The sequence below is a fragment of the Ochotona curzoniae genome, unplaced genomic scaffold (genome assembly GCF_017591425.1).
Source record: "Ochotona curzoniae isolate NIBS_2020 unplaced genomic scaffold, NIBS_Ocur_1.0 scaffold_1852, whole genome shotgun sequence".
Taxonomy (NCBI): domain Eukaryota; kingdom Metazoa; phylum Chordata; class Mammalia; order Lagomorpha; family Ochotonidae; genus Ochotona; species Ochotona curzoniae.
In genome coordinates, this window is record NW_024467087.1 from 36409476 (window position 1) to 36481564 (window position 72089).

The 72089-nt window shown below is 43.4% G+C and overlaps 2 protein-coding genes across 2 annotated transcripts in view; both read right to left on the reverse strand.

Annotated features, from left to right (window-relative positions):
- ARMCX1 (armadillo repeat containing X-linked 1) overlaps nucleotides 1-84 on the reverse strand; it is a 1765-nt gene extending 1681 nt beyond the window's left edge. The window contains exon 1 of the mRNA XM_040999764.1: nucleotides 1-84. This exon is cut by the window's left edge and continues 1681 nt beyond it. Coding sequence (XP_040855698.1) covers nucleotides 1-84 — 84 coding nt within the window.
- Nucleotides 85-30310: 30226 nt separating this feature from the next.
- Nucleotides 30311-41372, reverse strand: ARMCX4 (armadillo repeat containing X-linked 4). The gene is made up of 10 exons (XM_040999987.1): nucleotides 41267-41372; nucleotides 40689-40771; nucleotides 40106-40189; nucleotides 39838-39987; nucleotides 39667-39750; nucleotides 39277-39368; nucleotides 37016-38926; nucleotides 35747-36895; nucleotides 33318-35626; nucleotides 30311-32021 (listed from the first exon to the last, which is right to left on the reverse strand). Exons 6-10 carry the CDS (start codon nucleotides 39353-39355, stop codon nucleotides 30615-30617), a joined length of 6855 nt encoding a protein of 2284 aa, XP_040855921.1. The 5' UTR covers nucleotides 39356-39368; nucleotides 39667-39750; nucleotides 39838-39987; nucleotides 40106-40189; nucleotides 40689-40771; nucleotides 41267-41372; the 3' UTR covers nucleotides 30311-30614.
- Between the last annotated feature and the right edge of the window lie 30717 nt (nucleotides 41373-72089).

The window sequence follows — 72089 nt, forward strand, 5'->3', positions numbered from 1 at the left end:
GGTCAGTTTGTACACACAGTAGCAAGCACCAGCTCCGATGACCACACCAGCAGCCACACAGCCAGCCTCCCGAGTGCGGCCCATGATACAGCTGGGTGGAATCTCTTAATGTCAGCACAGAGCAGTATTGCTCTGGCTTAGAAGACTGAGCACACTTTAGGGAGAGGAGCAAGGGGGCAGAGTCTTCAGCTACTGTTGGAAAGCTCTGTGGCAGCTGCAGATACAGCAGAACCTAGGAATAAAGGAATAAAGGAAAAACTTCAGTCTCCTCCTCTTTTTGTGCCTTTACAAACAAAAAACTAATGACCCAGAAGCAAATAGGGATACTAACAGAATCAGGATATCTTTGGCTTCTGGATCACTGATTCCATTTCTTCAGTGAGAAGCTAATTTGGAAAAATTTCCCAACCTCCTATCCCCTAGCTCCACCCTGGAATGTTCAATTTCAAGGATCTGACTAGTTCCTTACCACGGCAGCTCCTGGAGGCAGCCACACTTTCAAGATCACTGGCAAAGCCCCAGGCAGTGTCTTCCTTCTCTTTCTTCTCTCCAAGAGCAGTGTTGCCCAATACACCTGCAGACAGGAGGGTTACAGGTGAATGCAGAGCTCAGGGAAGAGATGGCCCTCACTCAAGATGGGACACACCACCCTTCTTCAGAATCCCTGGCCCTTGGCCCTGCCTTGCACAATGTTCCTACCCTACCCTTCGATTATCTGCCTCTCCTCCACAGAACTGCACAGCTTTGGAATTTATTTTGTCTCTTCTTCTCTAAGGATCCTATCTTGCAAATCTCCACTCCACTCCCTACCCCCACTTCTCCAAATGTGTCTGTGCCACCACGCCTGTTTCCCTGAAATAAACTGGAAGGCGGTGGAGCTAGAGTAATATCTAGAAACTGAAATACATACAAGTCTCAAACTCAATTCCTGCCTCCACCACCCCCACCATCTTAGAATTATCAAGACAGCCTCCTCCCCACCACTTTTTACAGCATCTTTCACTGCTCGGGAGCTATTTCCTTCCTTTACCATGTTGGCTTTCACCTCCACCAAATCTAAACACTGATGAAACTCTGGGACTTGGTGCTGGGTGGATTGATCAAGATCACCAACACTCAGTAAAAGTTCGTACAGTTCGTACTCCTACTCAAACCCCAGGGGTCCTTGACAATAACTCCCTGCCAACCATTTCCTTCCTGGTCTTATGCCTGCAGAACTATTTTTGTTACATCTTTCAAGAGGGCTAGAAAGGTGAGAAGCAGGAGGTTACAGACTGTCCTCCATCCCAGGGATCCCTCAAAGCTACCACCACCCTGTCTCTGACTTACTTGGTTCTGGACAATTTTTCTCTTTTTTTGTCTCCAAGAGCTGCTTTGTCCTTGAGGTGCAAGATCGCAGACACAGGCGACACTGGAGGGAGCCACGGGTGTTTCGGCTGCCAGAACAGTGCTTCAGGAACCCCAGTATCAGAGTTTCCTATTTGTAAAATCCTGGTTGTCAATCGGATTTCCTTTTTTTCTCTCACCCTTTCCTCAACCCGCAGCTTCCCCGCTTCCCTCCCCGCCCCCCCCCCCCCCCCCACACACTTTTTTTTTTTCCTGGACTTCGCTAACACAGCTTTTCTACTGCGTGGTATCTGTCCGCGCCGCCCCGCGTCTCCAACCTCAGAATTCGGCCATTTTCCCAGGAAAAAAAAACCCAAAAAACAAAAACAAAAAAAACCCCTTTGCAACCACTGGGAAGAGGCCGGGACGGGCCGAATGAGAAGGGAAAGACTGCAGAATCACCCTCCCCAAGCGACCTCACCCCCTTTGACAACCGTCTTTCCCTGTAGGGACGGTCACATCCTTTTTCCTGCATCACGGACGCTGCTAGCGAATCAGTAATGAACCCGATGTAAAGATGTAAAGGCGAGGCCCTCAGCCAACCCAACCCTCTGGACACCGCGGGGCAATTAGCAATTTGACACTGACTCGCACAGATTCGAAGTAGATTATTCCTCTGCCCCAACCGGTACTGTTCCCTATTGTAAGATAAGAAGGAATGACAGTCACACAGCCCCGAGATTAGAATAGAAGCACCAGCACGCAGGACACAAATCCCAATACTTGCCTTTTCCGATTTAAGGCCCTAGATGCCAGAGTTTTCCCTCGTACGATGGGCTTTCCGCCAGCAGCCAGCCCCTGAAAGTTCGCTACTTTTGTTGTAGAAAGGGCCGAGGAAGAAGCAAAGCAAAAGCGGGCCTCTGTCCTCCTTGGGTCTGCAGCCTCCGCTGCCTGCACCGCAGTGATCCGCAAGCAGCGCCCAACCACCTGCAGACCTGCTGGGATTCCGGCTGTTATCTGCTCCTCCTTCCCCTGCCAGAAACCAGTCTGACGATGGGCGATGGCAAGAGGGCCGGGAGAGCACACTAAGCCCGAGATTAGGAATGCTGCACACGTCTGCTCCTGCTCACGTGAGGGCCACGTCACCCGTGAGATCAGGATCCTGGTTACCACTCCCACCAGCAGTGCGGCACGCGCCCTCCCCCTTCCTTCCCTGCCACATCAGGTCCTGCCACTCATATATCCCCTCCACCTCCCATCCCCTTTGCCAGAAGCCGCTTGCAGTTGCGATTTGCCTTTCTTTGCTTGACAGGGGCAGAATGCATCCGCTTGCACCTCCTTTGGTCTTTTTTTCCTCTTGGAGGAATAATTTCTCCCCTTCTCTCTTCCCAGTCCAATTGCCTCTCTCTTCTCACCCCCACCTCTGGAGTTACATGTTCCTGTGCACCCTACACCAATTAGCAGACGGGCCCAAATCTCAGAAAAAGAGATGAAGTAATAGGGATGTCTTACTTTCTTAAATTTTTCTGTCCTCCTTTTTTAAAATCAGCAATGTATTACTTTTGTAATGAGAAAATACAAATAAAACTATTCTTCATTTGAGTGAGAAGAATTCAGGTAGCAGGGAAACCCAAACGGTCTCATTAGTTTCATTATATTTATTTGTAACACAACAAAAATATTTCTGCTAGCTACAGCCAAACAGCAGCTTTCAAACATACAAGATTGTTTCAAAACTGAAAACTGGAAATTTTTATATGATCTGTGAATTAGTCCCAAGGAGATGACCGGTTGTCGAATCTTTGCCATTTTTCATGAATGGGCCAACTTGAGAATTTGATGAAATAAAAACAATACAATCCTGTCTTTCTTGATCAAAGAAAAATGTGTACAAGCTCACTTTTACAAATTCATAGACAATTGAATTAAGAGATGTTGAATTTGGTGTAAAAACTGAAATTCATGCACAGTCTTTTGATAACATGTTAACTTTCTAAAGTTATCTTGTGTTTAATGTCCCAAAGGCAAGCTGTTTGTAATTTGATGGTTTCTCTGCTGACCATTTGTTCTGTATTAGATTCCATTCTAATAAGGAAAGACAGCTGAGGATGTGAGGAATGCAAAAATGGTCAGATCCTCTCTGCCCAGTCAAAACTTGCAGAAAGGGTTTCCCTCCTACCCGTCCCACATCCCACAGCTCTCCATCTCCTGTATTCAAGCACCTATCAATTAGGCACTCTAGAAAAGCAGATGTGTGATCAAATGCCACCTTTACTCAGCTAACCAACCTAAGGAAATAAATTTGGCTCCTTTCTTCCCTCCTTCAGATTCCCACCAGGGAAACTCAGCAGTGCCTGGATGAACATTGTGCAAACACTGCTCCTACCATTTGGCCTGACAGGTTCAAGTTGTTGGACTTCTAACCCCTGGCCCTTTAATTAAAGGACACCCAGGAAAAATCTAATTTTCTGGAAATGTCATTACCTTCCACTCTATATCCACTTCGTTGCCCTCTCAGCCAAATACATGCCCAAGACCCAAAGAACAATCCCTACTGGTCACACTGTTCAACCTAAAGTGGGCATTCTCACCTGTGCTACTCTGCATCACCTGAGATTGCATCAAATTTGTGTGAAAATGTTATGTTCATTTTATTGGGAAAAGAAGTCATAGCTCTAATCAGATTCTCACAGATATGTATATCTAAAAAATAAGAATTATTTTCATAGAAAAAAAATTTATGATGAAGATGGCAGAATAGGGTAAGGATATGTTGAAACAGATGGAGAAACATTCACCAATGTGAAGCAAAGAGGACACATTCCAGGAAATAGAAGAGGACAGAACAACAACAGAGGGGTACCTGGAGACTGACAGACACAGGAAAGCAGCAGACACAACAGTGTGGTGTTGCAGTGACCCATATCCCAGCAACATTCAGCAAACGGCGATCTGAACTCCACTGGCAGCTGAAACTCTACCAGCAACAAGGTAGAAAGGGACATTTACCAGGAACTCAGGCAGTGAACCCAGACAAAGAACTGCCTGTCCTGCTGGTCTGTTTGATTTGACCAGGAGCAGAGACAGAGCAACAGGTCCCAGACCAGCAGTGTGGAAACAGGGGGATTTCACAGCCCCGTTTGGCAGGGCCCAGTGGATTTCTCTCTGACCACCTTGACACAGTCTCACCCCCATTTGCATGGACACTCAAGCACCCCACTAAGAATTCTGTAATCTACTGAGGCAGTGTTTGCCCCTGTGGGATGACTTTTACCACCAATGTGAGCTTGAGAGTTAATGTTATTGATAACGGCTTGGTGAGTAGGCCTTTAGCTGTGCACAAGAGTACAATTAAACCCATGCCATTTCTGGACACCTTATTGTGTACCTACCCATTGCCCTGAAGTCAGGCCCAGACATTATAGCATGCCTTCTGGGAAATGGCTTAATAAGAATTTTACAAAGTAATGGAAGTGATGGGAGTGAGAGCTGAAACTGCTATGGCAATAAATATAGTTATTGTTATCTCAAAGGCTAGCTTGTCTTTGCAATTTTTAGAAGTGTAGAAAATGTGATTGTTTTAGCCACTTTTATAATTTTTAGCTAGAGGAATTAAGGATGCTTTTATTAAAGAAAAATGCTTTTGATTATTGTCTCATTGTTTATGGGGTTATAGAGTCTGTAGTTGTAGGGTGATTTTATATTTGAAATTTCTGTTTTAGATTTTAGGTTTTTTCCCTTGTAACCTATTTTTCCATTAAATGATGGGTAAATTGTAGAAGTAGAAATGTGGTGGGAAAGTATTACTAATTAGCAGGTAATCGCATGTGCCTTGGCCTTGGAATTCTGGCTGTTGCTCCATGGCTACTGTTGAAGAATAAATAATAGCTTGCTTTGAAGAATATGAATATAGTAGCTTGCAGAGTTATCTTTAGGGGCACCTGCTTAGCCTTGAAGTGCAAACGGAGTGACCAAAAGTCTGTACATGCCCCCTTAGTCTTGAAGTAAAAATAGAATAGTTGCTTGTGCAGAAGCTTGAGAAGGGTTTTGAGTAAATAAAAAGGACAGCTTTTTCTTGAGCTGTTGTGAGAACGCACCAAGTGTCTGTGTCTGTGTCTTTCTTTATCGCCGACTCCACGCACCCTTCCTGATCTCCGAACTCAGCTGGAGCTGGACTCCAGCAGGCCAGACTGATTCACTACCCAAATTAGGAATCCTAAAACGGGCTGTTAGCATAGAGCACCACTGACTACCACACACCAGTCCACACCAAAGCTATGGATGCAGGCCTGTCTGCCAGGGCAAGGTACTGTTACTTGACTGGGTCATGGAATAGTGGACTGGTCACATTTGGCAGGGTCAAGACACTAACCAGCACGGGAGAGAACTTGGCCCAGGGGTAAACTCTGAGGGAAGTGTGGGCCCAACCCTGTGGAAATACAAGTTCCACAGTTTAGCTCACGAGCTGGGGTGGCGATGGGCTAAACTAGGTGTGACCATGGCACCTGCCATCACTTACGGGTAAAGGAACTGATGGCATTCTGAGCAGGTCAAGATAGTACCACCTGAAGATGCATCTTAAAATAGGATGTGGAGTGGGCCAAGCTGCAACTCCAAGGGAGTGGATCGGGCAGGACCAAGCAAACTTCAACTCACACAAAAGAATAGACATCAGGATGGAGCACATGTCATTCCGACCTAGGCTCTTACACTAACTGGTCTGCATGAGCCAGGGATGCTAGGCCACAGCATCGAAGGCAAAAGCTGAGACAGATGAGGGGCTGAGCCAACTGGGTCAGAGCACCCACTAGCACATGCACAATCTAGGGCTGGGAATAGACTCGATTGAGGAGCTGTGAGAGCACATCCTTGCTGGGTTGGGATTCCCATGCGAGGGATTCCCCATGGGGGCTGGAGTGGGGGCTGCATTCTGGTCTGGATATGGCTGCAATCTCCCTTGGCACAAGTGTGGACTGGGGCTGGGTGCACTGGAATAGGCTAGACTCCAGCACCCACTGGTGCTCTGGAGAACCTGGGTAGATGTGGGATGGACTAGGCTGGGTCTTTGCCCCTACTGAGCCATGTGTGAGCAGTGTCTGAGTATGGACAAGCCTTGGCTGGGGTGAAACATCCAACACCAAGAACTGGAATGGATTGAAGGCCAGCAATGAGGGTTGGCCCATTGAACCACCAGTACGTGCAAGACCTGGCATAGGGAGAGGTTCTGAAGGAGAGCTTGGGAAACATCTCTGTTGGAACACAGTCCCTACATGTGAGCACAAGAACCAGGATAAGGAGCAGCCCAGACCAGGCCAGAGGAAGATACCCACCATCATACATTTGGCATAGGTGGGGGGCAGACCAGGCTGAACCCATGCACATCAACCGCTGCCAAATCCGAGCACCAGAATAGAGTGTGAGTCAGGCTAGCTTTGGTTGCAACACATACTAGTGCACATTAAGGAATGCCAAGGTGAGATGAGCCATACCAGATGTGGTTGCAGCGCCCAAACAGCACACGTGAGAACCAGGGGGAGGAGGCAAAGCTTGTAAGGGGAATGTGGAGGGCTCCCCTGCTGGACAGACACTCCCACTGGAGAGCGTGATTTGGGATGGGGACAGACCAGACCAGGCAGAGCTACAACACCTGTGGGCCTCATGTGAGCTAGATCAGGGAAAGGGCCAGATTGGGCTGACTGTTCCTACTGGTGCAAGCATAAATTAGAGTGGGTGTATAAAGCATATATGAAACATACATAAATTTCTTGTGTGGACTTGGATCTCTGCCGGAGCATCAGATGGTAGAGGCTGGCACTGGGGGCTAATTCTGTCAAGTTAAATGCCAGAACCACCTGGAGAGTGAATAATCTGGAATTTGGAGTAGCCTAGTAGTGAGATAGTGGGCACCTCCCTCCTGGGTTACCATGCCCGCTGGAGAGCACAAAAACCAGGACAGGGACAGAGGTGACTAGACAGAAAGGCACCTGCCAATATTGTGTGTAAGCTGGATAGTAAGTTGGTTGGGTTGAACTAGGCTTCAATGCCCATTGACAGGTACAAGAGCTAAATGGAATGTGGGACAGACTGAACAAGCCTGCAGTACATACTGGCATGCATGGGAACCAGGGTAGGGGGCAGGCCTGGTGAGGGTTATGGGGAGTCACCCCAACTAGGCTGCAGTTCCCACTGGTTTGTGTGAGGACCGAGTATGAAGTGGGTAAGATCGAGTTGGACTACAAATACCATTGGTTCATGTAGAAGGCGGGACTGGAAGCAGAACTGACCCAGCAATTGCAACGACCAGCATGTGCATAAGCTGACTGGGGCGACGGACTGTGCTGGACCCTGTACTGGCAAATTCACACAAGAATCAGGTTGGGGATCATCTCAGATGAAGTTTCTTTGGAGATCCCTCCAACTGAACTGTTGATCTCAGAACCTCAACCATGAAGAGACTATGTCAGCCAGTGGATTCTGAATAGGTTTCATCGCGATTGGAACGGCGAGATTGGCAGCAATTCAGACCTGTTCAACTATCAAAACTGCTTGAGCAGGACCCTCAGAGCGTGCCTCACATCGGGGACCTAGGATGGGCAGGAGGCTGGGTGGGGCTTTTTCCTTTGTTTCTCCCCTGACACCAGAAACAGGCAGAAAAAACCTGATGATATTAGTGTGGAAGCAATGGTCTTAACCACTTTCTTGTAGCCCTTGACCCTTTGTACCCTAATCAACTAAGTAAATTATTTTTAAAAACATTCCTAAAAGAATCTTTAAAAAATAATAATTTTTTTTAAAAATTAAAAAGAAATAATAGAGAAAAGCTTGCAATTTTTTATATAAAATTATAACCTTGAGGACATAATAAGCACCATAAACATCAAATACCAATGTCAGTGATTATCAGAAAAAAGCAGCCTAGAGGAATCAGCATGGTGGCTCACAGGCTAATGTGGTGCCGGCTTCCTACACAGGCACCAGTTGGTGTCCCAGCTTCTCCACTTCTGATCCAGCTCCCCACTTACAACAGGGAAAGCAATGGAGGATGGCTCAAGTCTTGGAAGAAGCTCCCAGTTCTTGGATATGGATCAGCTCAGCTCTGGCCATTGTGGCCATTTAGGAAGTGAATCACCAGATGGAAGACCACTCACTCTACCTTTTCTCTATAAAATCTGCTTTTCAAATAAAAATAAATTCTTAGAGGAAAAAAGCAGCTTAATTTTTTTAAGTTATACACAGGAGGACAAAGATATAGATGACAGCAACTTTCTCACTGGGAACAATTTAAGCAAAAAGAAAGAGCAAAAATTCAGGTTCTGAAAGAGAAAATAAATAATTGCTACCACCAGCTGATTGGGGCAATGGACTGTGCTGGGCCCTGTACTTGCAAGTACACACAAGAACCTGGTCTGGGATCACCTCACATAACGTTTCTTTGGGGATCTCCCCAGTTGAACTGCCAGACTCAGAACCCTAACCATGAAGAGACGTGCTAGTTCCATGGTCTGCCATAGAGTGCAAGTGTCAAAGGTGAGCCTCCTTAGAGGCTCAGACAGAGCAGTGGAGATCATAATCAGGGGCACACAGAGGATATGGCAGTCTATCAGAACCTGCAGAGGATACCTGGCTCCACAACAGAGGACAGAACAAATCAATCAACTACCTCAGCCATATGTCCGCAGCGAAAAACTGGGCAAACGAAGACTCTAAGCTAGGACTATGTCGATCAGTGGATCCTGCAGTGATTTCATCGTGCTTGGAATGGTGAGTTTGGCAGCAATTTCATAACTGTCGAACTGTCAAAACCACTTGAGCAAGACCCTCGGAGCATGCCCCACATCAGGGACCTGGGATGAGTGGGAGGCCAGGTGGGGCTTCTCTTCTCCCTTTATCTCCCCCTTTACACCAGATACAGAAAAAAATGTGGAAATAATAGTCTTGCCCACTTTCCTGTAGCCCTTGAACCTTCGTGCCCTAATTAACTAACTATGCAAAGACTGTCAAAAATAAATAAATAAATAAACAAAAGCCAAAAAAGAAAGAAAGAAAGAAAAGAAAAGAAAAGAAAAGAAAAGAAAAGAAAAGAAAAGAAAAGAAAAGAAAAGAAAAGAATACCGGCTTTGGCATCATACAGGTTGAAATAGGTCCATGGGGCTCTTAGACCTAACAGCCAACAGGTTCTGGCAAGATCAGTACCACCAACAACTTAGCTATATAGGACACTTGGTGTCTCCCTAATACTGGGACCTGCTCCAACCAGAAGTGGAAGAAAGGTTGTACAGACAATGGTACAACTTCAGCATGGGGGGCCCGGCGCGGTGGCGCAAGTGGTTAAGGTCCTCGCCTTGCACGCCCGGGATCCCATATGGGTGCCGGTTCTATCCCGGCAGCCCCGCTTCCCTTCCAGCTCCCTGCCTGTGGCCCGGGAAAGCAGTCAAGGACAGCCCAAGGCTTTGGGACCCTGCACCCGCGTGGGAGACCTGGAAGAGGCTCCTGGCTTCAGATTGGCATAGCATCGGCCATTGCGCTCACTTGGGGAGTGAATCATCGGACGAAAGATCTTCCTCTCTGTCTCTCCTCTCTGTATATCCGCCTTTCCAATTAAAAAAAATAATAATAAAAATAAATCTTTAAAAAAAAAAAAACTTCAGCATGGTATCACAGGAGGTGGACAGTGGTGAGTCAGGAGCTAGAGCTATGGAGACCATGTTGGAATTCTAAAATAAGAACTCAGACCTTGACCTCACTGGAGGGAGTGGCACACATGACTGCAAACAATCGTGTCAATTGCAATAAGAAAAATCGAACTGTAGGCCTGTGGGTGACGGAGCTTAGAAATCTGCCCCCAAGGAGCAGATTCTGATAACCAGAAGTACAATGACCAAGAAGAGCAAAAGAAGAGACAAAGGCACAATGAATAGTACTGAAAACTCCCTGCAAAGGAGCAAAACCATTTTCCAACCTCAGAGTTCACTGTGGAAGACAGAGAAAATGGCGGATACAGAATTCAAAACACTTGGTATAAAACTTCTTATCAACAAGGAGAAGCATGTAAAGCAGGCATTCAAGGAATTCAAGGAATATGTCACACTGGAAAGGAATCAAATGAAAGCTGACATGTCAGAAATGAATAATACAATGGAACAGACTAAAAGTACAGTGGAGAGTCTCCAAAATAGAATGAAGGAGGCAGAAGAAAGAATCTCAGAATTGGAAAATATTTCCTGTCACCAGGGGGAAACAAACAAAAAGCTGGAAGCAGAGCTGGGTCATACTAAAAAAAGTGTTCAAGAATTGAAACACACTATTAAAAGGCCAAATGCAAGAGTTATGGGAGTCCCAGAAGGAATAGAAAGAGAAATTGAGATTAAAGGTGTATTCAATGAAATAATAAGGGAAATTTTCCCTAATCTAGAGAAAAAACTGGGAAACGACATCCAGGAGAGGCACAGAACTCCCAAAAACATTGACCAAAAGCGATCTTCACACGACACATGATAATCAAGCTCTCTTTAATCAAACATAAGGAAAAGATCCTTAAATGTGTACATGAGAAAAAAAATCAACTGACATATAAAAGAATGCCAATTAAACTCACAGGAGATCTCTCACAGGAAACTCTACAGGCAAGAAGAGAATGGAGTGACATATTCCAGATTCTAAAAGAAAACAAAATTGTCAGCCCAGAATAACGTACCCAGCAAAACTTTCCTTTGTCCTTGAAAATGAAATAAAATTCTTCCACAGTAAAGAAAACTTAAAAGAATATGCCTCTTCCAAACCTGCCCTACAAATGATATTTCAAGATGTTCTCTTGACAGAGAAGCAGAATAACACCCACCAAAACCAAAGTAAATGTGAAGAACATCCAAGTAAAATAACAACAAAGGACTAAATCAATAAGCAATCCATTGTTAAAATGACAGGACCAAATCACCATCCATACATATTAACCTTAAATGTAAATGGCTTAAACTCATCAATCAAATGTCATAGATTAGTAGACTGGATAAAAAAAAAAACACCTATTTGTTGCCTACAGGAGACATATCTCATCAGCAAAGATCAGCGGAAACTATATCTCATGGATTTTGATTTTTTGTAAGTTTCATTTCTTCAAAACACTTCCTTTTGATTAAACTCTTCAATGACTCATAGATCATACAGTAGCATTATTTTCTTTAAGAAGGTTCTTGGTTTTCTTTTTCATTTCATCAGTGACACATTGATCATCCAGTAGCATATTATTTAATTTCATGGTGGTGTTAACTTCTTTTTTCTTTCTGTTGATTTTGTTTTGTGGTTTTCATTTAAGGGAATGTATAGTAAATGTGTACTGGAGACTATCAGATCCAGATGTGAGGATACAATGCAGTATGCATCTCTACTTCCAGACTGAAGATGGACTCCCATTGAAACTGTTTACTGTATCTTGACAATAGGATGCTGAACTCTCTGCCATTGTCCATGCCCACAATGATGGACATATGACTGTTTATGAAGAACTATACTATAGTAATGATATAGGGAAACCCAGTGAGGGGATAAGGGAAATCCCAAGGCCTAATGAACTGTATCATAAAATAATAATAATATTAATAAGAAGAAGAAGTAAAATTAAAAAAAGAAGAAATTGGACATAAAAATAAACATCATATGAAAGAAAGGAAGGAAGGAAGGAAGGAAGGAAGGAAGAAAGAAAGAAAGAAAGAAAGAAAGAAAGAAAGAAAGAAAAGAAAGAAAGAAAGAAAGAAAGAAAGAAAGAAAGAAAGAAAGAAAGAAAGAAAAGAAAGAAAATATCCCTTTAATACAATCTCTCTCTCAAGGGCCCAGTGAGGTTCAATTTGCTAATCCTACCCTTGCAAACACTGGGTTCCCAGGAAGGCATGGGTTCCTGTTCTGGCTGCTCCACCTCCCATCCATCTTTCTGCTTGTGGCCGTGGAAAGCAGTGGAGTAAGACCCAACCCTTTGGACACTGCACCCACAGGGGAGACCCAGAAGATGCTCCTGGCTCCTGGCTTAGGATCGTCTTAACTCTGGCCATTGCAGCCATTTGGGAAGTGAACACTGGTGCGTGGAAGATCTTTATTCCACCACCAACCACTTTTAGCAATTCCGTTTTCTTTGTGCAAATACAAAGAGTACACTCATGCAAATATATCAAGTTACTTATTGAATAGCACTGTATAAAAGAACTTTTAAAAGTTCCTAGAAAGGGGCCAGCACCATGACTCAATGGACTGGTCCTCCTCCTTCAAACGCTGGTATTCCATGTAGGCACCAGTTTGTGTCCCTGCTGCCCCATTTCCCACCCAGTTCCCTGTTTGTAGCCTGGGAAAGCAGTGGAGGATGGTTCAAAGCCTTGAGACCTTGCACCCGTGGGCGATCTGGAAGAAGTTCCTGGCTTTGGATCAGCTCAGCTCAGGCCATTGCAGCCATTTAGAAGATCTCTCTGTAAATCTAGTTTTCTAATAAAAACAAATAAATCTTTTAAAAAGGTTTCTGGAAAATGAAATGAAAACCTAATGTGTGTTTTCCACAAATTTAAAGAGTCCTCATTCAGAAAAGTTGACATTCAGTGACATATGTGTAATAAATCTGCCCTTTAACCTGAGAGCTGACACCTTGTTTGAAAGGTAGAGTGAGAAAATAAAATTAAAATAAAGGTAGAATGAGAGTGAGTAGGGAGTGGGACAAGGATCTTTTGTCCACTGATTCATTCCTCAAATGTCTGCCAGATCCAGGGCTGGGCCACACCAAAGCCAGAAGCTTGAAATTCCATTTTTTTACTGCCATGTGGGTAACAGGGACTCAAGCACTTTAGCCATCCTCCACTGCTTCCCAGGCACATTAACAGGAAGCCAAATCTAAAGCATGAAGTAGCTGGAATGTGAACTAGGCACTCTGATATAATATGTGGGCACCCCAAGCAGTTGCTTAACCCACATTGCTAGGATGTCCATCCCCATTCTTTGATTGTGATAAATATTACAAAAATTATCCAATTTCATATTTTTTAGGTTTTTAATACATAGCAATATTGTTCTTTACATTTTAAAATTTTATATCCTGGTTAGTTCCTTTAATTTTTAATGTTTTCTTTCATATCTAAACTTTTGGTTGTTATGGGATTTTTTTTTTTCCCAAATGGTCACACTTTCAAAAAGTTAAGAAGGAAACAAACACTTCCAAACTCACTCTGCCATGGTTAGATACCAAAACCAGATAAAGATACGACCAGAAACTAATTGGCCAATATTCTTTATGAGCGCAAATGCAAAAATCCTCAGTAAAACACTTACACATATAAAAAAGGATTATACATTATGGCCAAGAAATATTTACCCCAGGAAGGTAGGTTTGTTGAACACCTGAAAATTAATTAATATAACATGTTTTTAAAATATAGCATGTTAATTGACCCCAAATCCTTTCACAATAGAGATGCTTTATAAACAAGGAAAGAAAATGAATGTCCTCAACTGGATAAAGGCTATCTATGGAAAACCCACAGGTAACATTAAATCTAATAGTAAAAGATAAGAACAAGATAAGGGTATATGCCCTCACCATTTTCATCCATCATCTTACTAGACAGGGTAACTATGGAAGAAATGCTCAGAAAATCTATCTTGACTGTAAAGAAAAAAATTCAAATTATCTCTATTTGCAGACAGCATGATCTTATATATGGAAAATTCTAAAGAATCCAGAAAAATTTGTTAGAAATAGTAAATGAGTGAAGCAAAGATACAATACACTGTAATTAATGTATAAAAATCAACTATAATTCTATAGCCTAGCAATGAAAAGTCAAAATACAAAATTAGAAAATCAATCTTATATAAAATAGCATCACATGTGTATATGATAGATATTGAATTTCCAAAACACACAAGGAGTTCATACAACTCAGTAGGAAAAAATATAGATAGATAGATCTATATAGTCTAATTTTTAAATAGGCAAAGGGCTGACTATGCATTTTTCCAAAAAAGGCATGCAGATGACAAACAGGTATTTGAAAACGTATTCAACATCACCTGGTAATCAGGAAATTGCGAATCAAAGCCACTGTTAGATATCAGTTCATATATGTTATGATGGCTATTTTCACAAAGCAAGACGATAAGGACTTACTTTGCATTCTTATGCCCTTATCTTTAATGTCTCTAAATATATATAGATTCTTTAGTTTTTGTTCCTATTCATGCTTGAAGTTTTATATTGGTAAGTGTTGGTGGCTAGTGTAATCTTCCACAACAATAATGAAATCAATCTTCTCCTTTAAGTCTAGATCCTTAAATATGATCGTTGAGTTTAGAACTCAACTCCTCTGGTTGAGGTACATAGGTGGAAATATATCCATGTGTGAAACAAGGTCTTTAATCTGATACAATCCCCACCACCACTATCATCAATCTGCAAAGTTTTCTTAAAATTTGGAGTTATAAGACATTTTTACATCTTTAAGTCTATTTTCTTCCCTATTCTGCTATAATAGAACTCTCCTTACTTTCCATTAAGAATAAAAACACATTTTCTCTACATCTGTAGGCCAATCCCCACATAGAAATAAATAAGAAATAGGGTTAGGGAAAATGTAGCAGTTTCATTTTCTTCTTGCCATTTCTTGAACTATTACAATTATTTTTCTCTAGTTCATTTGCTTAGTGAAAGAATATACTTGAAACATGCTGTATTATGCAGAAACCACACTAAATTCCTGTATAAATTTTAGATTTATTTCTATTTTCATTAAAATTATGTAAGTACATCACCAAGCAATAAAATTAATACAAAAACTACATTAAAAAATCTTTCCTTAGCTATTAGTTATGATCCTCCTGTGAAACCATCCATAGCTCCTTTCAACCATCTATATATTTCTAAAAAACAAGTGTTTCAAATTACGTATGTTGAACTTTCACTTGTCTGTATTTTAAGATATCTAAAATAAATATGAATTATTTTTCAGAAATAAAAACAGTAATAATAAATTAACTTTAGGATTTATTTATTTAAAGGGCAGAGTTACAGAGAGAAAGGACAGGCAGAACCAGAGACAGAAAGAGAAACAGGAAGAGAAGTTGTCCATTCATAAGTTCAGTTCCCAAATGGTTGCAGTATCAGAGCTTGGGCCAGACCAGGAATTCCAAGCCAGAAACCTGGAATTTCATTTAGGTCTTCCACATGGATGGTGGATCCCATACCCAAAGGCCATTTTGCACGGTTTTTCCCAGACATATTAGCAGAGAACTGGATCAAAAGTGAAGCAGCCTGGAATCAATCTAGTACATATATGGGATGCTACTGTAGCAGGCAGTGGCTTAAAGCGCTGCACCACAACACTGGCATCAAGAAGTTATTTTTGAAATCAAATTTGTGAGATTTCAGTAAGTATAATGTACTTAGCATATGATATATCAACTTGATTAGACTATGATGCTCTCTTGTGCAATCAAAAACTGATCTAAATGTTCCTTGAAAATACTTGGTGTAGGCGATAACATTTATAGTCAACTGAATTTTTTTAAAATGCATTTATTGTTCCTTTTCATTTCATTTGAAAGGCAGAGGGCCCAGAAAGGTAGCCTATTGGCTAAAGTCCTCTCTTTGCATCCACCAGGATCTCATACAGGCGCCAGTTCGTGTCCTGGCAGCCCTGCTTCCCATCCAGCTCCCTGTTTGTGGCCTGGAAAAGTAGTTGAGGACAGCATAAGCTTTGGGAGCCTGCACCCGCGTGGGAGATCCCGAAAAAGCTCCTGGCTCCTGGCTTCAGATTAGCTTAGCTCTGGCTGTTGTAGCCACTTGGGGAGTGGATCAGCAGAAGATCCTCTCTGTCTCTTCTCCTCTCTATATATCTGACTTTCTCATAAAAAATAAATCTTAAAAAAAAAAAAAGAAAAGCAGAGACATATAAAGAGACAGACAGTGATGTTTCATCTGCTGGTTCATTCTCCAAATGCCTGCAACAAGCAGAACTAGACCAGGCCAAAGCCAGGAGCACAGAATCGAATCTGAGTCTCTCATGTAACTGTCAGGGATCCAGTGATTTCAGCATCGTTGGCTGCAACACAGGGTGCACCACAGCAAGAATTTGGATTGGAAGCAGAACTGGACTTCAACTCAGGCACCCCACAATATGGAATGTGGATATCTCAAGCCATATCTTATCCATTGCACCAAACACTCACGGCCCCATCAGTTGATAAGTAGATTACTTTCAATAAAGTGAATGAGCTTCATCCAATTAGTTGGAGATCTTAAGAAGAAAAACAGGTTTTCCGAAGCATAATCTTCACGACTCCTGGAATCTTAAATCCCCAAATTCAACTGAGTCTACTTTACTAGTGGGTACATCTCTCCTATCCCTGTCTGAGAAGCTCACTGCAGTTTTGCTTAAGGAAACTTTTATGGTCTCCCCAGAGGCAGTAACTGCCTTTCGCATAAGACACTACTGAGTCTCATCAGGACCTATCACTACCATTTCTTGGTTTTTAAGCCTATAAATGGGTTCAAGTCACAGCAGGCCCCAAAAGGTGAAGGACAAATTTCAGTTATTCATGGAGATGCACTACACTCCACAGGAACTATACAATTTTTCCAATTTATTTAGATACAAATACAGGAAATATACGTGAGCGTACATATTAAGAGTGGAATAATGGTGGGGAAAATATCAAACTTAGTCTGGTTAACTGAGTCGCAGCTTAGAGGTTGCAGGACTTGAATGACTCAAACAGTTTCATTGACTGGATAGAAATAGTAGTTCACACTAAATGCACAATTTTTTCAAAAATATTTTATTGGAAAGTCAGATTTACAAAAAGAAGGAGAGACAGAGAGAAAGCTCTTCTATCTGTTAATTCACTCCCCAAGTGGCCACATTGGCTGAGATGAGCCAATCCAAAGCCAGGACCAGGAGCTTCTTCTAGGTCTCCCATGTGGGTACAGGGTCCGAAGGCTTTGACTGCTTTCCCAGGCCACAAGCAGGGAGCTGGATGGGAAGTGGAGCAGCTGGGATATAAACTGGCACCCATATGGGATCCTGGTGGATGCAAGGCAAGGTCTCTTTCAATCTCTCACTCTCTCTCGCCTTGCTCACCCCCTCATTTCCTTATTGTCCACATCATAACTCTTCATTTTGGATTCCAAATTCCTGTAACAATACAAGGGAGATAATTGGATCCTCTAGAAACTGTGCCCAAATGGAGGCATTCAATCGCCAAAAAACAGGTAGACATGGTTACATAATGGACAGCAGAGTCCAAGCAGTAGTCAGAAGGGTCTTATGCGCAGACCTCTGACAAAAGCTCGTTGATCTTATCCTGCAAATTAAAGAAGCTACTAAATTTTCCCTTAATCTATATAAACTGAACAGTTCTAGGTCTAATGGTCAGAAGTTCAATTTAAATCATGAAATCAGAGAGTAATAGCTAGTCAGTAAGTTCCAACTTCGTCCACCTTACAAACCCAGAATCCCCTGAATGAAGGGCTATCTGGATCCACTTAAGGAAGAATCCTATGACAGCACCAAACGTTTCTTTTTTGTTTTTTTGGTTTTTTTTTTTTTTTACACCAATAGTCTTTATCCCAACCTTTTTTAAAAAAAAGATTTATTTACATTTTTATTGGAAAGTCAAACTCACAGAGAGAGGAGAGACAGAAAGCTCTTCCATCCACCAATTCACTCCCCAAGTGGCAACAATGGCCAGAGCCGAGCTGATCCAAAGCCAGGAGCCTCTACCAGGTATCCCACATGGGTGCAGGGTCCCAAGGTTTTGGGCTGTCCTCTGCTGCTTTCCCAGCCACAAGCAGAGAATTGGATGAGAAGTGGATCAGGTGGGACACAAACCAGTATCCATGTGGAATCCTGGCAGATGCAAGGCGAGTACTTTAGCCACTAGGCCACCACACCAGGAACCCCCAATTATCTTAAAAAAAAAAAAAAAAACAAAACAAAAAAACAACAACAAAAAAAAACCAGGTGTGGTACAATAGCCTCATGGCTAAATCCTTGTCTTGCATCCACAGGAACTCATATGGGCACTGGTTCATGTCACAGATGCTCCACTTCACATCGAACTCCCTGTTTGTGGCCTGGGAAAGCAGTCGAGGATGGCCCAAAGACTTGGGACCCTGCACCCACATGAGAGACTTAGAGGAATCTCCTGGCACCTGGATTTGGATCGGCTCATCTCCAACCTCTGTGGTCAGTTGGAGTGTGAATCAGCAGATAGAAGAGCTTTCTCTATGCCTCTCCTTCTCTCTGTATATCTGCCTTTCCAATAAAATAACTATTTAAAAAAAAAAAGAAAAGAAAAATTGGGGAAGGTGGAGGACTCCAGGCCAGGACATGCCATCCCAACCCCCAGGTAGGGAAGTTGCAGATTGCCCATGGAAGGGGGCTATGGGCCATACTGGAGTAGGAGCAGCTGATTGTCAGGGGAAGGAATGATTTCTGGGATCTTCCATAGATGAGGTCACTGCACTCACAGGTAGGCAAGGGACTGAGATGGAGTAGTTTAGCAGGTAGAAATTAGTGGGCTTGTCTAGGTCAGACCAAGATACCCACCCATGTGGATGACCTGGGCTGGGCTAAATAGCATCACCTGCCACCAGCTGGCACTCCAAAAAACTGTAACTGGAGCACATGCCTGGGGGGGACAGGCTGCAGTACCTTCCCGCAAGTGTTGGAGCAGGCAGTGGGCCATGTCTAGCTGTGCCACAGCCCCTACCAGAACAGAAGAGAACCATATTTGTGGGCAGATTTTGTAGGATACTTGTGGGCTAGCCTCTGTGGGGTTGCAACGCCTACAGGTTTACTTGAAGATCTGGGAGAGTGATGGGCCTAGCCAGGCTGGACCATAGAACTCATCTGACATGAACCCATCTGACACTCACAGGGGCTGAGGCTGGAAGAAGACCAGATGGGACCAGGCTGCAGCACCCACTGGCCCATGCAAAGGCCCCTTCCCCTTGTTCTCCTACAGACACCGGAAGATAAAATTAAGACTCAAACATGTGTCCCACCCATCTTCCTCCACACCTGACCCTCCAGTAATCAGAAATCCATATGTGCATGTATCCATCTCAACTATGTAAATATATTAAAAATAAATTTAAAAAAAAGATTTTTCTCAACCCTGGTGCAACAAAGCTGATGACGTCTCAGAACTGTCAATATCACTCAAGTAATACCCTTGGAACGAACATTCTTCCTCACATTGGGGCCTCTGAGGTGGCATCAAATGGCTGTCTCCATCCCTGCACACTGATGTAGTTTGACAGTAAGGGGTGGATCCCTCATTACACCCTATCTTGCAGACACAGGAGAAAAAGAAAAGAACTGAAACATTTGTCTCACTCACTTTTCCCTAATCAGAATCAAACATGGGTATGCATCCCTCTCAACTATGTAATCAATTTTAAAAGCAAAGTTAAATCGCCAAAATTTGGGTAAAAGGTAATAAGAAAAGAGAGGAAGAGATTAAATTTAGGGAAAACAGAAAGCTGGGCAGGATAGGAAAAGCAGTTCTAATGTACTATGTGATTCAGCTGTTGATAGTACGTGAAAATAGTATTATCAATATAACAAAGTAAGTGTATAACTGCATCAGGTAAAGTCACTGCCTCTGACTTCAGTATCACACATGAGCTGGTTTGACAGAGCTCTAGGAACCCGGCAGATGAAAGAGTCAGTCTCTCTCTCTCTCTAATCAGGAAAAACAACAATATAAGCATGTGATTTAGACATAGATAGTTAATACAAAAATAAGCAGTTAAGAAACAAAATTGAGGGGTCAGTGAGGTGGTATTCCAAGTTAATCCTCCACCTGTGGCGCCAACATCTCATATGGTTGTCGGGTCATGTCCTGACTGCTCCACTTCCAATCCAGCTACCTTTTTATGACCTGGGAGGGCAGTAGTGGATGGCCTGAATTCTTGGACCCCTGCACCTGCCTTGGAGATACAAAAGAAGCTCCTGGTTCCTGGCTTTAGATGAGCTCAGCTCTGGGGATTACAGCCATCTGAGGAGTAAACCAGCAGGTAGAAGCTCTTTCACTGTCTATCTCTCCCTGTCTTTGTGACTCTGCCTTGTCATTAAAAATAAATAAATCTTTAAAAAAGAAAAAAGAGACAGGAAGAGAAACCTTCTATCTGCTGGTTCATTCCCCAAATGGATGCAACAACTGGGTCTGAGACAGGCTAAAGCCCAGGAACCTAGAATTTCATCCAGGTCTCTCACACGGGTGACGGCACAGTAAGTCTGGCTATCACCAGAGACTGCCAGCATCTTGATATTTGATTGCCAACCTACAGGAGAAAAAAAATGGGAGCTGTTAAAGTCACTAGTCAAGGTATTTTGTGACAGCAGCCTGAGTAAGTTGCTACCAGGGCAATATACAGGTAAAATGAGTCAGTCACAACGGGACAAATACTATGATTCCACTTACATGAGTATCTTCCATATGAAAATTTATAAAAAGTAGGGTGGTGGTTTCTAGGGCCTGGGGGGAGGGATCAAGGGGTGTTATTGTTTAATGTGTGCAAAGATGGGAAGAGTTCTGGAGGTAGATATTGTTAATGATTGTAAAACAATGCGAATGTCACTGAACTGTACACCTAAAAATGGTGAAAAAGGCTATGTGTTCCTACCACAACTCTTAAATTATTTATCTCATTTGAGAGACAGAAAGATATATCTATCTGCCGATTCACTCTCCAAATGCCCACAAGCCGGGGCAGCCCAAAGCCAGGAGCCTGGAAATTCATCTGAATCTCCTAAGCTGAAAACAGGGATCCCAAGCACTTAAGCTATCACCTGCTGCATGCCAGAGTACGCATGCTGGGACTCAAACCCAGACACTCAGATATGGAATTCAGCGATTCTAAGTGGTGTCTTAACCATTGTGTCAAATGCCTGTCCCCAAAATTGTCTCAAGGAAAGAAGGAATGGAAGAGATGTGGATTGTAATATTGTTAAGAGAGTGAACAATCTATTTCAGTTCTGCAGTCTCTCTACCAAAGTCCCACACACATAGAGGTTCCTAAAGGTTCTGTCCTTGGTTTTTCTATCTGGACCCCTTGCTAGGGCTATCTGACTTACAGTACACATATTTAGCCAACCAAAATCCACTTTCTGTGTTCTAAGCAATATCCTTTCTTTTCCCCCATTCTATTTTATTTTTAATTTTATGATAAAAGTCTATAGGCTCTGGGATTTCCCTTACCCTTCCCCAAATTTCTCGCTCCCCTCAACTGATTTTCTTCATATTATTACAATAGTATAGTCCTTCATAAGCAGTCATAAGTCCATCATTCTGCTGTTTAAGTATGTCCTGATATTGCTGGTACAGACAATGGTAGACAGTCCAGTATCCTATTGTCAAGAAACATCCAACAGTGTCATTGGAAATCCTTGATTTGGAAACAGAGATGCACACTGTACCATATCTTCACATCTGAGTATGAAAGTCTCTATTATGCAGCAATATCCAGCAGGGAGCTGGATGGGAAGAGGGGCTGCTGGGATTAGAACCGGCGCCCATATGGGATCCCAGCGCATGCAAGGTGAGGGCTTTAATGACTGTGCTATCGTGCTGCTCACCCCCCCCCCCCGCCAAAAGAAATCTAAGGGGACCCAGAGTAATAACCTAGCAGCTTAAGTCTTCGCCTTGAACACGCTAGGATCCTATATGGGTACTGGTTCTAATCTAGCTCCCTGCTTGTGGCCTGGGAAAGCAGTCGAGGATGGCCCAAAGCCTTGGGACCCTACACTCACGTGGGAGACCCAGAAGAAACTCCCGGCTCCTGGCTTTGGATTGGCTCAGCTCCAGCAGTTGCGGCTGCTTGGGGAATGAACCATCAGATGGAAGATCTTCCTCTCTGTATCTCCTCCTCTCTGTATATCTGCCTTTCCAATAAAAAGAAATAAATCTTAAAAAAAGGTTTATAAGAAATAAATCGGAGGGCTTTCTCCAAGCTCATGCTATGTGGAGGGTGTGGTATGGGTGTGGATGTGTCTTGTTTCTCTTTCTCTCATGAATAAATACATATTAAAGAAAACACAGTGCTTGGGACACATAGGATATGGTGGTCACTGTCAGCACAGTACAACTGGTGTGGTCCTAAATGTCTGCACTTTGACTAACACCCCTCCAGCTTCAGTAAAACACTTCTCCACGTCAGTTTTTCCGCATCCTCTAAACAAAAGACAGCTTTATCCAGACTCCATGGACATGTGTGAATTGTTCTGCTGCTCACCTAAGGGGCAAATATTCTTTCAAGTTGCCAAGAACCTTCTAAACAATGGAAGATTTGGCTACTTAAAAAAAAAAAAACTTGCTTAACATAGCCTTCTCAGATACATAAATGCAACAAGTGTTTGTTCAATAAACTATCATTTTCCAGTAATACTGTGTGTCTGTTTTCTTGCTTATATGTGTTCTATAGTTTATGGTTCCAGGGATCAAAATTAGTGCATGATTGCAACAATTGCGTATGGAGGCTGAAAAACAGTTTTCACTATTAAACAACTCATGCTACTCCTGATTTTAGGATAAATAAACAGTCCGACAAAGATGTAATGTGTGTTGAGGCCAGCACCATATCATAGTAAGCAAAGTCTCTGCCTGCAGCGCAGGAATCCTATGTAGGCAGGTGCCAGTTGGTGTCCTGCTGTTCCAATTGTGATTAAGCTTATGGCCTGGGAAAGCACCGAGAAAATGGCCCTAATGTGTAGGCCCCTGCAGCCAGGTGAGAGATAAAGAGAAAGTGCTTGACTCTCAGCTTCTGATCAGCTTAGCCCTGGCTGTTGCAGCATTGGGGGAGTGAACCAGCGGGTGCAAGATCTCGATCTTTCCTTCTCTCAATAATAATTTTTTAAAAAGCTTTAAAAAAAGATGTAACATCTGTAAAACATTGGGTAACCCATGAAGCAGATTCTGAGATAAAACTTTATAAGGGAATACTGATGGAATCAAAACCAGTGGAAGAAAAAGGGAGGAAGGAAGCAGGACTAAACAGAGGAAAATCTTAAATTCCTATTCTTGGTCAGTGGAATGCTTTGGCATACCCTACAGAGAATTCTCAAAACAGGATGAAATTCAGAGCCGTTCCAAGTTGGGGCAAGAGGGCTGAGCCTTTACAGGCAATCTCAATGAGTCATCAGATAGAAACCATCCTGGGAACATGGTGTGATTTTGAACAATACCACTCTCCATGGCTGAGGCAATACCTGCAGGGAGCTGACAATCAAATATTCTCTGATGCCATTATTCTTCAACTGAAATAATAAATTCTTATTTGCTAAAGGGGGTGATGAATGGAATATTACAGAGTTCACTATAACCCCTAGTGTCCAAGTTCCACTTCTTCACATAATGTCTAGGATCAACTCCACCAGGGATCAGGGGCTATCTTCCTGGGAGAAACCAGGGTCAAAACACAGCCTCCAATACTGCAACTGCTGTCAAAGCTAAAAATGACCGTGTCCCTCTTCCACTATCAACTATGGATCTCTATCACTCTTAGAGCACCTGGTGATATGACCTACCCAGATCCTCATTCCTGCTCATTATGCCCCTCTCAGCTCGATACCCATATACCAAGCTCACCAATCTACGAACAATGCTTGCTTTATGCCCTTCTCAGTCAGTCATGAGGCCATGGGCATAAGGGAAAGTGCTAGTACAACAGTGACAGATATGGATTGAATGATCTTCAGTGGTCTGGGGTAGAGATATGGAGGATCTATTCTGCTTGTACAACTGCTTGTACCTTCTAGTCCTGCCTGTGCTTAATCCCGTTTATGAAACTTCTTTTATTTTGTTGAGCTTGCCCAGCCTTACCCATTTTGGATCTGATGGAACTAAGTTCATAATGGACAGCTATGATTGCAGTCACTTGACGTCTGTTTTTTTTTTTTAAGATTCATTTATTTTTATTGGAAAGACAGATATACAGGGAGGAGGAGAGACAGAGAGGAAGATCTTCCATCTGATGGTTCACTCCCCAAGCGGCCGCAATGGCTGGAGCTGAGTCAATCTGAAGCCAGGAGCCAGAAGCTCTTCCGGGTCTCCCACATAGGTGCAGGGTCCCAAGGCTTTGGGTCATCCTTGACTGCTTTCCCAGGCCACAAGCAGGGAGCTGGATGGGAAGAGGGGCTGCCGGGATTACAACCGGTGCCTATATGGGATCCCGACACGTTCAAGGTGAGGACTTTAACCACTATGCTATTGCGCCGGGCCCAGTCACTTGATATCTTAACAACTAAGCATTATTTCATCTCTAGCAGGATGCTTTCACATTGCTGAAGCTGTTTTTTAAAAAAATATATAGTTCTCCACCACATGGGACATTGATTTGCCTTGGAACTCAACCTAAGTTTTGATTTCACTCTTTCTCCTCTCCCTCTCTCTCTCTCTCTCTCCATGGTGTTTGCTACCAACACAGGCATCTCTAATATCATAGGGTTGGTCATTCCTATGGGCTAAGTGGCAAAACTGAAACTCTACTTGGATCATAGGGTTTTCTTCTGCAAGACTTACTCAATGCTAACAGTTTCTGTGTCACGTAGTATATGCGTTAAAACAATAACTCCAGGTGTGAAATGCTTCCAAAACCCCAAAAGGCCTACCAGGTTTTGAACTTCCATGTAAAGAAGGTGAAAATACCTTAATGAATACTTTGTTTTCACAGTAACTGCTTGGTATTCTTTAGACCATTCAGTTCCTAAAAGTTGCACTTAATGTGGCCAATGTCCCCTGATCTTTGTATAGCTTATCACTCATCCATTGTATGGCATGCATCTTACCTAGCCTTCCAAAGTGCTATCCCTTCTTACTCACTTTGGTCCAATTAACATGATGTCATCAGTATAGTTAATATTATATTCTGAAGGGAGTCTAGATGGTATAGATCTCTTTAGGTTATATTATAACAGAACGGCATGACAATTCGTAGTCTTGAATGAAAACTGCTAGTGCATACAATCACCCATTCTATGAATATGAACTTTTTCTGATGATACATTCTGACAAAAACTGGTAAACAAACACAGCTTCCAAATTAGTGGCTGAATCCCAGGTATCTAAGACCATGTTAATCCTATCCAACGGAGATGCTATATCTGGAATAGTCATTGCAGTTGTCTTACTGCTTGGTTGAGTTTCTAAGGTTTATCATCCAATAGGCTCCATCCACATTTTTCAAGGAGTCAAAATATTGCATTTAATGAAGATATGCCAGAGACCACATCCCTAGAGACCACATCCCCATATGTTCTAGGTCTTTAAAAGCAGCATTAATTCCTGCCACCTCTTCCCTCCTAACGGTGCTACACATTTTTCATTGACTATGCTGGCCAAGAAAGGAGAGAACAGTTTCAGAAGCATGTGGTTGCCCTTCATATCTATAAGTATAGCCCTGCTTCCACAGACCAAGAACCACCAAGGTGCCTCCACCAGTGTAAACTGTGTCTATTCCAATTATACATTCAGTGATCAGGAGGGCAGCTTCTGCATAAATCTGTGGATCCAGTGGACTCCCTGTAAATCATTCCTAACCCAGGATCCCATTTATATCTGGCTTTCACACACCCCCATTCTAACAGGGGTGGAGGTCAGGGAGTGGAGGGAAAAGGGAAGCTATGGTGACATTTTAGGTCTTTGAGTATCAGTATCAACCCAGAATCAGTGCCCCTCTTTCCTTGGTCTACCATTTACATGAGTAAGTGGGTGAAGAATTTTAAGTTTTTCATGAAATAACCACCCTCCAAGTCTCAACCACCTTTAATTCCTTTTGCTTGTACAGACTGAATGCAAATTGTTAGTGGTTTCTTTTACCCAGGGCACTGTGTTATATTGACTCTTCTTGTCATATCAGCTATTTATTTTTTTAAGAATGTAAATACATGTTTCTCATAGACGAACTGTTTGATGGAGATCAGCATATCAAGAAGTGAATGCAGTATGCGTCTCTACTTCTGAATAAAAGAAGGACTCCCAATGAGGCTCAATGAGGCTGTTCAATATGTCTTGACAATAAGAGACTGGATTTTCTACCATTTTTATACCTATATAATTATGACACACTTAAATGGCAAAATGATGAACTTGTGACTGTTGCTGAAGAACTAGACTGCTGCAATAATAAGGAGGGGGGGAACTATGGAAATTGGAAGATTGGATGGTGGAATCCTGATACTTATTAAAAAGTATCATAAAAATAAACAAAATAAAAAGGATTGAATAACAAAATACAATGAATACAAAAAAATTATAGCTTCCTTAATCTGATCCAGATTGCCAAACAACCTACAACAAACAACACAAATAACATAGAATTATTGAAAATGTTCTCCCTGGGACTGGATCCAGACAAGGTTGCATCTGTCATCTACCCACCAAGGAGAATGTGTTTTGTTAATCCTCTTCACAGTGACTCCCTGCCTACCACTCCAACCTGCATTGCATCACAGTATTTGCATACACCTGATTTTTGTCACCTAGGTGAAGCTCTCCTGCCTCTGATGCTCTGGAGTCATGACCATTTCTATTGTTAATCCTCCTTCCAGAACATCCTCTCCTACCTTCAGCCCTGTCCTGCAGAGGAGCACCACTACTGAATCTCCTGGGGATGCTGGCACTCCTCTCACCATAACTTTGTAAGTAGGTTTGTACTTTCAGTGCTCCTGCAGAATATTTTTTCTGGAGGGTTTTATGGACTTAGAAAAATGACAGTACTTCAGAAAGTTCATGAAAAGACAGAAATTTGGCATGTCATAATCCACCACTTAAAATTTTCACATTTCATATGGAAGAGACTCATTTGAGACCCAGCTCTGGTTTTCATTCCATGTTCCTGCTAATGCACACTCTGAGAGGCAGCAGACAGTGGTTTTAGCGGCTGGGTCCCTATCACCCATGTGGGAGACCTTGATCAAAATCAGATCCTGTCTTTTATCTGGCTCATCCTAGGCTGTCATGGGCATTTACACAGTGAATCAATAGATGGAAGATATCTCTTTGTGTGTGTGTGTGCTCATAGCTGTTATTCAAATGAACATTTATTTTTAAATTTCACATTGAATATAATTTTAAAATAACTTTATTTTGGTGGAAAAATAAATTCACACATTTTTTAATAATATGTGCTTCCATGAAACAGAGAGGGAGAGACGCAGAGACATCTTCCATCTGCTGAAGGAGTTCAGAGGAAACTGGGGATCAAGATTTTTTAGGAACACCAATCAAGAGATTCCCATCTTCTGGGTCAGGGTCCCATTCCTTCCTAACCAGGGTGCCAATCTTGTCATAGAAGACTTCTCTTGGTTGGACTCTTAACTATATTTGGTACTTTCAATACATCCTGGGCCTAACCCTTAGAATCCTTTGCCCTCTTAACTAGAAAAGAAGAGAACCTCCTTATATATAATGCATGAAATTCTCTAACTTATATAGTTTTCATTGTTGATTGTTTTAATTCAACCTTTCATTATTCTTCCCAGAGCTCAATCAGGCTTAGCAGTAGCAATTCACTTTTCTAGCATTCCTTATATTTACTATTTCCCAACTAATTTTCAAAGACGTAACATGTGATACCAGTTAAGGCATTCCTTCTGCCACGATTCCATCTCAGTTCACCATGAATGACAGCTCTAATAATTCCTCTGCTACCCTGTTTTAGAAATCTATCTATTCCACCTACCACCAATGATGGGGTCGTCACTGCCAGCTCATCAGCATATGATCCATCTCCAAAATGTCATCACATTGTTTTCGTGAACTACTTCTCATACCAACAGTTGCAGATTGGCTTCCAAGGGAGCAGACTCAGATACACCCAGAGTTCAGCAGGAAGGGCTTTTATTAGGCAATGCTCTTGGGATCAACACCTGCGGAAGGGAAAAGAAGGAAGCAGGATTGGACAGAGGGAGAAGTTAAGCTGCTCTAATGTGGAGCAAAAACAGACATATCCATCAATCATTGGATGTGAAGTACCCCCAGTAAAAGGCTGTGACCTTGGGGGAGGTGCCTTTTTACAGCTGACAGCTGAATATGTGTACTAGCAGCACTCCTAGCAACCGAGTTAATAAGCTGCTTAAGTTGAAGGAAGATCAGAACAGCAGATGGTAGGATCAACAACACGATAAACTTTTTCTAACAAGAGAGTGAGAAGCCATCAAATATTAGAATTGAGAAAAATTTTAACTTTAAAATAGCTGATAAGATTTGAAGTTTCTGTGTGTTAATATTTATACTTCAGAGCTATATTTAAATATTAGTTCTAAGTTACACATTCCAAATATTTAGATACAAATGTGTAAGCCTCCACTTACACTTTGCTATATACATTTATAATTGGTATCACAGATGCTATTGACAGATCTGCCTAGCTAAAAATCCATCTTCTTATTTTTGGTAAGTTACACAAGAAATATCTAGTTACTGTACAGATGTTAAAAAATACAGATGAATTAGAAAACAAAATAAAATTAAACATCAACCAACACTCACAAGAATTTAACACTCTAAGAACATACACTGAGAATACATACATTATATATATCCATATATATATAACCAATATATCTGTATTTGCCTTTTTATCTAAAGTGAGACATGCAATTTTACAAACTACTTTTCTCTTCAAAGAGCATAGCCTGAACATTTAGTAAATTAAATGAAGAAATCCATCAACATTTAAAATAGTTCAATATTTCAGTGCAGTGTAGTAGCCATATCTTTAACTGTTTAAATTGCTTATTTGGAGACACTTATTGCTCACATTCACCCTTCAAAATGATTTGAAGATGCAAAGCTTTGTACAAGACAGTGATTTGGACATCTCCTCAGGATAAATTTCTGCAGGTGGGATGCCTGGGTCAAAGGATGCGTACATCTTGAAGGCTTCCGAAACGGGTATGCCAATGGTCCTTCTGCCAACGTCTATTCCATCAGCAGGTCAGGTGCTCCTCTCCCACACACTCACCAACACTGAGGGGTAGGACACATGTGAATTTTCCCCTGTGTGGATCCCAACAGCACTCTAGATGGTTCCATAAAGATCTCACACCCATCAACCTTATAAAAGAATCTGATCCAAGCACTAAAAGTCGTTTGCCTTCAGCTGTACTTGCCTATAATTACAAAATGATAGCTGTTTATTCATTCTCAAAGACCCCAGAGTTGAGCAAGAAGCAATTTGTTTTCCTATCAAATGCCCCCAGGACCCTAAAATCTAAGTGGCCCTTTCTGTGTGTCCCCACAAGAGGTTCCAGCAACAGTTGTTCTAAGGGTCTCACAAGCTGTCCTCTCCTTCCTTTGCCCACATCCTCCAGTGAAGTTTATGCTTTATCATACCATGTTTGGATGACAGTGGTAACTTCCAGCCGACTTCCTGATCTTTAGTCATATGGGGTGGAATGTCTCTGCCTGCCCCCCAACTCTAGCCCATGCTGCACACAATGCAACCTGTTCATTTCCCATTCACCCTGTGAGTTCCCTGGTCACAAAAGGCCTTGATGTCTCCCAGAGGTGTACAAACACTGTCCAGACACCCCAGCTTAGCAATCAGGGGTGTTCCATGGATGGAATTCACCCAGCTGGCCGACTCTGTCTCCCACCACTCCCCTCCCCACCCTCTGCAGGCCAGGCAGCTCCACCTTCGCCCTAGTGTAGGATTCCCACTGTTACACCTTTCTTCCCACTCCTCCTTCCTTGAATGCCCTCCTGTGCCTTATCCTGACCCTTTGGTGCCTTGTCCTTCAAGTCCAACTTGCCTGAGTGCCCCCGCCCCCACACGACTTGCCCTGGCTCTGCTGTGTGTAACAGTTTTTGCCACTTCCGAGTCCTGACGAGAAGCATGTAGCCATGATGGGAGGATCCCAGCTCCCCTACCGTCTTCTCGTTGCCATACAGCTGGCCTTTCCAAACAGAGCACAAACTCAAGGACAAGGACAATGTCTGTTTGTCTGCTGCTTAAAACACACAACTTTATTGATGACAGAAAAATAAAATCTCAAATGTATAAACATAAGTCCACACAAAGGACCAAAGATTACCTTAGTTATAAAGAATCAGTTCAGTTCTGCTCATGAAGCATACTTAAAATATCTTAATCCAAACAAGATAAAAATCATCACATGTATTTTTAGTACAAGTTTTCATTCATTTGGTGTTCATAAAATGGTCTAGGCGTAGACCATCATAGGTAACATCAGATTCAAAATTATAATGCAGTTTACAATGTGCATCATTCAAGTTTGAGCATACATAGCCAATCAGAGTTTACTTATTAATATCTCAACTCTTTCTTTCACCTCAGGGTCACTGCATTCCGCTGCTAAAAGTCGAAGTTTCTTGGCACATGCTTTAGGCCGTTGGAATAGAAAGTAAAGGGAATTTTTACTGAATTTGTCTTGAGTAAATGCTTTTGACCTTCTTTTAAAATGATAATTTATATTTTCAAAGAGTAAAAGAGCATTAAGAATATTCTCTTTTGTCTCCTTCTTGCTAAAAATGTTAATCAGTGCTGTTGGTGCATTAGCAATGAGCAAATCTTTTGTCATAGATGGATTTTTAGAGAAATTCACGAGCATTCCCAAGACATGGTCTTTAGTTTCTCCACTTCCCACAGTTAACAAACGAAGAAACTCTGAAATATAGTTTGTAACCATATGCTGATACTCACTAGTAATTGTTAGGTGCCTTATCAATCTTAGACCAGCCAGTTGCACATTTGAGTTCAAAGGATAAGTGACTGTGTCTTCACATACTTGGTTTAAGTATGTTTTAACCTTCCTATGGTTTTCAGCAGCCACTGAGATATTATTCAGTGCATTTAAAGCCTTCTGCCTAACACTGGGGTGGGGATTACTAAGCAAGCCTTCAATAACTGAGATTCCACCAACATTACGAACAACTTCATGGGAATAAGGATAATCAGCACTGTTATACAGAGCATTATTAGCTATCTCATGAACAGAAGGGTCTTCGGTCATCTCAATCATGCAAATAAGTTTCTCAAGGTCTCGTGGATCCATATTAGCTTCAAATTTACAGCGGCAGGACCAGGGCCGATTTTTTTCTCCAGTCTTGTTCTGTTTTCTGAACTCATTTCCAGTTAAGAAGCCAGGCTCATATCTTGAAAATTTCATTTCTGACCAGATCACAGCTCCATCCCATGACCCCATTCCTGCACCAGGAACCATGGATGGATACAAGCCTTTTGACTTGGCTAACGTTTTAGCTTTGTCTTTACTTGTGGATTTATCGTCACTGCCATTTTCATTACCAGTACTGAACCAAGACCTTATATCAACACCATCAGCAACCTCAAACTTATTGTTAACGGCCCTATCCTGAATTGCAGACTCAAAATCAATCTTTTTTTCATTCTTGGATCTACACTCATTACTGTTTTCAGGCTCAGCCCAAAACAAAGATCTTAAACTGATCTCCTCAATATCAGGGCTGGAAGATCCACTCAGACTTAACTCATCTTCATCTATATTCCTAGCCCAAGTCCAGGACCCTGTGACAATCTCTTCCTCATCCCTAAGGTTATCTCTATTCCAAGACCATGATGACATCCTGGCCTCTGCTCCAGCCACAGCTCCAACCATAGCCCCAGCTTCAAACCCAGGTGCAGCCCCTGCCTGAGCCCTGGCTGCAGCCCCAGATGGAGTCTCAGCTGCAACACGAGTCCAAGCCCGAGCCTGAGCCCCGGCTACAGCCCTACTGCGAACTACAGCCCCAGCTGCAGTCCCAGCCAGAGCCTCAGCTGCAACTTTGGGCCGAGCTCCAGCAGCAGTCCCAGTCAGAGCCTCAGCTGCAACCTTGGGCCGAGCTCCAGCTGCAGTCCCAGCAGCAGCCCCAGCCAGAGCCTCAGCTGCAACCTTGGGCCGAGCTCCAGCTGCAGCTCCAGCAGCAGTCCCGGCAGCAGCCCCAGCTGGAGCTTTGGCTTCAACCTTAGGTCGAGCTTCAGCAGCAGTCCCAGCAGCAGCCCCAGCTGGAGCCTCAGCTGCAGGGCCAGCCAGAGCCCTAGCCGAAGCCACAGCTGCAACCTCAGGTAGAACCTCAGCTGTAGCCCCAGCCCGAGCTCCAGCTTCAGCCTCAGCTGCAGCTTCAGCTGGACACCCCGCCAAAGTTCCACCTGGAGCCTCAGCTACAGCCTTAGCCTGAGCTCCAGCTGCAGTCTCAGCTGGATCTCCAGCTGCAGCCACAACTGGATCTTCATCTACAACCCTAGTTGGAGCCCCAGCTGCAGCCACAACTGGATCTCCAGCTGCAGTCTCTGCTGGAGCTTCATTTGCAACCCTAGCTGGAGCCCCAACTGGATCACCAACTGCAGTCTCAGCCGGAGCTTCATCTACAACTCTAGCCGGAGCCCCAGCTGCAGTTCCAGCTGTAGCCACAGTCACAGCCACAGCTGCATCCCCTACCTGAGCCACAGCTGCAGCCCCAGCCAGAACCTCAACCTCAGCCATAGCCTCAGCCCTAGATGAATCTGTAACAACAAGTCCAACCCCAGCCACTATCTCAGCTTCAGCCCCAGCCCCAGCTGCAGCCACAGCCTCAGTATCAATCTCAGCTGCAGTCCCAGACAGAGTCTCAGCCACAGCTGGAGCCACAGCTACAGCCGGAGCTGCAGCCACAATTGGAACCACAGCTACAGCTGGAGCCTCAGCCACGGCCGCAGTCGCAGCCACAACTGGAGCCTCAGCCACAGCCGAGGCCACAGGCATAACTGAAGCCGAAGCTATAGCCAGAGCTGGAGCTGCAACCACAGCTGGAGCTGCAGCCATAGCCACAATGGCAGCTGGAGCCACAGCCACAGCTTCAGCCCCACAAACAGCCAAAGCCTCAACCCCAACCTCAGCTGAAGCCTCAGATGGAGTTTCAGACATAGCTGCAGTCATAGCAGGAGCCACCGTCACAGATGCAACTTCAGCCACAGTCCCTGCTGTAGACACGGCCTTAGCCTCAGCCCCAGCTGCAGCCCCAGCCTCAGTCTCCACACAGGAACCAATATAAGTTGCATCCTCAGAGCTGATCCAGGACCCAAGACTTGCCTTATTCTCAGTGTCAAATCTAGAACTGGTCATGGCTTCTTCTTCTGATCTACATTCAGTACTGGGCCCACCCTTAATATCAGACCTAGGCACAATAATAGCTCCTTCCCCTGTCCAGCACCAAGTTCCTATAAGAGCCTCACTCCCAGGCCCAAACCAGAATCCTTCATTGGCTTCCACCTCAGCACTGACCAAGAACTTTCCACTGGTCTGGTCCTGAGATCTATCCCAGGAGCCTCCACTGGCCTGGTCCTCAGGTCCTAGGCTAGACACTGCACTGGTCTCATTCCTGGGCTTAGATTCAGCCCAGGATTCTCCACTGGCCTGTCCTCCAGCCCCAGCCCAGGATGTTCCACTGACCTGAGCTCCAGCACCAACCCAGAATGTACCATTAGACTGGTCTGTAGGTCCTGACCTAGATGTTCCAATGACCTGGCCACCAGCTGCACCCCAGGGCTCTCCTCCGCTGGACTGGTCCTCGGGCTCTGGCCTGGAGCTTCCACCAGCCTGGTTTCCAGTCCCAGGCCAATACCCTACAGCAATGGCCTGATCCCCAAATTCAGATTTGGGACAGCCACCAGCCTGATTCCCAGTCCAGGATCCTCCAATGACCTGACTCCCAATACCAGCCCAGGACCCACCACTAGACTGAGTTGTGGGCACCAGCCTAGGTCTTCCAACATTCTGGCCTGCAGCCTCACCCCAAGGCCCTCCTCCATTGGTCTGACTCCCAGTATAAGCACAGAACCATCCAGTGCCCTGGTCCCCAGTGGCAACCCAGGAATTTCCAGTAGCTTGGTCTGCTGGATTGGGACCCAGCCTAGATTCTACACTAACCTGATCTCTAGCATCAGCCCAGGACCCTCCATTGACCTGAGCATCAAAAACAGGCTGTGCCCCACTAGCAGCCAAATCCTCAGTCCCAGCCTGGGACCCTCCATCAGTCTGGTTTACTGCTCCAACCAAGAATCCGCCATTGATTTGATCTCCAGAGTCTGCCCAGGTCTTTCCACTGGACTGATTCTCGGGTCCCGACTTAGACACTCCAGCAGCCTGGCCATCAGGCCCAGACCAAGACCTTTCTTCACCAGCCTGACTCTCAAATCTATGATTAGCCTCACCACCAGACTGCTCACTAGTCTCAGTCCAGGAACCTCCACCACCCTGACTGCCAGAGTCAGGCCAGGACACACCACTGGTCTGGTCTACAGGCCCCAATCTGGCTCCTGTACTGGCCTGGCCACCAACCACAGCCCAGGACCCCTTTTCATTGACCTGATCTTCAAATACAGCCTTGGACCCACCAACAGACTGATTACCAGGTGCAATCCAGGTCCCTCCACTAGCCTGATCCACAGCTCCAGTCCAATATCCAACACTCACCATATTACCAGTGCTAGCTCCAGCCCAAGCCGCTCCACTGGCTTGGTTCTCAACCCCTGTCCAGGATCCTCCAATAGCCACTTCACCAGCCCAGGACACCCCAGTGGCCTGGCACCCAGCCCAAGATGCTTCAGTGGCCTGACCCACAGCCCAGGACCCTGCGATGGCCTGGTTCCCAGAAACAACCCAAGTCCCCCCACTGGCCTGGTTCTCAACCCCAGCCCACCCCTCACTAGCCTGACTTGCAACCCAGAGCCCTCCACTAGCCTGTTCCCCAGCTCCTGTCCAGGACCCAATATTGACTTCATTTTCAGCTCTAGCCCCAGCCCAGGACTTGACACTAGCTTCATCACAGGCCACAGCCCAGGACCCAATATTGGCTTCATTCTCATCAGCCCAGGACACACTGTTTTCCCAGTCTCCATCCATGGCCTGAAACCTAAACTTGATCCACCGCTCAGCAGCAATCCAGTCCTCAACACCGATCCCATTCCAATAGTAGTCATGAACACTTGGCTGAGTCTTTCTGCAAGCCTGAGCACCAGTGCCACCCTCACTCTCAGAAGTGGGTATGGTCTCCCCTGCAAGCCCTGCAGAAACCTCACTAGCTGCTGTGACTTCTGCCTCAGAATTAAGTTTAGCCTTGTCTCTTGCCCCAGGCATGGCCTCATGCTTGGAAGTGGCCATATTTTGGAATTGAGCAGAACCCCTTGTGCCTGACCTAGATCCTGCTTTAAGTGTAGCACTGGAGTTACCCCTGACCTTATTCCTGGCACCAAGCGAGGACTCACCCTGAGAAGCAGCCATAGCCTGGGTCTGGGCAGAACCTGTTGTACCTGTCCCAGCCTCTGTCTTAGGCACAGAATTGGGATTGTTCCTGATCTTACTCCTGGCACCAAGCAAGGTTTCACTCTTGGAACTGACCACGGCATGCAGCTGGGTAAAGTCTATAGTGCCTGCCCCAGCCTCAGCCTTAGGCACAGCATTGGAATTGCCCTTATTCTTATTCTTGGCACCAGGCAAGGCCTCACTTTGGGCACTGGTCATAGCCTGGGACTGGACAGAGCCTATTGTCCCTGCTCCAGTCTCTGGCTTAGACACACCATTGGGATTGCTCTTGACCTTACTCCTGGCACCAAGCAAGGACTCGCCTTGGGAACTGGCCATAAATTGAGGCTGAGCAGAGCTTCCAGTATTTTTTCCAGCCTCTGCCTTAGGCAAAGTATTAGGATTGTCTTTAATCTTATTCTTGGCACCAGGCAAAGCCTTACCCTGGGAACTAGTTGTAGACTGAGGCTGGGCAGAGCCTACTGTATCTGGCCTAGCCCCTGCCTTAGGTGCAGAATTGCGATTTCCCCTGACTTTATTCTTGGAAGTAGGCAAGGCCTCATTCTGGGAACTGCCCACAGCCTGAGACTGAGCAGAGCCCACTGTGTCTGTCCCAGCCCCTGTATCAGACACAGCATTGTGATTGCTCTTGACCTTACTCCTAGTACCATGCAAGGTTTCACCCTGGGAATTAAGTACAACCTGGGGGCAGGCAGAACCAATTGTGCCTGCCCCAGCCTCGGCCTTAGGCACAGCATTGGGATTGCCCTTATTCTTATTCTTGGCCCCAGACAAGGCCTCACTTTGGGCACCAGTTACAGCCTGGGACTGGACAGAGCCTGTTGTCCCTGCCCCAGCCTCTGGCTTAGACACAGCTTTGAGACTGCTCTTGACCTTACTCTTGGCACCAAGCAAGGTCTCACCCTGGGAACTGGCCATAACTTGAGGCTGAGCAGAGCTTCCAGTACTTTTCCCAGCCTCTGCCTGAGGTACGGCACTGGGAGTTCCATTGACCTTACTTCTGGCACAAGGCAAAGCATCACTCTGAGAACTGCTGACAGCCTGTGGTTGAGCAGAGCCTACTGAACTTGCCCCAGCCTCTGCCTTAGGCACAGCATTGGGATTGCCCTTGACCTTATTCCCAGTACCAAGTGAGGCCTCACCCTGGGAAGTGGACACAACCTGGAGCTGAGCAGAATCTGCAGTATCTGCCCCACTCCCTGCCTTAGATATAGCACTGGAATTTCCCTTGATCTTATTCTTAGAACCAGGCAAGGGTTCCACCTGGGAATTGGTCATTGACTGAGGCTGAGGCAAGCCTAGTACACCTTCCTTGGTCTCTGCCTTAGGCACAGCATTGGAATTTTCCCTGATTCTGTTCTTAGCACCAAGCAAGGCTTCACCCTGGAGATTGGCCACAGACTGGGACTGACCACATAAACTCTGGTCTGCCTTGGTATCTGCTCCAGAAATGACATTAGAATCCCCCTTACCATCAACCTTGGAATCAGATGAGGCCTCATCTTGGGTCTTGGTCCCAGCCTGTGGCTGTGCACAGATTTTTACATCTGTCTCAATTCCTGCCTTACATTTGGTTTTGGTTTTAGTTTTGGTTTTGGCTTTGCCCTTACTTTTAGCTCTTGTACTAGATAAGGCTTCACACTGGTTCTGAGTTGTAGGCTGAGTTCCTTCCTTAGACATGGTGTTGACACTAGTCACACATTGAGGCTGTGTACAGGATAACACGTCTGGGCCAACCTCTGCCTTAACCATGGTATCAGAATTACCTCTGTTCTTATGCTTGGCATCAGGCGAGGGCTCAACCTGGGAACTAGTCTTCAAGTTGGCCCTGGCCTCTGCTTTAGCCATGGCATTTGGATTACATTTACCCTTAGCCTTGACATCAGGCACAGCCTTAACCAGAACACTGGCTGCAGTCTGAGGCTGAGCAGTAGCCTTCATGTCTTCTCCAGTCACTGCTTTAGATAAAACACCACTATTTCCCCTACAATCAGCCTTAGGCTCAATCACCACCTCAGTGAGGTTCTTGGACACAGTCTGAGGTTCTGTGCAAGATCTTATATCTGCCCTTGCCTCTGCCTTACAAGCACCATTAGTATTGCCCCCAGCACCAATCTTTGCCTCAAGCAAGACCTCAGACTGGGCCTTGGCAACAATCTGAGACTGAACAGAAGCCCTTGTGTCTGCCCCAAGCCCGCCCCCAGATATGGTTTTGAGATTTTCATTGCCTTCAGTCCCAGCATCAGGAGTGTCATCATCCCAGATCTTGGTCATAGTCTGAAACTGTGCACAAGACTTCATGTCCACTTGAGCTACTTCCCTGGATATACCACTAACATTTTCCCTGGCATCAGCTTGGGCACCAGGTTTGGCCTCAGACCAAGTCTTAGCCACACTCACAGTCTCTTCTAGGGCTATGGGCTTGGTCTCAGCCACAATTCCAGTCTTGCTCATGGTTCCCATCTTGGCCAATGCCCTGGTCACTGTCGAGGCCTCATTCTGTGTCACTGTAACTTTGTTAGTCTCTGCCTCTGTTTCAGCCAGTGTACAAGATTCAGCCTTGGTCTGGGTTATTGCTTCTTCCTTGGCCTCTGCCTTGGCAGCCAGTGCCAAAGCTTTAGCCTTGGTTTGAGTCACTGCCTCTTTCTTGACTACTCTCCTAGCCTCAGTATCAGTTTGTGTCACTGCCTCTTTCACAGCCACTTCCCTGGCTTTCGCCTTGGCTTCAGTCAGAGTCTCTGCCTCTGTCATAACCAGTGTTCCAGCCATCAAGTTGGCCTCACATTGGGTCTCTGCCTCTGCCCCAGTCATTGCTTTGGCCTGAGTGTTGACATTGGGGCTGGATACAACAGTGACTTTGGTCTCTAGTCCAGTCCCAGATCCACCTTCAGTTCCAGTTTCTGCTTCCGTCTTGGCCTTGGGTCTAGTCTCAATCTCTGTCCCAGCCATGGCTTCACACTTGGCCATGGTCTGGTTCTGTACCCCAAACACAGTTTCCATCTTGACTTTGGACCCATTTTTGTCAAGTCTCCTCACACTCTGGCCTCTTCCCTTGGATAATCTGTAAATGTAGTAGCAGGTGCCAGCCCAGATCATCAATCCTGCAGTCACCCAGCCCACTTCCTGAATGCGGCCCATGGAATCACCCCTGCTGGATTCGCCAAGGTACGGGGGGTAGGGGAGCTCACTCGGACTGGGGAAAGAGGATAGTAGGTCTGGGTGTAGGCCTGTGAGGGTGCTGGTCTTCAGCCACTCAAAGGCCACTACAGCTGCCACTGGAGGTAGACCTAGAAGTGGAGGAAGGAAATGGACTAAAATTTCTCTTCTAAATCTATTGCGTCACACAGATAGATACACAAAGGGATGGGAAAGGGCAGAAATTATGTGCTTGGTAGAAGAGTATGATAAGTAAACTTTCCCCTCAAATTTCATCCTAGCCCCACCTTCCCCAATGCCCAACAATTTTCCCCCTTGGTAGTTCCATACACAATACCATACACCAGATAAACAGTGAGAAGGAAGGTGGGAAGGCTGATGATGAATGGGAAAGAGAGAGAGAAGTCCCCAGATCTTGATTTTTACTGGACTTAAACCTACTCTGGCCACCATTCCCACAGGTCCCCACCCTCATACCAACCTTTAATGATCCAAGGCAGTTCCCTTCTCTTTCCTTCTTTTGCTTGATGATATAGTCTAAAGTAGATACATAAACGCATGAGATCTTTGGACCTAGAGACAGACAGACAGATGGAGGGACAGGAGGGAGTAGACATTTCATTCTTGACAGGACAGACATATAATTAGTTTTCCCTCAGTTGACCCAAATCCCCCCAGGTGTTATCACACTCTTTTCCTTGGACCAGAATGAAGGTAAGAGTGGGACATAAGTGATAGACATGGGGAGAAAATGACTAAGAAAAGAAGAGATCAAAGATCCTCCAAACTGGACACTGGCCCTTGCTACATATACACTGGTCTCCAATCAAACCACTGCAGGGTCTACCCAGGTAGGCGCCCAAATTCTTACCAATCTATCCTGATCAGAGGTACTGTCCTTTTCGTTTCTTTGCTTCCAGAGATCTCATGCACTACAGCAGATATGCAGGTAGCTCTATAGACATAAAACAAAAAGGAGGTAAGGGAGACCAAGCCCTTTGTAGAACAGACAAGCACACTGACCTGTGACCCCATTGCCTGCCTTTTCAGAATCTGGGACCAGCTTCCTAATGTGTTTCATCACATGGTCTCTCAGGTCAAAGTCTTCTCTCAGTCACACTCTGGCTCATGCTTACTTCAGTAAGGACTATTAGAATCCCTTGCACCACTCTCAATAGAAGGTGTGGCAGCACTACAGAAATTCAACAAAGTGTGAGACGGAAGTGTCCTGCAATGATATCCTGTCAAGTCTCAGCCACCCTCTAGGCCCACCCTCTGTTGCCATGCTCAGGCACTGCCCAACTACACACCAGTCTCCACGATCCCAAGCCAGTCTCCTCCTTTTTCCACTGCTTCCAGTAGCAAACAATCCTACTGTGGGCCTATGGGAAGACCTAGGAAGACAGAAAAGGAGAAGGTGAATATTGGATGCTTGTGATATTCCACATCTAAGACATGGGAACTGGCATCTGCCTTTCTAGACTCAGAGACCCATTTTCTGATACACAAAACCTAGGCCTTCTCCAGCACTGAAATGAGCAAGGTAGAAAAGAAGGCAGGCAGAAGAACAAGGAGAGACAAGGGCCAAATTATTTGTAAACTGCCTCTACAGAATGTTAAGGCTTCCCCCCAAAAGTCATCAGTGTTATCTAAAGTACACATAAAACCATCAATAGACAAGCTTGCTGTCAGCCTACAAAAAAAAGCTTGCTCTTCAGCCTACAATTTCGGGTAAAAAGTCCTAAGCATGGTAAGTAAATACAGTTTAGGCAAAGTTTCCTAATTAACCCTACTTCACACCCTAATCAAGCAATGATAGCGCCTAAGTTCCCGACAAGAAAATTCACATAGAACTTAAAAGGTTCACACAACACAGCCCATGCTTTCACTAACCTTCCAAAAGCCCATGTAGTGTTCTGTCCTTCTTCCCCGGCCTCAGCTTCAAACAGTGCCAGCTTGAATTATTGTCCGACACACTGGAGAGAGAAAAGGCACTGAGAGCTGGCCAGCACTCAGGCCACAAATTCCAATACTCGGCTCCAAAGCCGGTTATCCAAAGACCCTCCTCTCAGTCGTGATACCATCTCTATTGAGCCGGCTGGACATTCACTCAGGCCCACCATTTTCTCTGGAAATGCCACCGTGGCACGTCTCTTGCAGTGAAACAAGCAGGAAGCCAGCGGACATGTGGGGTCAGTGATTGGACTGAGAGAGGATGTGCATCTCGATCCGGATTTCCCTCTGGCACTCCCTCCAAGCCGCCCCGTCAAAGCCCATGGCTTCCCAGCAGAGAAGTGGGGGGGGGGGGGCGGGCGGGAAGGAGGAGAAGGGGAGGGGGCAGGGGACTCCAGGAAAATCAGAGGCAAAGGGAGGCTCCTTGAACTTGAGCCAGTAGAGACCTCACCCCAAACCCAGCACCCATCCGTCGCTGGATCTACTAGCGGCTACCGCCCTGGCCGCCAGGCCCTCACCTGCTCTGCTTTCCCCGGGCCCGATGCCAGCCCGCCGTGCGCAGGACAGCGGGGAGCTGCTAGTCAGACGCGAGTGACGACTGCACCCGAGGCTGCGTCCCTCTGCAGCTCGGGGTCACGTGACGGCCGCGCGTCACCGCCGCGCTCGCCCCCCTCCCCGGCCCCGCTGGCCAGCAGACGGTCAACAGGATCCCCCTCCCCGCGCACCGCCGCCCCCGCTTCCGTCCGTGCCCCGGCGCCACGCACCGCCCTGTCACTCATCTGCAGCCTCTCCAATCTGAGGGCCCACAAGTGGCATCACCGCCTTGCGGTTGGAGTATGCCTTGCCCTGGTTACTAGGGAAGGTCTGCACTACCCCTCACCCTCTCACACATGCACATACACGCCCAGGCTTTACTATGGCCTTTTCTGCTCTTTCACTGAAGAATTCTTCCTGCCCCTTCTACAACCTACACTCTGGTAGGATAATCCCAAAGGGAGTGTAATGAATGAAAGCAGAGAGGGCAGGCAGAGCCTTCGTATTCTTGTAAATATTCTTTTGTTCCTTTTAGCATCGCGCTTTTGTAAGCAAATAATTTCATAAAGCAATTTTTCACTTAACATAAACTTTATGTTTTTTACATAAAATATGTAAAAACCAATATCCAGGCTGTAATGTAACAGAAAACTTATTTACATTGCTTTTATGTCGCATTTAAACCATGTTTCCCAGTTGTAAACTCTTTCACAGCTTCCAAAACAAACTAGCAATTATTGACATTTTAAATGCATTTTTTTTCTGGACAAAACCAGCACGTTTTAATCAAAACCTATAAATTAACCTTGGAATAGACACTGTTTTCAAGTATTGACAATTTCATATAAGTCATTTATAGCTTTTTGAAATTCTGAATGAACTTATGATCTCTTATCAGGTGTCAGGAAAGTTTGCAGAACATCCCTGGATGTTTAGTAAAGTCCCAACTAGTGATGAACCCGTGGTCTTACAAGCAAAAGTGTTTAAAGATTAATGCGTATTCCACCCAATGGCCTTTATGTGGATTTTACAGCTGCCTGTAGTCAACTCAACCTTATCAAATCCATGAAAGCTCCAAACACTATTGCATGCGTGGAAAGGAGGCCCAGCAGGTGGAATTTCCAGTCCATCGTGATGGGGTGTGAACTCTCCCAAGTGCACATCCTCTTTGCTCTGTGTCACCCAGGCAGTGGCGAGAGCTCAGCACATCCATGGAGATGGTGATGAGGCTTGGGGTGGGTGACTGCGAGTCCTGCCGCACACACACCCCTGATGTCCATGCTACTTTCTCTTCACAGGTGGCAGCCCAAAGCCCAGGGTTCTGAGCGGTCGCGTTTCTTCGCTGCGTGCCTCACTGCACCACCCATTCAAGCCCCTCAGAAGAATCCCTAGAACCCAGGGCCCAAGTATGCCAGAGTCAGTCCCCAGTCATCCACCTGTCTCCCCTAGGACAAGTCATACTCTAAATATAGCCTGTGCAGGCAGCCGCTTTCTCAGACCTTTGAAATGTGACACCCCAGCTGGAGGCCTCCATGGGAGGGGGTCCCAGTGTTGGGGAGGCCCCTCCAGGAGGTGAGACTCAGAGCTAGAAGTGCCATCTAGCCTTACTAATGGCTTTTCAGAGTTCAACTGCCAGCAATGATCCACATTTCTCCATCACTGGAAAAGACTGATTACATGAAAATACAAAGCTTTGAAAAAAATTTAAAAGCATTGAGTACCAATGCATTTGTTTATAATTATCTAAAAACTCTTACAGATCATTAATGAAATTATGAGTAATACAATAGGAAAAAATGTGCCAAAGAGAAGAATAGATCTATTCACGGAAAAGAAATAAAAACGGATACACATATAAGAAGATGCACAACTTCCCAAGAAATGCAAATCAAAGCAAGTACACCACGCTATGTGAGAATTTAGAAATTTAAAATCATTGGCTGCTTTGTGAAGAAGCAGACCCTCTTGTACTCTGTTGCAGGCAGATACTCTCATACAAAGTTGTAATAGAGGGCAATTTTTTTTTAAGATTTATTTATTTTCGGGCCTGCAGTGATAGCGTAGCGGTTAAAGTCCTCATCTTGAATGCACCAGGATCCCATATGGGAGCTGGTTCTAATCCTGGCAGCTCCACTTCCCTTCCAGCTCCCTGCCTATAACCTGGGAAAGCAGTCGAGGATGGCCCAAAGCTTTGGGACCCTGCACCCGCGTGGGAGACCTGGAAGAGGCTCCTGGCTTTGGATTGGTTCAGCTCTGGCCATTGTGGCCACTTGGGGAGTGAATCATCAGACGGAAGATCTTCCTCTCTGTCTCTGCTGCTTTCTGTATATCTGACTTTCCAATAAAAAATAAATAAAAATCTTTCTTTAAAAAGATTATTTTTATTGGAAAGGCACATTTATAGAGACAAGAAAAGACAGAGAGAAAGATCTTCCATCCATTGGTTCACTCTCCAAGGGGATGCAATAGCCAAAGCTGAGCCAATCTGAAGCCAAGAACCAGGAGCTTCTTCTGGGACTCCCACACAGGTGCAGGGTCCCAAGGCTTTGGACCATCCTCTACTGCTTTCCCAGGCCACAAGCAGGGAGCTGGATGGGAAGTGGGGCAGCTAAAACAGAAGCCAGCGCCCATATGGGATTTCAGCACTTGCAAGGTGAGGGTTTTTAGCCATTGAGCCACCATGTCATTGCATCAGGCCTGAGGGCAGTCCTTTGATCCAGAAACTCTCCTTCTTGGAATTGGGCCAATGGATATATCTATACTTTAGGCTATTTCTTGGAGTGCTCCTAAAGATTGAAACAAAAACCTGAATAACAAAGTGGTCATTAATAAGGAAGAGAGTTAATAAATTAACTTAGAGTTACACAATGTTTCTGATAAAGAGGAAGCATTAGATGTTGTATCCTTATAAAAACTCAATTGGAATTTTTAATTTTTTATTGCTTATCCTCTGTATTTATATACAAAGCACCCAAGAATACACTCTGCTGTAAGATTCAAATCCAGGAAAAGCACTGATACTATCCCTACTTTAACACCACTGTTCTCTCATGCAAATCACAAGTTCAGTGTGTTGAATTTTTTTCTGCACCTTATACACACAATGTATTTCTTACTAACATTATAAATGGAATCATAATTAACATTGTGTCTTGTAACGTTTGTCAACTCAAATTATGTCTTACAGAGTGCTTTGTTCTTCTTAACCACTGCATACTATTCTAGAGTTTGGTTATGCTATTGTTTAAACATCTCTCCCTCACTGATAATAGAATTGTTCTGAGGCTGAGGAAAATAAAACAATCCCACAGTGAACAGTTTGTTATGGACAGCTTTGAACTCAGGTGAAAGAATTTCTAGGAGACTTTACTATAAATAAAATTGTTCAGCTAAAGAAATAAGATTTTATACATTTGATATTGCCACAAGAAGGAAGTGAGATTTTACACAGTCAGTAGCTATGACCCCAAATTGTCCTCCCAAGTGTCATGGCCAAATTACCACCCCAGTAAAACTCATGTCAGTACCTATTTCCTCATCCAGTTGTGTACATTGAGTATTGGGAATTAGTGCCAGTATAACTGGCAATAACGTATCTAATTGTCCTTTCAATTTACACTGACCTAATTATCTATTGTGTTGGCCACAAAAGCTTGTTAGCCATTTGCATTTCTTCCCAGAAAATTAGTTGTTCATATCCATTGAGTATTTTTCTATTCAATTGTGTTCTTTTCACTGTTATCTACTTTGTGAAATATTCCTGTATGTTTTGTATTATACATGAATTCTTCCAAGCAGTCACTAACATCTTCGTTTTATGTTTTTGATGAGATTCATAATTTTTTATATTTTGATATGATCAAATACCTTAACTACCTCCTATGTGATTTCTGGGTTATACAGAGAGAAAGAGAGAGAGAGAGAGAGAGAGAGAGAGAGAGAGTGTCAAACGCACCTAAAAGCACAATTCAGAAGTTTATTTGGCACAAAAAGTGTGAAATACACCCTTTTAAAATATTATTTATTGGAAAGTCAGATTTACAAGGATCCTGTATGGGATATTGGCTCTTCCAAGGTGAGAATATAGCCATTGAGCCATCCCACTGGGGCCTGAGAGCAAAATGCTTTTTAGCACACCTGTGAGAGTGAGATAGAAACATGTGGGTGCCTTGACCTGGTTATCATGGGACCTGACAACTTTGAAGACCAAGAGATGTTGAGCTGGTTGTTAATTACATGAAACTACCACAAAATGCACCAAAGAGGAGCCATCGCTATGGTTTAACTAGCTACGCCTCCTTCTGCAGGGCAGGATCCTACATGGGCACCGGTTCCTACACTAGCTGCTCCACTTCTCATCCAGCTCCCTGCTTGTGGCCTGGGAGAGCAGTAGAGGATGGTCCAAAACCTTGGGACCCTGCACCCATGTGGGAGATCCAGAAGAAGCTCCTGGTTCCTGGCTTTGGATTGGCGCAGCTCTAGCCATTGCATCTACTTGGAGAGTGAGCCAGTGGATGGAAGATCTCTCCCTCTGTAAATATGCCTTTCTAAGAAAGTTAAATACATACTTTTAAAAATTTGCTCTTAATATAAAGGTTAATGTAATTGGATCAGTTCACTCAAGCACCTTAGAGCAGAAGGTTGTTTTCCGGAGCTCTTTGAATAGAAACAACAATATCTCTGATATCTCAATTTTTGTATAACTAATTGGGATCAGTTTAAAAAAAAAACAGTATTGTGGCACAGTAGAGTAAGCTGCCACCTGTGACTCTGGTATCCAGAATTCCAGTTTCAGTCCCAGCTGCTCCACTTCTAATCCAGCTCCCTGTCAATATGTCTGGCAAAGTAGCACATAATAACTCAAGTGCTTGGGTCCCTGCCACTCATGTGAGAGACCAAGGTAGAGTTCTCAGCTCTTAGCTTCATTTGGACCAGTACTAGCTCTTGCAGCCATTTGTGGAGTAAATAGATGGAGTATTGCTTTCTTTGTCTCTCCCTATAATGATTTGAGATTGAGCCAATATTGTCATAAAAATCTAACATGGTTAAATCTATGAAAGTGGGGATAATATCCCATGTAGACTTCAGTTCAAGTCCTGGAGGCTCCATTTCCTTTTTTAAATTATTTTATTTTTAAATCATTTACATAGTTGAGATGGATACATGTCCATATGGGTTTCTGATTATGGCAGGAAGGGCCATGAAGGTGGGTGGGACAAATGTTTCAGTACTTTTCTTCTTACCTTTTCTCCCTCTTGTATCGGAGGATGGCAGGGAGGGGAGAAAGTGGAATGGGCCACTCCTTGATGTCAAAATGCATCAGCACTTGGGAATGGATGATGGTCATTTGATGACAACTTCGAGACCATAATATGAGGAATATTTTTCCAAAAGTGTCACTTGAGTGCTTTTGATAGTTTTGAAATGTTATCAGCTTTGTTGCACCAGGGTCAAGAAAATCTCTCCAAGGTTTATTGGCTGATCAAGTTAATCTTAGTGCATCTACAGACCCAGCCACTAATTTCAAAGCTTGGTCAGGAGAGTGGTCCTAACTGTTCTACTTTCCATCCTCTGATAAGGCACTCAACATCCTCTGCTGGCCTAGATGAGCTGGCTCTCACGTCTTCAGTGTGGTCAGTGTGCGTCTGGGCATGCTATCCACTGCACAGGCATCAACAACTGAAGAGACCCACTCACAACACATACACTCCAAGGTTAGACCACACATCCTGTGATTTTCATTTGTCCAGGGTTTGAGACCAGTAATATAATTGGGGAGTCCTCCAAGAAGCTTTGCCTGAGATGACCTCAGACTTGACTCTTGTGTGCACCAGTCAGTGCATGGTTAGGTATGCTCTGTCACCTATGCCAGCAAATCCACATTACCAGTGGATGCAGCTGCCTGGTCAGTTCCACCCCCCCAGTACCATTTTTCGCGCAAATAAATGAGTGCTGTTGCATAGCCTCACCCAGCCCAGGTCCTCATGCACGTCAGTGGGTGCCATGGTCTAATAGGAGCAACTCCCAATAACCTCCAGAAGGCCCACCCTCAAGGCCCAGTTTTTACATGTCCCAGCATGTGCTGCAGCCAAGACTGGCCTGCCCTGCATCCCATTTGGCTCTTGTACACATGCATGGGTGTTGTGGCTTAGCTCAACCCAAATTGCCCCCAAGACCTGACCCACATGTGTGCTTTTGGTTTACTGTCAATTTTCTCTGCCTGGCCCACCTCCAGGCCTAGCTCTGCTGCCCACCAGTAAGAGCTTGTAGCCTAACAGGGGAGTGCCCACAGTTCCCCTATCAGGTCTACCCCTAGCCTTGGATCCTCTGTTTGCCAGGGTACAGTTTGACACGTGTCAATGTATGCTGCAATTTATTTTTTTAATATTTATTTTTATTAGAAAGGAGGATATACAGACAGGAGGAGAGACAGAGAGGAAGATCTTCTGTCCAATGGTTCACTCCCCAAGCAGCCGTGATGGTTAGAGCTGAGCCAATCTGAAGCCAGGTGCCTTCTCCGGGTCTCCTATGCGGGTGCAGGGTCCCAAAGCTTTGGGCCATCCTCGACTGCACTCCCAGGCCACAGGCAGGTAGGTGGATGGGAAGCGAGGCTGCCGGGATTAGAACCGGTGCCCAAATGGGATCCCAGTGTGTTCAAGGCGAGGTCTTTAACCACTACTCTATCACACTGGGAGTGTGATTTAATCAAACCTAGCTGGCTTACAGATTCAACCCACATGCCAAATGACAGGTATTCTTGCCCTGCCCAGACAAACCTGACCCTGTCCCAGCTCTCATGTTCACCAGTGGAAGCAACAGCCTAGCAGGGGAATCTCCTAATTTCTCTGACCAGGCCTACTGCCGGTCCCAGGAATCACATGTGTCAGTGGGTGCTGTGGCCCAATCTGGCATGGCCTGTCACTAGTCTTGGCATTCACAAGTAGATGCTGCAGTTTGGCCTGCCACCAGTTACAGCTCTCACCAGTGGTTGGGGGAGGGGGGTGGACATCAGCCTATCCCAGCCTGGCCCACCTTCATTTCCAACCCTAATGCAAACTGGTGAATGTTACAGTCCAATCTAACCTGATCTGCACCTTGTCCTGGCTCTTATTTGTGGCAGTATGTGCTGTGAACTGACCCAACCTGGCTTGCTCCTAGACCTGGCCCACAGTTATGTCAATGGGTGCTGTAGTCTAACCTTGTCTAGCCTGCTCCCAGTCTTGGTTATCATACTAACTAGCAGGATCTGCAGCCTAGCAGGGGAGTTCTCCTACAAGACCCACTCCCAGACTTGGATCTCATTTATGCTGGTGAGGAAGCTTCATTTACAATCCAGCTTCCTGTTAATGTGCCTGAGAAGGAAGTGAATGATGACACAAGTCCTTGAATCCCAATTTGCATGTGGGAGACCTGGAAGAAGCTCCAGGTTCCTCGCTTCAGAAAAGCTCAGCTCTGGCTGTTGTGACCATTTAGGGAGTGAACCAGTAGATGGAAGATCTCTCTGTGGTACACAAAGCTAATAAGAGAAGAGCCTAGTAGAACAGGACTCAGCCTGAGTCAAACTTGTGGGGCAGGAAGGACTGGGAGTCCAAGGGAAGGTACTAGGATAGGATTGAAGGGGCTGGAGCAGTGCCACTGCAGTGAAGGCAATTTGGGATCACGGGTACAGCTGATCCCAACAGCTGCACAGAATGGTGGCAGTCATCTTGCTAGTTCAGTGGGCATGGATCAAACTGCGAGTTAGGGGAGCAAGGCATACAGCAGAAAGAGGGGACACACAGCAAGGTTTGAAGATTCTTCTTTGGGATGTCCCCAGAACCCCCAGCCCAGACCCAACATAAAGATCATGGGGGGAGCGGGGCTGACTCAAAGCAGAGCTTCATGTTGCCGTATGCCGGCAGAACTAGCTCCATCCTCAGCCAGAGGCTGGGCCTTCAGGCAGACAGGCAGACAGGGGGCCCTCCAGGGTGGTCTGCTCATGGGCTACAGCCCTGTGGTGAGGGCAGCATCCCCCGGGGAGTACCAGGTATGCATCTTTGCCCCTCCAGCTGGTATTTCTGAGCTATGCAGGGTCCTGAAGTGAGCAGCCCCACCCACTGAGGGTCCCCAGGAGCTGAAGGGAAGGCCCTAGGCTAGGAACCAGAGAAGGACAATCCCCTGAAGAACCATCTACTGTAGGGCTCTTGGGCCCATGAGACTGGGCTATTGACCAGCCTCCATTTTCCCCATCATGGCCTCTGTGTAGTGGAGCAGGGAGATAGTGCCACCTCACCTTCCCCCTGGTCCTCGTCAAATGCTTCCTGCAATAATTTGCAAAAGAGACTGGGCTTCTCCAGATCCAGGGGCACAGGGCTTCCTGGGGGAGTCCCCAGGGCCAGCCTCTCTGGACCAGCTGCACACACTTGACACTATTTGCACAATCTTGCAGAAACAGGGACAAGAGCCCTGTGAATGGGATAGGAAACTGGGGCAGCCCTTGGCTTAGGGAGTACCATGGCCCTGCCAATGGGCACAGTCCCTAGCACACATACCCTGGTCCTGGCCCTCCAGGCCCTTGCTCCACCAAGCGAAGACTACTTCCTGCAGGGAAAAGCCCTGGTTGTCAGCTCTGAGGATGAAGGTGCTGCACCTCAGAGATGCTAGGGAACCATGGGCTACCCTCCTGCTGCCAAAATCTGTCTTTCAAATAAAAACAAGTATTTTTAAATGTATATATTGGGGCCAGTGTAATGGCTCAACAAGCTAATTGACTCAGCCTGCCACCACTGGAATCCCATATACGTGTTGATTTGTGTCCTGGCTGCTCCTCTTCCAATCTGGCTCCCTTCTTATGGCTTTGGAAAGCAGTGAAATGTGACCCAAGGCCTTGGCATCCTGCACCTGTTTAGGAGACTCCGGGGAGTCTCTTGGCTGCCTACTTAGGATAGGTTCAGCTCTTGACACTGTAGCTATGTAGGAAGTCAACCCGCAGATAGGACATGATTCTCTTTATCTTTCTCTCTGTAATTCTGCCTTTCAAATAAAAATAAATATATCAAAATAACAATCTGTTCTCTACTTCAGAGCCCAATAGGCTCTGGTCATTTTCTGAGCAGATGTTGTTCTCTATTCTGGATCACAGCACATTGTGTATTAAATGATTTCTGGCAACAGTCCAATCAAAATGCAGATGCGTACATTTCAGGATAGGTAAGAAGTCACTTAATAAGCCTAATTCCTCTCAGAAAGCCACACTGCTCTGTTTTTGAAAGCATATCCTGGAGGGTATGCTTCAGCATTTTAAGTAAAGTTCCAAGTTTCACTTTTTAAAGTTCTTGTTGGGCTGGGGGGGAGGGGGTCCTGTAGCATTTACGTTCTAGTACCAGCTGTTTCACTTCTGAGCAAACTCCCTGCTTATAGCCAAGGAAAGCAGCGCAAATTGTGCAAGTCCTCTGATCCTTAGACCCACATGGGAGACCCACATGGGAGACCCAGAAGAAACTCCTGGATGCTGGCTTCAGTTCGGCTCAACTCTAGCTGTTCTGGCTATTTGCGAAGTGAACAAGCACATGGAAGATCTCTTTTTCTTTCTCCCCTTCTCTCTGAAAATCTACCTTCAAATAAAAATAAAATAAATCTTCAAAAAAATTCTGTTGGGTTTCTATTAGGATTGCATTGAATTTATACATTGATTTTGAAGATAATTAAAATCTTAGCAAGAGATTGTGTTCACCCACGGTCATCTAAGTATGTTCAAGAATGTAGTCAGGTCCTATTGTGCTCTTCAAGAAACATGTGTATTTTTCTTCAAATAGATTTTTCACAGTGCTCATTAGCTGTATTGCAAGATATTTTTGTAGTGTCAATATTGTCAATTGGTAATTTCTTGGTACGCTATTGCTCCTTTTCTCCCTCTCTCTCTCTAATTCTGACTTTCAAATAAATAAATAAATCTTCAATAAATAAATAAATCTTTTAGGAAAATAGTTTTCACTGTTTTTATTTTATGCATGCTTATTACAAAAAAAGCAATGTAACACAATAAAGTACAGAGAAGAAAGACACAATATCACTCAGATACCAGAACTGTGACATGACAAACTTTGAATCAAACCTCCTGGAATGTAATGTGCTCTTTAGATCTGAACACCTCATTCTTTCTTAAGAACATACATATCATCCTATAGGTAGTCCCCTATATCTGTGCATTCTGTATCCATGGATTCAATCAATAACAGATGAGGAATATTTAAGAAAAATAAATTACATCTTTACCAAACATGTCCGCACTTTGCATTCTTGTCATATTCTCTAAATATGACTAGAGCAACTATTTACACAGCATTTAGATTTTGTTAGGTGTTCTAAGTAATCTGGAAATGATTTAAAGTATGCAGGAGAATTGCCTAGATTATATGGAAATACACCATTTTATATCAGTGACTTGAACATCACAGGATTTTGATAGCCTTGAATCAATCTCCCACAGATACTTAAGAATGTCTGTGTATGGAGTGCATGTACCATTAATTCCACTAATTTGTTCTATTTCACCTCCAGTCAGTGTGATTATCTCAAACCCTTCCTCTATTCATAATCTAATTTTAGTTGCATTTTTCTATTTCATGCTGTTTATGATTTAATATCTTTTTATTTTTAAAAAAGTTTTTGTATTGGAAAGACAAATTTACAGAGAAAAGGAGAGACAAAGATCTTCCCTCCACTGGTTCATTCCCCAGATGGATGCAAGGGCAGAGTTGAACAAAACTGAAACCAAGAAGCAGGAGCTATTTCTGGGTCTCCCATGTAGGTACAGAGTAACAAGACTTTGGGCCATCTTATGCTGCTTTCCCAAGTCACAAGCGGGAAGCTAATCGGGAAGTGAAGCAGCTAGGACGTGAACCAGCACCCAAATGGGATCCTAGAGCTTGCAAGGGAAGCATTAGCCAATTGAGCCCCATCATGGCAGCCCCATCAATGTCTAATTTTCTTCCATCTTACCCTGACACTTTCTCTTCAGTGTCTTCCTTAATAATGCAATTTAGAATCTCCTTCCAGTATCTATGGCATCATCCAGTTTGGCTTTGCTTATAGAGGATTTATCATCTGTTTATTTATGTGTAGTTTAATTATTTTCTCTAATTAAACAAAACCTCCTTGGGAACAGGAACATTGTCTTTTATTTAATACATAATTTTCAATACCTAAAATAGAGCCTGGGGGCCAACATTGTTGTGTAGTAGATGAAGTTGCCACCTGCCAGCATCCCCTATGGGGCCAGTTTGTGTCACAGCTGCTCCACGTCTAAACAAGCTCCCTGTTAATGGTATAGGAAAAGAGGTGGAAGATGGTCCAAGTATTTGGGCCTCTACCACCTGCTTGGGAGAACCGAATAAAGGTCCTAGATCTTTAGCCTTGTCCAGCCCAGTTGTTGCATCCATGTGGGGAGTGAACCCGGGCAGAGAAGATCTCGCTGCCTCTGTCTCTAATTCTGATTTTCAATTAAATGAACAAATAAGTAAACTTTTAAAAAGTAAAAATAAAGTATAGAATACAGTATGTGCTCAATAAACAAATAAACACTTGTTGAATAAATTATGAATAATGTAGGTCACCTCTATGACTTTTATTTCTACTTCTCATTGAAATAGGTGGGAATTTAACTAGTGAATGGACAAGTTTGAATATTTGAGCAAATTTTTTGGTTTTTTGCTTTTTTTTTTTTTTGGTTGATGTTTTGATGAGCAAATTTTTTAAACTAAGTGCCTTTGAAAAGAACTTTGAAAGTTGTGTATATTAGAGAGATTAGAGCTTTATCAATTGTGTACATTCAGATCCCTTCCATACTTGGTAATCAGTAGATTCCTGAAAGACATGTTAAGTCGCTCAGCTAGGATTGCAAATGTAACAATTTTTTTTCTTGTATTTATATTCAGCCCTACATATCCATGAGATCTACACATGTGGGTTCACCCAACTATGGATAGAAAATATTTGTAGAGAAAAATTATCCCTGAACAGAACGTTAAGACATTACTCTCCTTTTTAATTTTTTTCTTTTTTGAGATTTATTTTTATGTAAAAGATAGAATTACAGAATGCAAGAGATAGATAGATAATCGATAGATGAGAGAGATAACTTTGATCCCCTGATTTATTCTCCAAATGTCCCAAACGACCAGAGCTGTGCAGATCCAAAGTTGGGAGCCAGGTTCTTATTCCAGGTATCCTAGGTGGGCACAGGGACCCAAGGACTTGAGCCATCCTCCACTGCTTTCCGAGTCCCTAAGCAGGGCACTGGACTGGAAGTGGAGCCACAGGAACTTGAATTATTGCTCATATGGGATGCCAACAATGCAAGCTGAGGCTTAGCATGCTACATCGCTCCCCAGATTTTGTTTTCTTGTCATTATTCCCCAAATAATACAACTTCTTACATAACATTTATACTGTATTATTTATACAAGTAACAATAATAATAAGTGATGCAGATATTATTGAAATTATATGGGAGGGTGGGCACAGGTCATGTGCAAATTCTATGTCATTTTATACAAGGAAGTTGAGGATTTCTAAATTTTGGTAACCTTGCAGATGTGGGGATCCTTGAACTCCTTGAGAGATAACTAAATGTTATACTTATTCATTACATACTTATAAGCTATACTGTTAAACATGTAAAAAAGATACAAGTATTACAATTTATAGGCAATCTAGCTGTGCTTATTAATATTAAACCTTTGTCTTTTTCAATACTTTTATTCTGTTTCATTTGTTTGAAAACAGAAGAACAGAAGGAGAGAAGAGAGAAAGGAAGAAAGAGAGATGAGAGAGATCTTCCATCCACTGATTCACTCTCCAAATGGTCACAATGGCCATGACTAAGTTACACTAAAGCCAGAAGTCAAAACACCCATGTGGGTCTTCCACAGGAGTGCCAGGGGCCCAAGCGCTTCAACCATTTCCCACTACCTTCCCAGATGTAAGGAGCTAGATCTGAAGCAGAAAAGCTGGGATTGGAACTGGTACTCCAATAAGGGATGCCAATGTCACAGGCAGTGGCTTAAACCACAACGCTGGCCCCAATTTCTGCAATTCTACATCAACAAGATGGCATCAGCTTTCTTTTTATTAGTTTTCACCATATTTATTTTTTCTATTTTCTTATTTACTACAATATAGAAGTGGATTTTTCTATTTTTAACACAGTTTGAGAATTAATTAATTAATTGTGGTGATTATGACATGTTTGAATTTATACTTATTTATCCATTTTCTATTCGCCATTTTTAAGTTCCTTTCCATACCTAATAGAGGTTATACATTTAATTTTTATTTTACGCCTCTTTGGTAGCTATCATTGATTTCCACTATCCATTCTCTCCAAATCTAATAGCCTGTTCCATAACATCCCTTTCAGAGAGAACAATGTTTCCTCCTGTTCCTAGCACACAGAAAATCATAGCTGTATTGTTCATAACATAAAGCATAAGGAAATAACTTTATAAACCAACATTATGCAGGACACAAAGAATATTAATAATGAAAGAAAAATGATGCATTGGACTGTCTTGGTGAGAATTTAGATTTTCTGTTGATTCAAAGACAACATGAATAGGTAAGCCACAGACTGAAAAAAAAAAAAAAAAGATCTGTGGCGTACAAACATCTGACAAAGAACTGATGCCCCAAAATGCAAAGAACTTTTATTATAAGTGAGCAAAGAAGAAGCCCGTTGCAATAAAGACATAAACTAGAGAGATTTCACAGAGGAAGATACGCAGTCTTCAACATGTTTAGTAGTCAGGGAAATGCAAATAGAAGCCACAGTCTACTAGGATGACTAACCCTCACCTAAAAGCTAACAATGACAAATAACAATAATAAACGTGGGTCACAACGTGGCTAAGTCAGTGGTATCAAGGTGTGTAAACTCATATAATCACGTTGGAGAACTCAATTTCACAAAATCCCCTTACTATACAACCTTATTGTTTCACTTCAGAATATTAGTCAAGAGAAATGAAAACATGTCCACGTAAAAATTTATAGGTATATATTAATACCAGCATTATTAGTAATAACTTAAAACTGTAAAACAAAAGAATGGATCAACAAATTACTGTGCATGTATATTGTATATAATATACAACATATAATATACATGTACAATATATAAATACAACATATTGTATAATATGTTATACATATGTAATATATAGCATATACATATATTATGCATATTATATATCATACATATATAATATATAATAAAATATATATAATACACATGCACAGTGATTTGATAATATGTATATATAATATACACAGAGAAATGAAAAGTAATGAGGGCCAGTATTGTGGTGAAAACAGGTTAAAATAAACTGTCACTTGAAATGCCAGCATCCCATAGCATGTATCAACTAAAGTCCTAGCTGCTCCACTTTAATCCAGCGTTGCTGCTAATGTGCCCGGGAAGGCTCATAACGTACCTAGGATGATGGTTCAAGTGCTTGGGCCCTTGCCAAACATAAGAGAGGCAGGAGATCCAGGCTCCTGACTTCAGCCTGGCCCAGTTTCAGCCAATGAAGTTTTTGGGGAGCGAACCAGCAGATGGAAGATCTTTATCTATTTCTCCCTGATGCTCTGCTGTTCAAATAAATACATAGATGAATCTTTATAAAAAGAAGTAAAAGTAATGTGTTACTTCTATACACAAGAACTTGGATACATTTCAAAAACTTTAGGCTGTGTGAAAGAAGTCACACACACACACACACACACACACACACACAAAAGATTCTGATTGTATGAAACTCAAGCACAAATTCATCTGTGGTGATAGAAATCAGGGGGGCACTCTGGTGGTGCTACAGGCTAATCCTCCACCTGAAGTTCGAGACCCAGCTGCTCCACTTTCCATCCAGCTCCCTGTTTGTGGCCTGGGAAAGCAGTGCAAAATGGCCCCCAAAGCCTTGGGATCCTGCAGCCTCATGGGAGACCTGGAAGAAGCGCCTGACTCTTGGCTTCAGATCAGCTCAGCTCTGGCCAATTTGACCATTTGGGGAGTAGACCAGTGGATAAAAGATCTCTCTCTCTCTCTCCTGTCTGTAGAAATCTGCGTTTCTAATAATATGGTTGTCTGGGAGGTTCCAGCAACATAGCCTAGTGACTAAAGTCCTTGCATTCCATGTACAGTGATTCCATATGGGCGCCGGTTCTAATCCCTGAAGCCCTGCTTCCCATCCAGCTCCCTGCCTGTGGCCTGGGAAAGCAGTTGAGGACAGCCCAAAGCCTTAGAACCCTGCACCCACATGGGAGACCCAAAAGAGGCTGTGGGCTCCTGGCTTCGAATTGACTCAGCTCCGGTGATTGTGGCTGCTTAGGGAGTGAATTGTCAGACAGAAGGTCTTCCTCTCTGTCTTTCCTCTCTGTATATATCTGACTTCCAATAAAAATAAAATATATCTTTAAGAAATAATCAAATGGTTGCCTGGGAATACAGAAGGAACTGGAATGAAGTACAAAGCGCACTCTTCCTAGGAAATGATGGAAATAATTTACATCTTATTGTTTCTTGTTTTGGTTACATGTGTATCTATAACTATAAAACTCTTTAAATTGAACATTTAAAAATGTTTGATATAGTTTATGTAAATTATATCACAATTAACCCCAATTTCCTCTCCTAAGAGAACCATTTTATTAGTGTAGGATCATAGTAAATATTTTTCTATACAAGTATGTTCTTTTGGGGAAAACAACTGTTAAAAGATATTAAATTGTACAAGTTTTAGAAATTGATTGCTTCATTCAGTAACACATGTTAGAGTGTTTAATTTTATTAATTATTATTAGACTTATTTATTTTTACTGGAAAGGCAGATTGATAGAGAGAAATAGAGAGACACACAGAGAGATTTTTCCATATCCTAATTCATTCCTCAAATAGCCACTACAGCCAGAATTGGGCTGGTCCAAAGCCAGGAGCCAGGAAATTCTGCTGGGTCTCTCATACAGGTACAGAGACCCAGGATTTGAGCCAGCCTCTGCTGCTTTCTCAGGCCACAAGCAGGAAGCAGGATGGTAGTGGAGCAGCAGGGGCTTAATCCAGTGTCCATATGGGATGTGGGCACCGCAGGAGTAAATTCACCCTTCTGTGCCATGGCACCAGCTGCTGGAGTTCTTTCTATGTTAGTAAAAGTAGATCTTTTCAACTTGCATTTTGTACTTAGCTATTCCTCCTCTGATGAACAATCAGGTTTTCTTTAAGTTTCAACAATAACAAACAATGCTGCAAAAATCACCTTCGTGAATTTTGCCATTCAGATAACTAGGAAATGGTATACCAATGCAGTGGATTGCAATTGGCTGCTTAGTGGCAAAGTTGTGCAACTGTTTACACATTTATTGGCCATTTGTTGCTCTGTAAACTGTTTGTATGCTCAGCATAATTTTCTGCTGTATTATTTTTATCTTTTGTTTCTGCATAAGGACTGTATTTTGCATAGAGAATGCTTATTTCTCTGTTTTATATTTTGCAAATGCTTTCTCTCAGTCTGTAGCTTGTCCTATTTTTTATATTGTCTTTTTATATACTGTTTCTTTGTAGTTGCGGTATAATCTAATGTATCGGTCCTTTCACATATTCATTTTTTCTCACCCATTTGAGATTTGTAAAAAATCCTCTCCTATATTATTATAATACTATTATAAGTTTAAAAATAGATCTGGAACTTAATGCCATGAAATGATACTCTGATTTTATTTTCCCACATTGATAATCAGATTTCTAAAAGCACTTATTGAAGAGACCATCCTTTGTTCTACTCATTTGAAGTACAATCTTACCATATATTTAATTCCTGTATATACCTGTATATACCGAATATATAAGAATATTCATGTAGGCTATGTACATACTGTTATATAGCATGTTTTCCTCAAATTAATTTGAATATTTAACACTATGCAAAAAAAAACAATTATTTTAAAATTAAACAGTTACCTGCCTTTCCAGTAAGAATTGTTTTTTGGATAGCCAAAAGCTCCTGTTAATTAGGGAAAATTATTCATTCCATATTCAAAGAATGTTAACTAATTAATATACAAGGCAAAGATTCAAAAGTTGTCATTGTGTGGGACTCCCTCAGTAAAATAATTGATTCAGGCACAAGTCATTGACCAGGACTTCACCCATCAAGTGCTAGCCACCAGGGGGAAAACATAAGTTTACAAAAGATCAATTGTACCATAAACCAGTTTATTTAACAAGTTTAATTTGGACTTCTTGCTAGCTTCCTGAGGTGGATGCTTTAATGCTTTATTTTTCAGACCTTCTTAAATTCACAGGTTCATTTAAAAAAAATAAGATTTATTGAGGAGTAATTTACACATAATAGTTCACTTTTTTAAAGTATAAGGTTCTATGAGTAACTACCACCACGATCAAGCTATAGAATGTCTTCATCACTCCACAAAGCCTCCTTGTGCCTTCTGCAGTCAACTTCTCTCCTCAACCTCAGTCCATGAGAAATCACTGGTCTCATTTCTGTCCCTACACCTTTGCTTTTCTCAGACTGTCCAGTAAATGAAATCAGAACCATTTGTTGATAAGACTGTTCTTTCTCCACTGAATTACTTTGACACCTTTGCTGAAAAATCAATTGACCAAATGTGTGGGTCTATTTCTAGACCCTCTGTTCTGCTTCAGTGATCTATATATTCGTACTTGTGACCAAAGCACTCTTATTGCACATAACTGCCAAGTCTCAATCAGGCAGTGTGGTTCCCTAATTTTGTTGTTTTTCAAAAATCATTTTGGCTCTTCTAGGTCCTATGTTCTTCTATATAAATTTTGGAGTAAGCTTGTATGTGTCTGTCCCAAGAAAGAGCCTGCTGGGGTTTTACATTCCATAAATGTTATGTCACAATTTCCTTATCATTCATTTTAGAATCTTTTCTCATTTCCATTGTTTCTTCTCTGATCCATAGATTATGTAGAAACATATTTCCTTTCTCCAAAATATGTAGCATTTTCTGATTCTTTTCCCTTAATTTTTAACTTTATTTCAAAATGGTCAGAAAATGTCCTCTGTGTTATTCCAATATTCATAATTTTTTTGAGACTTGCTGTATGCTGTTCCTGTAAACAAATATTTTAAACGCTCTATTTGTACCTAAAAAGAAAGTACATTCTGTAGCTTTGTAGTACAGGCCTCTATTTTATCATGATAACTAAGAGTATCCATTGTACTACTCAAATATTTTATACTCCATTTTAAAATGTACTTATTTATTTTGACACATTTAGATGAAGAGACAGAAAGATTGCCTATTCACTGGTTCACTCTGCACATAGCCACAACAGCCATACCAAGATAGACCAGCCTGAAACGTTGCAGCCATTTGGGGAGCAAATGTAAATGGAAAATATCTCTTTCTTTCTTTCTTTCTTTCTTTCTCCTCACACTCTTTCTGTAACTCTGCCTTTCAAAATAATAAATATATCTTTAAAAAAATTATCTCCTTCTATTTATACTGTGAAATACTATACAACCACAGTAAAGAACAGATTACATCAACATGCAAGCCAAAAGGACTCGTTTCATAAATACAACATTAGGTGACAAAAGGCTGACACAAAAGAGCAAATGAGTGATTCTATTCAGATAAAAATAAAACTGATAATAAAAACAATAAAATAAAAACAATAAAACAATAAAACAATAAAAACAAAAAACAAATAAAAACAAAAAAAACAATAAAAACAAAATAAAACTGATCTCTTTTTAGTATGTGCTTATTTATTTGAAAGGCAGAATGAGAGAGAATAAGCTTCTATCCACTGGTTCACTTCTCAAATGCTGGCAAAAGAAAGGGCTAGACCAGGCCAAAGCAAGGATCCAGGAGCCAAGAATTGCATACAGCTCTCCCACATGAACTGCAATTACCAAAGTACTTGAACCATTATTTGTTGCTTTCCAGGTCAGAAAGCTGGATTGGAAGTGGAGTGATCTGAACTGGAACCAGGCATTCCAATGTAGAGTGCAGTCATTCTAAGAAGCAGCTTAATTTGCTGTGCTACAATGTCTGCCCCTAATCTATGTTTTTAGCAGTATAAATAATGATTACACTTAGGTCTAGTAATAAGGGGCATAGATGGGAGGTTTCTGAGAACTGGTTTTCTAACGATTCTGGTCACAGAGATAACATTCATTTTGTGAAATGTTCCAAGGTATGCATTTATAGCACATGTACTTTTCTGTCTTCCAAAGATTCATACTTCAAAACGCTTACTTCATTTTTAAAAGAATTTATTTTATTTTTATTGAAAAAGCAGAGTTATGGAGAGATGGAGAGACAGACAAAAAGTTCTCCCATCTACTGGTTCACTCCCCAAACAGCTGCAACGATCACAGTTTAGCTGATCCAAAGTTAGGAACCAGGAGTTTCCAGGTCTCCCACATCTGTTCAGGGACTTGGGACATTTTCCTCTGCTTTCCCAAATCATTGGCACAGAGATGAATAGGAAATGGAGCAGCCATGATTCTAAAAGATATCCATATGCCACGCTGGCCCCACAGGTAGATTATTTTTAAAAACTGTCAACTCAGTAGTGATCAAGAATTTACAAATGCAAATGAAATAAAATATATTTTCCCACAAGAACTAATATAGAGGTAAAAAAATGTATTTGTACAGAGATTTTAAAAATGAAAATCTTTTCCGGGCCCGGCGCGGTGGCGCAAGTGGTTAAGTCCTCACCTTGCACGCCCGGGATCCCATATGGGCGCCGGTTCTAATCCCGGCAGCCCCGCTTCCCTTCCAGCTCCCTGCCTGTGGCCTGGGAAAGCAGTCGAGGATGGCCCAAAGCTTTGGGACCCTGCACCCGCGTGGGAGACCCAGAAGAGGCTCCTGGCTTCGGATCGGCATAGTATCGGCCGTTGCGCTCACTTGGGGAGTGAATCATCGGACGGAAGATCTTCCTCTCTGTCTCTCCTCTCTGTATATCCGCCTTTCCAATGAAAAAATAATAAAAATAAATCTTTAAAAAAAAATGAAAATCTTTTCCATTAGTATAAGTATTAAATAGTAAAATTTTTGAATGTCAACATCAAAATATATGTCAGAAACTTTTTAAAATAATGCATTTTGAAGCCAGAAAAAAGAACAATTAAATTTCTTACCTTATTAATAAGCCTTACCATTTTGTAAGCTTGCAAAAACTGAAAAAAATAATGCATTTCTTTGAATTCAAGAATTTAATTTCTGCAAAATTAGCCCCAAGGGAGTATAAAACAAATGCACAAAGACACATCTACACGAGTGTTCATTGAAGTGTTTGTTGTTATTCTGTAATTCTGAGCTACATGAATATCCAACAGGAAAATAGATTTAAAAATTTTATGCCCAGCTGTAGGCAACAACTTAGATTGCATTGTACCCAGGCAAGTGTTGCACTGCTGGGAAAAAAAGCAGTTAATAGCTGGTGGGCATCCTGGGCCTTGTTAATGTCAAATTTGTGTTAACTATACCAATATGCCAACAGAGTTGCCTATTCTGTTTTTGTTTTTTTTTAATATGTGGGGGGAAGATGGGTAGACAAGCAGGGCCCCAGGCTGGCACAACACACCACCAGAGGACTAGGCACAGTGGACTGTGGATTGCTCAGAGAAATGTTGGAGGAAGGACTGTTCAGGAAGAACGTGACAGGTGAAGAATGACTTCTGAGGGGCTTCCACCAACCTGGCTACTGCAGCTGCAGGTAAACAAGGGGGCTGAGACCGGGTTGTTTAGAGGAGGGAAACTGGAGAACTTTTGGGGGCCAACTACATCTACCCATGTAGGAGACCTAAGCTGGGATTGCTGGAACCAAGACCTACTGGTGCACACAAAAGCCATGACTGGGGAGCTGCCTGGCAGGGCTCAACCACAGTATTCACCAATGAGTGTTGGGATAGGGAGTGGACCATGTTAGACTGGGTCATGGCTCTAACCAGCTCACTAGAGAGCTAGGTCTGGGAGTGGATTCTGTAGAGGATCCTGGGCTTACCCCTATGAGACTGCCATACCAGCAGATTTGTTCAAGTGCTTGTGTGGTGACGAGATGGGCTAGGCATGACCATGGAACTCAACAACATTCATGGGTACTGGATTGGGAACAGGCTGGGCTGTTCCAGACTGTAGCACCTACAGGCTACAGAGTGTGGGGTGGGCCAGGCTGCAACATCCACCAACACTTACAAAGGCCAACACCGGGGGGCAAACTGCTGGGTAAGGGCCAAGCACTCCTTGGCATGCGTAAAATCTGGGTCTGAGAGTTGACCTGGTGGGAGGACTTGGGGAACTCTGGTTGGTCATTACTCCCACTGATAAGCACATGAGTAAAAGCTAGGTGCTGGTCAGGCTAGGCAAGGCTGCTTCATTTGTTGGCGGATGTGTGGCTTGACACTGTAGGGGGTGGACCAGACAGGGATAGGCCAAACCAAAGCACACTGACCATGCAGAGCTAGACTACCACACCTACCAGTTTGCATGAAAGCCAAGCATGGGGGCAGGATGTGGGAGAGACTGGACCAGTCTGCTGTACACATACTAGCAAGCACAGGAACCAGGACTGGGGGCAGGCTTAGTTGGGGTTATTGCAGGTCACTCCAATTAGGCTGCAGCTCCTGATGGTGTGTGGAGGGCAAGTGTGTGGCGGTCAGGGTCAGACTGGGCCACAGCATCCATTGGTTTGCATATAAGATGGTGATGGGGACGGAACTGACCAGGTAACTGTAACCACCTGTGTGTGTGTGTGTGTGTGTGTGTGTGTGTGTGTGTGTGTGTGTGTGTGTGTGTAGGTTGATGTGGGTGACGAACTGAACCAGACCCTGTACTGGCTGGCACACACAGGAGTCAGGTCTTGGGTCACCTCTGGCAAGAATTATTTGGGGATCCCCCAAACTAGATCACTGGAATCAGAACTCTAACCACAGGGAAAATCACAGGATATGTGATCTCACCATAGCGGATGTGTCAGAAGAGAGTCACTATGGTTGCTGAGGCTTATGCAGTGGATGGCATGCCCAGATGCTCATTGGGGACATAACAACCAATTCATTGAGGGCTGCAGAGGACATCTAGTGGCATGGAGGGCAGAACAAATTGGACAGCTCTCCCAGACAAGTATCTGGGTAAACTGAGACCCTAAGGTGGGCTATGTGAGCCAATGCACCCTGGAAGGATTTTCTCAACCTTGGAGCAATGAAATCAACAGCATCTCAGAACTTTCAAAACAATTTAAACAGTGTCTTCAGAACATGCTCCACATTGAGGATCCTTGGATTACATTGGGTGGCCTTCCCCAATTCCTGGTTACTAATGCATTGGGTTGCTGGGAGCAGACTTCTCCCCTTCTCTCTCCACTTTAATCAGACATAGGAAGAAAAAAGAAATTGGAAGTAGTTGTCTCATCCACTTTCGACCATTCTTCCACCCTCCCCACCCTAATTGGTGATCCACATGAGCATGCATCATTCTCAACTATGTAAACATTATCAAAAATGAAATAATTATATTATTAAAGAAAGGAAATTATGGTACTTTCATGTAATAGACTATAATGCAGCCTTTAAAAACAAGAGCAGAATCAGCGGCCAGCATTGTGGCATAGTGGGTTAAACTGATACCTGCAGCATCAATATTTCATATGGACACTGATTTCAGTCCCGACTGCTGCACCTCTAATCCACTTCCCTGTTAATGCACCTGGGAAAGTAGTTGAAGATAGCTTACATGTTTGGGCTCCTGCACCCATACAGGAAACCCAGAGAAAGCTCCAGAATCCTGGCTTCAGCTGTTGTGGCCATTTGGGGAGTGAACCAGAAGAAAAATCTCTCTCTCTCAGTCCAACTTTGCCTTTCAAAAATTTTCATGGAAAGACATTTCTGACATATTAGTTCAAGTAAAGATAGATCATGACATTGTTATGTTGTGACATATTTTTTCAAATCTATATGTATAAACTTATAAGTTTCACACAGATATATAGGAAATATATATTTGTGCTTAATATAATAAAATGTTAATAACAGCTTTCGTTAAGTAATAGGGATTCCAACTGTGGGACTTTTTTCTGATTTCTCTTTATTTTCTCATTTTTCTTCTGTATATGCTTGTATACCAAAAATAGCTTTTAAAACTCACCTGTTATGACTTCAGATTTTTAGATTTCTCTTTAAGTGTTATGAAATCTTGCTTATTGTACTTTGAAGCTGAATTATTAGATGCATGCAAATTTAGTACCTTATCTTCCTGACAAATGGAGGCTTATCATTCATTATAAAATGTCGCTTTTTGCCTGCATCACTCACTGCTTTGTGCTTCAAGCATCTTCTTTTCCTGATCCAAACATAGCTGTGTCAGCTCTACTTTATTACTTGTATGGCACGTGTCTTTCCATCCTTATTTTTTAATCCAGTGTGACTTTTTCTTTTAATTTGAATGTGTAGTCTGTTTTACCTATAATGCAATAGCTGGCTTATTTGGATTTCAATCTGCCAATTGACTCTTTGTTTTCTTTTTAAAGATTTATTTTTATTTACTGATTTATTTACTTGAAAGCCACAATGACAGAGCAAGAGAAAAGACAAAGCAAGATAGCAAGAAAGATGTTTGCAAATGGTTTCAACATCAGGTCTGAGCCAGGCGGAAGCCGGGAACTGGAAACTCCATCTAGGTCTTTCATGTGAGTGACAAAGGTTCTAATACTTGAATCATCTTTTAAATGCATTAGCAGGGAGCTGGATTTGAAGCAGAGGAACCAGAATTTGCAATGTCTCACAAATATGGTATGCCAGCATCACAAGCCGCCATTTATCCTGATGCACCACAGTGTAGTCCTATTACTATTTGTTTTCTATTTTTCTCAGTCTGTTCTATGTTGCCTTTCTTCCTGCCCTTTTTTTGTATTGCTCGATTTTTCTACTATTTTTTTTTTTTTGCAATTTTTATTTGAAAGGCAGATTTTGCAGACAGAGAAGGAGGAAGAGAGAGGTCTTCTATCTGCTGGTTCACTCCCCAAATGGCCACAGTGGACAGAGTCAAGCAGATGCAAAGCTGGCAGCCAGGAGCCTCTTCTAGGTTGCCACATGGGTACAGGATCTCAACTTAAGCCATCCTCTGCTGGTTTCCCAGACCATAAGCAGGGAACTGGATGGGAAGTGGAACAGTCAGGACATTAACTGGCAGCCATATGGAATGTTGGCACCACAGGGCGTAGCATAATCATGCTGCGCTATAGTACTGGCCCCTTGATAATTTTATTATGATTTCATTTCCCTATCACCATATAATGAGGAACCTCAGAATCAAAATCCCAACCATTTGTTCATGTCTCATTATTGCTAAGAAACTGTGGGAGCTTGCAGGCCAAATGGCCTATGTGACCTTTAACACTGATGGGCTCCAATTTTCATGAATCAAGACCCAAGTCTGGTTATCTCACAGATGGCTCCAAGTAATTAAGTAATTAACCTTAACTACTGGACCACGGAAGAGCCAGGCATGGGCTGTCTAGCCAAGATAGGTGGGGAATGTATGGTATTTCCCTCTCACCTTGCAGGCTATTGTGAATTTCCCCTTTTCAAGCTATTGTGGACTGCCCCTATAAAAACTCTGTGAATGTGCTGTTCGGGGCCACCCTCCAGTAAGGGGTGTTGGACACGGCTGGCCAGTCAGTCAGTTGGTTGCCTGCTCTCAACCAAGAAGCTCGAGCTTGAATAATCCATCCTTGTGCACTTGCATAGACTGAAGACTCCTGGTGATTTCTGGGGATCTCAAAATCTGGGCACAACAATTAGCTATACGTTCTATCTACGTAGAGGTTAACCCAGGAATTGCAAAATTACCCTAATTAACTGAAACCAAATATAAATCAATTCACTGTACAAACTACAGAGTGTTCCAAAATGAATATTACATTCCTTGCTTGTATTTTCTTCTCCTGTAAATTCAAAACCTGCGCATTTTCCTCTAGATATCATGGCCTGGGAAACAAAGTGAATTTGATTCTCACCAGCCATTTGGTGAATAAGCCACAGATGAAAGATCTCTTTTTCTCTCTTTAGCTCTGCCTTTTAAATGAAATAGATACATTCTGCTCCTTTAACACAAAGAAAGGGATTTTATCGCCAGCAACGTATGTTGAAGAATCAATATGCCTGTGTCTGAACACGGTGTGACATATGTATAATGCATATGTTCTATTCCAAACAGATGTAACACAGCAAACTCCCGAGTCCCGGAAGTTATCATATAAAAGGGAAAGCAATGCAATGAAATTGAAGCCAGGTTAAGATGGAATCTGGAAATGTTTTCCTGCTGTCTTGGCCTACATTCATTTTAGGTACAATTTGATGTTCATGAATCCACCACAAGATGGCAGGAGACCCTTGAAACAGATGGGCTGTTCCAGTCGTGGTGCCACAGCATTCATTTTCATTGTGTTCTCATTTTTTGTTTTGTTTTCACTTTTATTTGAAAGACAGAGAGAATGAGAGATATCTCCTACCCGACAGTTCATTCCACAAATGCCTGCAACAGCCAGGACAAGCCACACTGAAACTAGGATCATAGACCTCAATAAAAGTCTTCCATGTGGGTGGCAGGCCAACAACTACACGAACTATTCCTTACTATTTATAAGGTGCACATCAGAAAGAAGTTGGATCAAAAGTAGAGGAGCCGGGACTCAAATCAAGCACTCTGATATGGGAAGCAGGTGCTCCAAGTGACAACCTAGTCCGCACACCAAATGCTTACCCTGTCTTCATGTTCTAATGTTATTTTCTAAAATGGTATACACAGAACATGTAACACATAATTCCTAGGAAAAGGCGCTATCATTGTGGCACAGTGGGTTAAGTCACTGCCTGTAACATTGGCATCCCGTATCAGAGCACCAATTGAAGTTCCAGCTGCTTTGCTTCTGATCCAGAACCTCGCTAATACACCTAGGAAAACAGATGTCCAAGTTCTCCGGTCTCTGCTACCCACATGGGAGACTGGGATGGAGTTCCAGGCTTCTGGTTTTGGCCCGGCCCAGTCCAGACTATGTGGTAATTTGGGGAGTGAATCAGTGGATGATTTCTCTTTCTCTCTCCTCTATCTCTGTTATTCTGCCTTCAAAAACTAAATCTTTAAGAGTAAATCTTTAACTAAATCTTTAAGAGTAAATCAATCCTGCAAAAAGACAAAATTAAAGTTATATATAGTAGGTATTTTTATAGTAATGAGTTCCTTATCCGTTATACTCTGTTATACAGCAAAACAACACTGCTCATTATTACTATCAAGTTATTTCTAGGTCTCTTACTTGTATAGTCGCAGGGTCTTTCCCAAAGATAAGACTGGTTCTTCACCTCTGTGACACTGGGATTCTAACACTGAAAGGATGATAACAATCCCTCCTTAGAGAGTTGATATAAACATGAAATATCACCATGTTTGTGCAAAAGCCAGCACAGATCAAACCCTAGCTTCGCAGAGAGTCGTATCACAATCACAGGGGCTTCTCACAAGCAACTCTCAAGGCAGTTTGCCCATCACCTGGAGTACTTCAGAGAGGGCTAGCAATTCAGCCTAAAGCCACAGGTGGGAAGCCTTGAACACCAGTCAGAGAGGCTACTTTGTAGTTAGTCCCTTTGGCTGCTGAGGGCGTGATGTTATCAAAGTCAGTTTCAGGGACACTCCTCTGAGCAGCTGTGCATTAAGTGACATGGAATAAGGTGAATGCATTTGGAAAGAAATTACAGAGACATGATAACCTGGGGGCTTGAACCACCTGCTCTCTCCAGGGTGCCCTGTACAGCAAAAACAGGATAGGTAATCTTCATTTAAAAAAAAAAGAGGATGGGGAGTCTGGGCTAATCTGTAAAAAGTTAACAAATATAAAAATAAAATAAATGTATTTTGATGCAAAAAAATGAAACCCATATATATCTTTTTTTTTTTAATTGGAAAGGCGGATATACAGAGAGGAGAGACAGAGAGGAAGATCTTCCGTCCGATGATTCACTCCCCAAGTGAGCCGCGACGGCCGATGCTATGCCGATCCGAAGCCAGGAGCCTCTTCCGGGTCTCCCACACGGGTGCAGGTCCCAAAAGCTTTGGGCCGTCCTCGACTGCTTTCCCGGGCCACAGGCAGGGAGCTGGAAGGGAAGCGGGGCTGCCGGGATTAGAACCGGTGAGGACCTTAAACACTGCGCCACCGCGCCAGGCCCTAAACCCATATATATCTTTTTAATAATACACTTCCATGGACTAAGATCCCTCGTATCTAAAAATAGATATACTTTTAATTTTTGTGTGTGAGAAACATTTAAAAACACTTTTTAGCATTCTAGATCTACTGTCGCATAAGCAACCTTGTTTCTTCAAACATAAATAAACCTTTCCATTAACTGGAAAAGAAAGGATACAGATGCCACCTAGTGCTCAGAAGCAGAGTTGCAATTTGGAGAGTCGAAGCAGGCTTGAAAAAAGGAGGAAACCAAAGGGGGACTTGGACTTGGAATCATCAGCCAGGTCTTTCTGCAATTTGCCACACACTGGCAGCAATCTTCCACCCTGTGGTCTCTAAGCCTTAAAACTAAGTCTGTATTTTCTGACTGAGTTGAAAAAAAAGCTGTACATGTAGTTACTTAGGATGAATAAATCAGCCATGAAAACATACAAATGAACAGATATATAGCCAAATCAATCATTTTATGTGCTCTTTTCCAAAAACTTCGCATACTGTAGACATATTTTAAAAATTATTAAATATTTGTTAAAGGCAAAAAGATGTAACCCATCTAGCAAAATTGCCTGTACATATGTTATGTTTTGAAAATATGTACATGTGGGCCCGGCGGCAGTGTGGCCTAGTGGCTAAAGTCCTCGCCTTGAACACGCCTGGATCCCATATGGGCGCCGGTTCTAATCCCGGCAGTTCCACTTCTAATCCACCTCCCTGCTTGTGGCTTGGGAAAGCAGTCAAGAATGGCCCAAAATCTAGGATTCCTGCACCCGCATGGGAGACCAAAAAAGAAGTTCCTGGCTCCTGGCTTCGGATCAGCGCAGCTCCGGCCATTGCAGTTACTTGGGGAGTGAACCATCGGATGGAAGATCTTCCTCTCTGACTCTCCTCCACTCTGTATATCTGATTTTCCAATAAAAATAAAATAAAATTAAAAAAAACTAAACTAAAGAAATAGATGATGGCTCAAGTCCTTGGGCACCTGTACCAACATGGGAGATCCAAAGGAAGCTCCTGGCTCCTCACTTCAGATTTGCTCAGCTCTGGCCATTGGGGAATAAACAAACACATGGAAGGCCTCTCTCTCTCTCTCTCTTTTTCTGTTTCTCTCTGTGTGTGTTCTTCTTTCTCTGTAAAATGTTGCCCTTCAAATAAAAAATAAATAAATCTTTAAAAGAAAAGAAAGCCAAAGTTACAGAAGGAGAGAGGGAAAAACAGAAAGAGAAAGGGAGATTCAAGTTCACTCCCCAAGTGGTCACAACAGCCAGAATTGGGCAGATCTGAACATAGGCGCCAGGAGCTTCCTCCATGTCCCACAAGGGGGCGTGCAAAGGCCCAAGGCTTTGGGCCGTCCTCGACTGCTTTCGCAGGCCACAAGCAGGGAGCTGGATGGGAATCGGACCAGGCAGGACATGAACCAGTGCCCATATGCGATGTAGTATCACTGCACCAGTACCAGTATATACCTCTTGATGGAAATATACAATACTTACAAAATATGCCTGCCAAGAAACAATTCTGAATCAAGGGCCCGGCGCAGTGGCCTAGAGGCTAAAGTTCTCACCTTGAACACACCAGGATCCCATACGGGTGCCGATTCTAATCCCGGCAGCTTGAGGAGTGAATCATCAGATGGAAGATCTTCCTCTCTGACTCTCCTCCTCTCTGTACACCTGACTTTTAATTTAAAAAAAATCTGAATTAAAAGAGCTTGGTAACATAGGCAGTGGGAAATAGGCCAAGTGTGTGGGCCCCTGCTACCCATGTAGGCAATTCAGATGGAATTCTAGACTGCTGCCTTGCTCTTGGCCTAGCTCCAGTTGTTGTGAGCATTTAGAGAGTAAATCAGTGAATGAAAGATTGTGTGTGTGCGTATGAGAGAGAGAGAGAAAGGGGGGCACTGCCTTTCAAGTAGATGAAAATTAATATGCATATTTTAAAATTAGGAATATAGGAAACCAACAAATTAAGTATGACTTAAAGGGGCTAGTGTTTTGACACAGAGTGTTAAGTTGTTCACAACATCCAGTTGTTTCATTTCTGGTCCAGCTCATGCTAATGCACCTGGGAAATCAGGGGAGGAAAATGGCCCAAGAATATGGGTCCCTGCCATGTACATGGGAGTCCTGTATGAAGTTCTTGGCTCCTGGCTTAGCCTGGCCCAGCCTCAACCACTCAACCATTGTAGCCAAATTTGAAAAAGTAGTTAATGAAATACCTCTCTCTCTCTCTCTCTCTCTCTCTCTCTCCTTTCTCTCTCTCTCTAACTCTGCCTGCCTTTCAAATAAATAAATAGGTATTTTTTTAAGAGGTCGGGGAGGGGAGCAATATTGTGATACAGTGGGTTAAACTATCACCTGTGATGCAAGTTGGGTCTGTCATGGTACTGTAGTAGGCTAGGGCTACTGCCTGCAATTTCAGCATCCCGTATGTGTGCTGGTTCGAGCCTCTGTTGCTTCACTTCCAATCGAGCTCCCTGATTGTGGTCCAAGCACTCGGGCCCCTGTACCTACACAGGAAACTGAGAGGAAACTTCTGGTTCCTGGCTCAGACCAGCCCAGTCCCAGGCATTGTGGTCATTCAGGCAGTGAACCGGTGGATGGAAGGTCTCTCCTCTCAGTAACTCTGCCTTTCCAATATAAATAAATAAGTAAAGGGATCATCTGTATCCTCAAAGTTCATGTGTCTGGCTTTACAAAGCCATCCTGATTTAATCACTGGACTCTGTCACATCAACCTAATGCAATCCAGTCCATTCCTAAAGACAGTGCAGTTGAATTGAGCCTCCATCCTTGAGCCATCAATCATTAACATTAATCAACACGAGCTTGGGGAGCCAAATGTTGTGCAAACGATTTTACCTGGAATCTTTTTATTATTTTACCTGGCTCTCATGTTAGATGGACAAAGTTGGCAAAGCTTTGCTTATTCCTCAAATTTATTTTTAAACATTGCAATGAAGTGAGGTAAATATGTAGCCTGACTGTCACCCGATTAAGAAAAAAAGAAAGATTACATGTTGAAACTCTAATGCAATGTGGAAGTAGTGGAAGTACTTGGGAAGTAATTAGGTCAAACAGTATCACTCAAGTGAGATCAGTGCAATCATAGGAAGAGACCAAAGAGGTTACTTGCCTTCTTTCCACCACATCAGAGTACCATGAGAAGCCTTTGATTTGCCAGAACTCAAACCTGCAGGCATCCTGACCTTGGACTCCAAAATACATATCATCTCTGGTACTTTGTTATGGCAGCCCAAGAAATATTATTTAATTGGGGAAGCTTCTACTATCCTAATTGTGTGCTAGAGCCAATTTGCCCTGACTTGCAAAAGTTGATTATGCCTGATTCCTTCTTCCTGATTCCATGTTTAGTGACATCAAGTTGGTACCTTGAAATTGGCCATGATGGAAGTATTTACAACATGGACATCAGAAACACTATAAATCAGCGCTTGTTGTTCTGCAGGGAACTGGGCGTTAAACATATACCTGCTCCCTCTCAACCTTAGCCTGAGTGTGCAGACTCCTAAGTTTATACTT

Coding starts and splice junctions, on each gene's coding strand:
- ARMCX4 (XM_040999987.1), bottom strand. CDS start 39,355: ATGCGTTTATGTATCTACTTTAGACTATATCATCAAGCAAAAGAAGGA. Junction 35,627..35,746: donor TAAGGCTGAGGCTGGGGCAG/GCACTATAGACT, acceptor AGGCTGGGACAG/GTACAACAGGTTCTGCCCAG. Junction 32,022..33,317: donor GGGCTGCAGCTGGGGCTGAG/GCTAAGGCCGTG, acceptor GTTGCAGCTGAG/ACTCCATCTGGGGCTGCAGC.